At 39.3% G+C, this 68,462-nt stretch overlaps 2 protein-coding genes and 1 long non-coding RNA gene across 4 annotated transcripts; 1 reads left to right on the plus strand and 2 right to left on the minus strand.

The window, feature by feature from the left end:
* The first annotated feature begins 12,258 nt into the window (after nt 1–12,258).
* LOC120433811 lies at nt 12,259–14,681 on the plus strand. Its single transcript, XR_005608776.1, has 3 exons — nt 12,259–12,521; nt 13,235–13,292; nt 14,415–14,681. It is a non-coding gene; the product is annotated as an uncharacterized LOC120433811 (long non-coding RNA).
* Nucleotides 14,682–18,079: 3,398 nt separating this feature from the next.
* LOC116326943 (regulator of G-protein signaling 5-like) lies at nt 18,080–29,907 on the minus strand. Its single transcript, XM_031748385.2, has 5 exons — nt 29,752–29,907; nt 28,984–29,097; nt 27,272–27,333; nt 22,516–22,682; nt 18,080–21,105 (listed from the first exon to the last, which is right to left on the minus strand). The coding sequence occupies exons 1-5, from the start codon at nt 29,793–29,795 to the stop codon at nt 20,941–20,943; spliced, it is 552 nt and encodes a 183-aa protein (XP_031604245.1). The 5' UTR covers nt 29,796–29,907; the 3' UTR covers nt 18,080–20,940.
* Nucleotides 29,908–54,044: 24,137 nt separating this feature from the next.
* Nucleotides 54,045–55,850, minus strand: rgs16 (regulator of G protein signaling 16). 2 transcript variants are annotated; one of them, XM_031748388.2, is made up of 5 exons: nt 55,727–55,850; nt 55,409–55,492; nt 55,237–55,298; nt 54,914–55,080; nt 54,045–54,818 (listed from the first exon to the last, which is right to left on the minus strand). In XM_031748388.2, the coding sequence occupies exons 1-5, from the start codon at nt 55,768–55,770 to the stop codon at nt 54,603–54,605; spliced, it is 573 nt and encodes a 190-aa protein (XP_031604248.1). In that variant the 5' UTR covers nt 55,771–55,850; the 3' UTR covers nt 54,045–54,602. The 2 variants fall into 2 exon arrangements, with proteins under 2 accessions (XP_031604248.1, XP_031604249.1); XM_031748389.2 differs by having other exon boundaries at nt 55,608–55,749.
* Nucleotides 55,851–68,462: the final 12,612 nt, after the last annotated feature.

Here is a 68,462-nt window from a genome sequence, read left to right on the forward strand (position 1 = left end):
GACCAAGGATAAAGGAGGATTAGAACTACCTAACTTTCAGCACTACTTCTTAGCCAACAGGCTTCAGTTTATCTCAGGATGGCAAAAACATACCCTCTTAGATGAACCTTGGCTAGATGTAGAACAAGCACTTTGCAATAATCTAGAGATTTCAAATCTACCATTTATTAGCTCAAACATCCAACGACATGAATGCTTCAAAAGCATCAACATCAGCTCTTCTCTGACAGCATGGTGGGAGTTTCTGAAGTTGACAGAGTCTTCATTAATCCCATGCAAACGTACACCTATCTGGAACAACCCTGACATATTACAAAACAATAATATGATAAACTTTTCAGATTGGAGTGGTAAAGGAATCAAATATTTAGAACATATACTAGAAGGAACAGAATTTATTTCATTTGACAGACTAGTTACACAATATGGGATCAGCAAGAAAAGATTTTTAGAATATCAGCAAATTAAATCCATAATAAAAAAGAGATTTAAACCAGGTCAAGTTGAACTACAAACACCACCAAGTGTGGTTCAATTTCTTACTCTTAAAACCCCCAAATTACTGTCCAAAATATACAGAATGCTTTCTAAAATAGATGAATCAATATCACTTCCTATTGCAAAATGGGAAGCGGATTTATCAGTTAACTTAGACCAAAACTTCTGGTCTCAGATTTGCTCAAAAACCTTTCATCTAATTAGAAATCCCAGTCTTCAATTAATTCAATACAAAATACTACATAGAGTGCACTATACAGGTCATCGGATGTTCAAGATGGGCTTTACATCTACCAACAACTGCTCACACTGCCAAACCAATTCACCGGACAATTATATCCACGCTCTTTGGTTCTGTCCACCAGTTCAGAAGTTTTGGCGTGAGATATGTGAAGACTTATCAAAGTGTCTGAAATGTAACATTCCAACTTCGCCTTTAGTATGTTTGTTGGGCAGCTTAGATAATGTCACTACGGAAAAGAATATAGCCCATATGGTTTTCACTGCACTATGCATAGCCAAGAAAACAGTCCTCATGAACTGGAAAAATAAAAATAATCTTAATTTTAACCAATATAGAAATTCTCTATTAGATCACATTAGTCTTGATACAGCCTCTGCCACCACATCAGATCAATTGCTCTGGGCTCCTTTGATCAGCTCCATCACCTAGTGGGGGTGGGGGGTCATAGTTTGGTCCCACCTTCACTGTTGTGATAGGTGTGGGGGTAGGGACAGGCTTAGGGCATCAGGGGGTTCCCCAGGAGCATCTTCCTTGGGGGGCTCAACCCGGGGTAGCGGTCATGGCCAATTAAGGGCTCTGTTGGCTCTTGGGTGACGGTTTCCTCGTGGCTGCGTGCAGCAGGGCTAGGGAGGGTCTGTGCTGACGGACGTGGGTTACTGACCTGGTAGCCTGGCTGCCCCTGGGTGGGTCCGGGATGGGCGTGAGGTTCTGGGGCGTTCCGTCTCTGGGCTGGGGCCCTGGCCGGGCCTCAGGGGCCTGGGTCCTGGTTGGTGTGTTGCCGGGGTTGTGGGCGGGTGGGTGTATGGGGGCCCGGTCCTGGCGCAGGGTGCCGCCAGTGCATCGAGCCACCTGGGGGGCTCTTCAACTGGTGGGGGAGGTTGTCACATCTTGCAGGAGCTTTCCTCTCTTGGGAACTCTCTCTGCAGGAGGGGAGATACAGGAGAGGTGGAGGAAGCTCTCAGCCTGGGCGTCTGTCTTGTGTAGTCTGGAAGATGAGTGGATGATGGGGTGGGTGTAGTTTTCTCTGTGGTGGGGTCGGGTGGACTGTCCCGGGCTCTGTGGGGCTGGGCGGCGCTGCTGCACTGGGCCCCGGTCCGGATGGGCCTGGGCCCCCTTTCCTGGCGGGTTGCAGAGTATGGGGGTGCCTACTGGGGTCAGCGGGGAGCTGGCCCCAGGGAGGGGTCACTGCCCCTCCTTCCTTCCCTCCCATCTCCAGCTGCCTCCTCTTCTCGCTCCACCACAGTCACCCACACATGCAGGGCCTTGGGGTAGGGGTGTGTCACCAGGGTGCAGGGAGGCATCCCCCCTCTGTCCCCTTCTGGCTGCCTCTGCCTCAATTTTATCCCACAACTTAGACATTCACATTACTCACACTCTCATTACACATACATATAGGATCTTGGGGGTGGGCACGCCACACAGAATCCAAATTACCATCAGGGTGTACACCTCACCCCTGGCGTCGTTGCCCACCTCTCAATTTTAAATACACGTAGACATTGAGGGCTAGCAGGAGGGGCTATGCGCTTACCTGCTGCTCTGGCAGGTAGCTCCATGCCCTCCTGGGTTTTAAATGCACCTTAGAACACACATACATCAACACTACATATGAGCGGGTGGAGGGAGGTTTGAGTCTTCACACACCCCGTTCTCTGCGGCCTGCTGGAGCGGGGGGGCTAGGAGGAGGAGTTGGCCGTCCGACTGGGGTCTGGAATGTGGGGCCTCCCTGCTGCTGCGGAGTCGGGGCGGTCTGCTTCTCCCCACCGCAGGGAAAAGGGTAACACCACCTGGGTCTGGGTGCAGTTTCCCCTCCAGGGGCAGGGGTACCCAGACCCGGTTCTTAGAGTACGCTTTGGGAGAGTGATTGTGTGTACAGCGTCTCTTTATGTCTGTCTCCGCGTTGGTTGAGTGTGGAATAATTGCCTATGAGAGCATGAGGGTGGGAATAGATGTTTGTATCTGTGCGTGCCTGTATGTCTGTGTCTATATGTCAGGTTGGGTATCAGACGCCACCTCTCTGGGAACATCTCAGGCCCTCCAAGGTTTGGAGGCCTATCTCCCCACCACTTCCCCCCTGCCGGTGGTGGACGCCCTCAGACATCGGTGCGTTGGTGGTTCTCTGTGTCCGGGGGTGGGCGCCCAGGTACACACCGGCTCACTCCTTGGCGGCTGCTTATCGGGGCCTGGAGCCTGGGGCTCGCTCGGGCCACTTCGGAGGCGGGGTGCCCTCGGCCTCTTGGCCCGGGGCTCGGTCACTCAGGCACAGCTGGCTGCCGGCGGAGCTCACGGGCACGTCACTGCAACCCCCCCTGGCTTCTGCTCCGCGGCTGCTGAGTGACCCCTCATCTGGGACTCTCCTCAGCTCTTTCTGGGATAGTGGCGCGGCTGTCCCTCTGTTGGTCTTCCTTGGTCTCTTGTGTTCTGGGGGCCTCTGGATGTCTAGAGTTTTGATCTCCTCCATACCTGCGTCATGCCCTGGAGGACGGGGCAGTGGCCCCCCACACCCTCTAGCAGATCATTACATGAAGGAACCTTTTTTAAAAACAAGCGTTCATGCTCACAGGTGTACACACAGGTGATCACACACAAACTACACCCTTTTTGGCTCCTACCTCAAAGCACACTGTGCGCTGTCGATCTTACGTGCTGCACAATAATGTCTAACATTTAGTATTTACTGTCATATTCCCATAGATCATTGTGATGTTGTTTATTACTCTCGTTTTCTTCTGCTTGCTTTCTCTTTCTTTCTCAACAGGTGATCCAGATGATCGATATATGTATTTTTTTGTCTGCTTATTCTGTTGGTTTTTGGTTTTTTTGGCCTTTTTCCCCGTCCCTCTTCCCCGCTGTTTTTCTTTCCCTCTTTCTTTCTCCCCTTTCTTTCCCCCAGTTAAGTCTGTCCCGTATTCAGCAAGTGAAAATAAAATAAACAATAAAGGTGAATCAAATGGACCATTACGGCAAGGCTGGGATGGTCAATTTAGTAAAAGTAAATCCGTTGGGCATCTTTCTTCGCCTTTAGACAATAATTCTGATGGCAAAAGAACCAAACGGGACAGGTTTAAAAAAAAAAAAAAAAAAAAAAAAAAAGATTACGGTCTGACTATCTTTTACAACTGTGATTAAAATGATAAAATTTGTTAATGAAAAAAACTTAACACAATTTGGTTAATGAGCATGTAGCCATTGCTGTCACCAGCTTGACTAAGGATTGCACCGATTTTGGAGAGCATCTGTCTATGCAAGTCCGATTTTGGGAAGCACATTTCATTTGTCCCTTTAGAACTACTGTAATAACTGGTCACCATCAGCTTGTGAGCTGGCTTTAAAACATGATCTGGTGATCATGATAATGATAATGATAATGATTATGATTATGATAAAACATAATCAAAATTGCAAACCCTTTCTACATTTTTTTATGACCATACTGTGCATATATGATGTGTTTTAAACTAGGTTGTTATTACATGAATTTGTTGTGTAGCCTAAAAAGCTGGTCCACTGTATAGGTTACATATTATATATTAATATTTCATTTTATTCATTTATTCTTTACTCTGCACCTTAGTTCGTATCCTCTCTTATGTAACCTCACCTTTCTTTCTTTCTGTTATTTATACAACGTGAAATAAGGCAAATGCCCCCTGTCAAATCTGGCTGCCTGTCCAATCCATATGCTCTGTGGGAGTACACGGACTGCACTTATACTGTCAGCATGAGCTGTTGAGCAAAACCTTGGCCTTTCATTTTGTACCCACTGTCCCTGTGGTAGAGATTGTAACCCCGCACAGTGACCTTTGAGGATAAATCTTAGCAGAAGTTGCAAAGGAAAAGCTGCAGTGCAAAGGCAGCTTCATCAGAAATAAATGAGAAAACTCAGTCAGGAAACTGAAAACATTTTGGACTTTCGATCCTCTTTCTGTTTTTGGTTCTTTTGGCTTCACCTCCTAGAATTACTTCCCTAAGCAGTGAAGTGTCTCTGCTTCTCATCCATTCAATCACCAAGTACAGTTTGCAGCCTGTCATTGAAACTCACCCCTTATTTCCTCCAGTAAGATGTTTTCCCAATGATTCAAGGACTTATTCTGATGACTAACCTCAGCAGCTGATTACAAACGCCACAATAGTCCAGCATCAGAATCAAAACAAACCTCCACATTTAAATGCTCATGTTTCAAGCAATACTTACTAAGCACACTATGAGAAAGCTCTTACTATAGACTGTTTTTAATTAAATGCACCAGTGAGTCCTGAAATTATTTCTGTTACCAGAAAATTCAGCAACTTCACATTATTCACATCACACCCTTCACACCCTATGTTGAAACTTGGCCTCTTGCTGACAGTAAAAAATGCCCCAACAGTCTGCTAACTAGACATCAGACTTTAGATGGAAACCCACAAAAATTCCGAGTGAAACAACCCAATTGTGTAACACTGATGAACAATGTGCAGATTTGGAAAAGTGTGTGCAAGGCCAGCTGTTGGCATAAACACTGTCAGTGGTTTGTTTTTGCTTGTTCTTCATCCTTGTTGACTCTGCTGGACAGCGTGGCAATAAATCTCCATGAGAAATGTTTAACATTTAGAAGCAGATTCTGAAAACTTTTAAATTACAACCCGATTGTTTATTGCTTGCTGAGAAGGACTATAAGCAGTAAATACCCTCGAAGTCTATTTTTTCTTGTTGGCTTTCTACCAACATTTTCTCTGCGTTTTATTGTGAAAGAACAAGCAGAACATAACAATGGTACTTTAACCTGGCAGTCTCGCTATCAAGTAATAAATGTGTTATGAAATCTAACTGAAACATTTCAGCGTTTCAAGCCTCAGCTTGATGTCTTGCTCTTCACGTATCAACTAACACAAGAGATCATTTCTAACTAGTCACCTAAATTTTCTTGCAACAATAAATTTGTGTGTTCATTTATTATTAAGCCAAAAATTAGCAAGTGCCCCAATAGCATGCAACTACAGCATTTGGGTCAGACTGTCTGCTTGGTATGTTCATACTGGGAAACACTGCACACATTTGGATGATGTCATGATGCTGAGCTACTCATGTGTTTATTTCCTTATGATTTTTCAAGTGTTTTTATTTATTTATTTATTTTGTTCATCCTTAACTATGATTATCACCTGGAAATTTGACCCATATTTAGGTTCTCCTCACGTGGTTCTTAATACAGAAGCTTAAAAACATACCTATGTAACATTTTTCACCCTATATTTAAAAGAACAAGCAAAAAAGCACTATTTTTGAGAAACCCCTGCAGCACCAGGAGAATCTTTCCTGTCAGTCCACATGACATTTGCTGAGAGAACAACATATACGACTTCAAGGGTGCCGCCGCCTTTTACATCACAGCAGCTACAGAGGTCATAGTAGTTACAGCTGACCACCAAAACAGCTGCAGTCCTGCTTTAGACTACAAATGTAGAAGGTATGATGATGCTTGCTGCATTTCTCCACTATGCAGATTGAAACTATACTAAAAGCTGTGGATTGCTGGAGGCCTGTATGGTCAGGGATAAAACAAGTTAACTTGGCTTTTCTTAGTGCTATCATCCATCTTTTCAGGTAACAGACCAGCAACAGAAAAGAAAAACAGAGAAATTGGCTTTTCAGAAAAATACAAGGTATGTGAAGTCCTGGTGGAAAGACAAACAGAAATTCTTCACAGTGTACAGGCATTCTCACTGGTGTAAGAAAAGTAAATAAAGCAGAATATCGGCTGGAGGAATTGGAAAAGGTTAATTGAGGGCAAAAGTAAGTCTTATACAAAACTGACATGTAGCTCAAAGGAAATATAAAAGAGGACATCACAAAGAAGAAAACCAGAGAAACTTTTTAAAGCACAAAAAACCCCTTTCAACAGCATGAAAACAAATATAAATAATTAAAATGATTGAATGACTCTTCTTTTGTTGGGTTAATTGTTGTTGCCTTTAGTTTTTCTAGTGTTCCTTTCTCTCCCAAGTTCATTTCCCTGTTGTGTTTAGACATTCGACCTGTATTTTTAAATCCTTTCAGGGAAAAAAAAAGCCTCTATATCATTTCCTCAACACTTTTTCTGGATCTCAGTGGAAAACATAATAGTGCCAAGGTAAGCGAGATAAAGGAAATTCATAAAGCCTGGTGATCAGAATATTTGACTCTACCAAGCATACCCTAAATTATTTCGTGATTTAAAAATTAAAGTTGCAGATGTGGTTGTAATGAACCTGCAGTGTTGCCATGATTGAAGAAAAGATGTCCATAAATCAAAAAACGGACATTGTTTTGGAAAAAATGACATAAGTTTATGTGATGGAATAATATCTGTTCGCTGACATTTACGACTACAACATGTAATCATATTTTACAAGGTGGTTCATATCCTATGGCGCTGTTTAATGTTTAAAAACTATAAAAATATGACTCAGTGAATGCATAGGTGTGGTGTAATATGCTGTACATAAATGAATGTCAAGTTCAAACATGTTTTTTGTCAGGTCCATGAACACTAAGTGGTAAATTAAGATAGAAACTACAGTTCCTAACATGATCACTTAAGGCTGACTCAAAAAGCACCCATAGACTCCTATGTCAAAATGGCTAACTTCAGGGCGTCAAAAAGCACATTTGAAGCTTGGCACCAGAAACATTTTTATTCTCCATGGCTTTTGTCACCCTTTTTAACGACTCTAGTGTTAGAGGGTGGCCAGCATTACTAAGCAGCATAGCGATGACATCAAAGTCGTGAAAATGAGAATTTGTGCATGCTGTGTGGTCAAATGTTTGTGCCTGTTGGAGACATTTCCCCTCTTTGTTCTTATCACTGTTGGAGTCATTACTCAAAAAAAGTAATCTATTACACATACTACGCAGAACTCTTCTTAAATGCAACAGAGTACATTACTTAATTGCTCCCAGGAGAAAGTGATTAGTTACCTTTCTTTTTCATTTCTTTATGTAAAATGACCAGAAAAATACTGTTTCATACTTACCAGTCAACAATTTAAATCTGATACTACAGCCCCAAAAACCAACACAAATCCCATTTATAATGAGGACACACATATGACATATGGTCTTTCTCTTAGTAGTTGGCTGTGAGCACAAAGCCGACGGCACAAAGCAAAGATCAAAATCTAGACTTTAATCCCCACAGTGACTCTACTTTTGAAACATAAATGTAGAACTGTAGAAAACAAGGCTGCAGCGTGACTGCGCATTAGTTTGTAACCTGTTAAAGTTCAGGCTCTAGCTGCCTGGCTGGGGTCAGCCCCCACTCAGCTTTAACATCACTCTGGGTTCTTATCTAGCTTAGCATTAGCATGATGTCTATACAGGTGCTTGCAAAGAGCTGAGGTCAGCTGCACTTTACGGTAGTGCTCTTGCTCTTTTGTGCATTAAAAATAAATAATAAAAGAAAATCTGTACCATAGACTGTGCCACTATTTTCCTCTTCTGGTACACAAACTGAAATGAACTGAATGTAGTGCAGGATAAGTGGAAGTCCAGGCAAGCACACTAACAATTCCAAGGAATTGAAATACTGGGAACCGGTTCTTGATTCCCATCCGTACTTTTGAGTCCCAATAATCAAGACGGGAGCTGCCAGAATTCTAATCTTCAGGAATTAAGAAAGTAGTGGGTAAAGTCACACTGTCTATGTCCATTTTTCTCATATATTTTATTAATATTCCCTAGTAAACAGTGTGATGGAAAGTTTGAGAAAAAATAAATAAAACAAGGCCTAAATGTAGGCTACAAGTAGCATCTATTGCACTTTCAAATTTAAAGAAACTGACACATTAATAAATGAATGAATACAAGTTACAAATATAACATAAATTAGTCTGAAATCTGCCATTAAGCATGATGAGTATGATGAGTATTTTTTACGTTTTTTTCATTAAGTGAATTTTGATGCTTTTCATCTTGAGTAAAAATGTAAATGACTGCTTTTTCCACATAGTATTTCCAAAGTGCAGCGTTGCTACTTTTACCTATGTACAAAATCTGATGATTTATCCACCTCTGTGTACAGCACTTGTGTTTGTGTATGTTTCTCCGCCTGCAGCTGTAATAACAGCCAGAGTCTGCTCAGGCTCAAACTCCCAGACCTGAGCAGAGCTTCATTCAGTGTTAATTTGCTTATCGCTGGATGTTCTCTCCTGCCTTTCTAACGGTAAGCAGCTGTGAGGCCTGCTAATTAAAACCTGAAAGGAGGGTCTGGTCCTCTAATGTGATCATACATGCAAGGAAGCACGTACCCGGTGACACGTGCACGCGCAAAGCCACTAATCTCTATTGTTTGAACACATGCACACACTGAGTACATAAACTATACATTGCTTGGCCTGCATATCTGGATCTCTGGTTTATAGGACAGATTGGGTGTTAAAGACCACAGGGCTAAAATTGATTCTTGGGTTAAAAGTTTTTGAACTTTTTAATGCTTTTTTTCTCTCCTCTTGCGGTTGGCAATAATTGAGCAATTCATTCACATAGGGACGTCTTAGCAAAACACGCAGTGAAACTCCAGAAGGAAAACTTTTTTTTAAAATGACCACTATACTGTAAGTAACTATGCCAACATTTCCACTCCCGCTCTATTAGTCTGTCGTACATTATCTCGCAACTCCTACAAGAGCAGAGTTCCCTGTGGGAATGCCTATAATGTTTTTTACTCACTAAGCAGAAATTCCCCTTTACCTGGTGGCTGCTTCAGTGCATGTGTCCATTTTTTTGTGTTATGACAGAACTACAACTCCCAATTTTTACAGTGTGTACGTGTTTGACATATTTGCAAACTGTTGTCCTGGGATACAAAATAATCATATCGATGCAAGATGCAGTCTAGAACTTTACAGGTGTGTAGGCTTACACTGACATCAAAATAAAGAGCTCAGTTCAATAGCGGGTGAGGTCTCAAAGTTCATTAGGGATAAAATCAACTGATGTGTGGTGAAAGCACATCGTTTGAAACCGTTTAGCATGATTATTAGACCATCATCTAATAATAAATGTAATTAAAATTGACAATTGCTGCGTTGTTTGTACTGTATCGGCAGTACACACAGGTAATTCCATGGATCCCTTCAATTGAAGTGCAGTGGCATTGATCTATCAAATAACACAAAACACAGTAAGAAGAGATTTTTTATGTTTTCACTGCAAACAATCAGCCTTGCTTCTGCTGATGGGCCTCTTTTTTTGCTCTCTCTGTTCCTTCTAACTCAGATCAACATTTTAGAAATCACATTATCCAATATATTGTGTAATGCAGAGAGACTTGGGGAACACAAAGTGCAGTCTTAGCAGCAAATCAATTTATGTGTCCTCGCTGTTTGAGATAAAGGGAGGACTTCCGGTCTGATCTAACCTGCTTTGTTGAGGTAAGGAAAGGAAAATGGCTTTTTTCTTAAACTAATGAAAACAGATCTTTCCCTCCAGTTATGCTACCATACATTTTAAAAGTGTCACACTCGTTTGTCATTTGTTAGCTAATCCCATTATTCCACTGGACTGACTGCTCTGTCTTTTAATTTGCTGACTAAGTGATATAATTACTTTAACAGCAGTCTGGCAGTTATTGGAAAGCACATAGGGGCTGAGGCGAGTCATAAAACATAAAATGACATCTTTGCCAAGTTTGACACTTAAAAGATTTGCGATGATATAATTACTTACAAAGGTAGGTGAGCCAGCTGGGATTTATACAATAAAGCAATTTTTCTTTATTTTCTTTGTAAGTGGAAATGACAAACATAAAATGACTATTTGTGTACACTGTACATGTATGTGCCAGTGTAAACAGGAAGATGAGGCTTCATTGTTTGTCATAAAGAGTTGAAGGACATATTGTGGCTGATTCTATCAGGAAATAATTGTGACATTCCTTCCAAAAGTCTGTGGTTGATGCCCAGTAATCAGTTTTGCTTAGCAATGTTCCAGCTGAATGAAGTGACCTTATTGTTATTACAGCCATATTACACATGTTACACTGGAACATCCTTCATGAAAGGAGACACTCTCAGACCACTCATAAAAAAACAAAAGATCACCACAACTGAGAGACCATCATCTAAATAACTGCTGCATTTTCCATCTCACGCTGTTAGGTACTAATATGTAGATATGCTTGTGAACTTTCAACAGTAAAATCCATACAGTAGGCAAGGATTACACTGATAAGTTCAAATCTGCTTCCAAAAATTCAGTTCATTTTAGTTTTATTTATGTCACCAAATCACAACAACAGGCACTTCAAGGTACTTTATATTGTAATGTAACAGCCTTCCAATAACTTGAGAGAAAGCCCCAATAATTAGATAAGCATCTATGAGCAAGCACTTGGCGACAGTGGGTAGGAAAAACTCGCCATTTGCTGCGGTTGGTTGGAGGTGAAGGTAGAGGTCCGGCATATATAAAGATGTCAGCTATGTTAAAGAGAACATGAAGGGATGCCCTTATTCTGACACTACTACACTGTCAAGAATAGCATGAATAGTCTTACTAAAAGTAAGAGTAGATCATCTCTTTAGTGGGAATAGTGGATCACAGGCTGAGAATCATTTCTTAATACACCAATTTGATTCATCTTTTTTGAAAATACCAACCTACTAAATAGACCACTAAATAAACTGTTGACCATGTTGTCCAAGTGTATATAATCTATTTAAAACCCTTTTTGTGATATCATAGTTTATAATAATGGTATTGGTAGCCGATGAAGTCCAAACTTGGTGTCTGACAGTGTCCATAATGTTGACATCACTGTCACAGTTTTTGCCTACTACATGATTAAATAGTGATGATAGACTATTATCGGTTATGGTTACATATTTATGTTTCACACATATCTCACATAACATGTTTATTAAGCATAAATAACTAAATGTTAGTGAAATATTTCAGTGCACACAACAAAATAATAAAAAATATCAATTTCTTTGACTTACTCTGATTTATTTATTTTCTCTGAGTCTGAATAATTCATCTTTGTCATTAATCATTAAAAATGACCTAAAGAGGACTGAATTTGAGAGAGAGTGAATTTGGCTTTCAGGATATCGTGCTCTTCAGTGTTGGGATGTATTTTGAGTTTGCAGTGCAATAGGAATATCATATCAATGCAGTTTGGTTAGTACCATAATAGTACTGAGTTTGTACCCAGTCCTTATAAATTCTTCCTACTTCACTGACTTTCCCATCAAAGTCCAAGAACAGTGTTTAGGAAAAGATATAGTATTTTGGGACTTTTCCTATATTGAACTTGGAAGACATTCTCTTAAAATCAGTTGGAATTGACCTAAAGGTCTGTTTGCAAGTATACAAAGGACAAAACAAAGCTTAAAAATACACCCATATGTATGTGGACACAGTTGGAGTGAATGTTATACATCCTGTCCGCTTGATCTGACAGACACATGCAGCTGGGCAGGCAGGCAGCAGGTCAGGAGCTGATTAGCTGATAAGGAGCAGGTGTGAAGGCTAAACCCGTGAAAGAGAGGGTGTCTGCTGGGCAGGTGTAACGTGACTGGAACTGGCAAATAAAAGACTTTCCCTCTTAACTATAGAGTGTCAATCCACATGTAGACACAGCTGTGAAGGCCACTCCACACTAAAGAGTTAGGTACGAATCAAAAGGTATATCAATATCCATGCTTGCCACTAGGCTAGAAACATCCGTCACCATGGATACTGATAGACTCTTTGCCCTCTTGATATGGCACGTTCTCATGCGTCATCTCCTTGTAAATACAGAGAGCAGCATGAAAAGTAAGTGGTTTCCAAGTTTCATGCACAGCTAAATTAATATTTGTGAAGCAGAAACATGCATATCTAATTATATGATATATGTCATTCATTTTGTGAAACAAGTGCTTGCATTTGTGTTACTAGATTATGATATGTAGGTCAGTACCCCCTCAGACTCCCTGTTACTGGGTTTTGAGTTCACTTGCACTCCACACCAGCTGGTTTGGATTGATCTAGAAACATGGAAAACATGGAAATGGAAGGGAAAGGAGACTGACTTGGGAGTTGCAATATCCATTCTTTTAAGTTTATTTATTGTGAGTTTTTATTCCCTTTAATATATGATATGTCTGTATTTCTTATCCGTGACATCCCTTAACATTTGATTTTCAGAGGGTAGAATCTCTGTTTGGTCAGTCAGTGATTTGGTTTTAATCAGGTTGTCTCTGGTTAATGATTTCTAGCAAAGGAGACTCATGTTATTCTCAAAGATCTATATGAATCCTGAGCTTTGGATTATGTGGTTGTGATAGTTGAGCCTGTTTTGTGAACCTTTTTTCCAGATTATAATTAATTATATGTATTTTATTTTAAAATGATCCCACAGGTGGAGTAATAAATATGTTGTTTATCAAAAAGGAACAAGTCAAACATGAAATTACACCAAGTAAATTTATTGCTGTATTTCTGTAACAAATGAGACTGAAGGCAGAACTCGTGTATGCTGTTCACAGGTATGGAGACCATCTGGCCTTTAGACTGGTGACGTGCTGCGGTGCTACTCTACTACACGTGAGAATTTTCATCTATTATACTACCTCTCCAGTTTTCATGGAGATGTATTATAGCTGTACCTTGGAGTTCATATAGTGAGTAACTATGCAGAGAGTTTATTATGGCTGTTTAATGCGCTGTGGTAAATCCACCCTGCTGCAGGCCATGGGTTTGAACTCCTGTTGTGAGTTACTGATGCTCTGGTGTGTGATGAATCAGATGCATTTTAATTTGACCCAGCATGCCAGCATGAAAACTGTTCTCAGCGGTGGCAGTCATCTGAGCTTTCCTTTATACATGCAAAGAACAACAGTTAGAAGGCTTCTTTTACTAACTCAGCTGCTTAAGGTTTCTAATTCATTTATCATAAAAGGAAATTTGGTTTCTGTATCCATAACTTTCGGGTGATATACACCTTTGCCCATATTATGCTTTTATTGTCTGTGGGCAAGTGTTTCAAATTGTGAGTGTTATATGCTTGAGTTAGGGGTTCACCTCCAATACCTGTATAAAAGATTGCTATGTAAATATAGTGTGCAAAATAATTTAAAAAAATTATAACAGATCTTGTTTAAGAAGTGCAGAGAAAATAAATCCCTTGTAGAATAATTCTGCAGGTGTTTCAAAATCAAATACCTGCAGAACTACAATCTCTATTCCAAAAAAGTAAATATAACCAGAATTTAATGATTTGCAAATCTCATAAACGCCCACTCACATCCTAGGCCATCTGACCTCAGGAAATCACATGATAGGGTGGGGCCAGGTTTCACAATGAGCTCACCCGAAACCCTGGCTGATTGGGACCCACGCCCACTTTCACACCTTGGCTCATGTGATTAGGTAGAGGACCATCAGGGGGTCCTTTGTCCCTCTTTGTGGCACAAATCTTCACTAGCAGAGGAGATGGTGCTGCAACTTTTATGCAGTGTTTTTCCAATGAAACATATAGAGATGGCTGACGCATTACATATGTGAGGAGATGATAGTCATTATCTGAACAGTAAATGCACAGGTATACATTTAAATTTTGGACACTTTCCTCAGACTTTCCTGTGCATCAGAGAAAGTGGGTTTGATGATGGTGATGATAATGCATCTTTCCACAGAGCAAAAAAGTGTAAACACTTTTTTTTTCAGGAGAGGCAGATATACTGAATGACAACTGATGGTGGAAATTGAAAAGAAAATGGTCCAGGATAAAACTCAAATCTGGAAAGCACTTCTGAGATGTTTGGAACCAGCTTGATGGAGAAGTTTGTTTTTCCTGAAGTCCATGCCTCAAACCATTCAATGCATGATAAAAGTGTGAGGAGGTGCAACAAAGTATTAATTGGTATATTTTTCCTCATGCTCCCAACATGTGATGCATGTCCTATCCTTGATCTGCAAAGAATAAAAAAACTCACAGCCTTAATTAAAATAATTTTACATGTTTGAGTTATGTTTGTTGTGGGTTGATTGCATAATTTTTTGCCAAGGCTTGTACACTGGTGATGCAGGTGTTCTTATATGATTGTGGTATCTAAAAGATGAAAAAATACAGTCTACACACATACAGTGACTGGGCATAGGCTCACAATTAACAATGATGATAAACAGTGACCAACAAAAAGTGTTTATGATAAACTACTTGCTAATAGCTAACCCTATATGTGCCAGTCAATTTTTATTTGACGCCTTGTTAAATGAAATTGTGACAACGGCAGGTTCTGTTTTTGCATTCACTGATTACTGTGCATGAGGTACATATTTTTATTCCTTTCATATATGTTATGACGCACAAAATTGATCATAAGTGTACTATAAAGTCTAGTCCCGCCAGCATTACTGTACTTAAGCATGACACTCACAAACCTATCCTTATCAACCCAGCTAAGGATTGTTTGAGTAGACAAACATTATACAGCAGCAGCTATCCAAGGACTATGAAAGATAACTGTACAGATATCTTGACAGAAGGAAAGTGTATTTATCATGCTGATGATAGGAAATGTAATCTAAAATATGTAAATTCCACTATTAAATATTTAATAACCAAAAAAAAAAATATTTCTTTATTTTAATTTTGTAGTTTATGACATGTAGCCACCATACGATCCTTCAGGGGGTGCTGCAGCATGCTTATGGAGCTCAAAAATCCCATTCATATTCTCCCTAGGGACTTTGACTATGAGCAATAATGATATAACCATCCAAAGCAGACTTAGTATGAGCTACAAAATAGTGAATAGTGCTCATGTAGAAACCACAAGCCTACATGATAACAACCTTGTTTTACGGACAAAAAATGTTGTAGAAACAGCAACGTCTCTTTAAAACCATAAATTTGTCAGGATACCCGAGGATTGACTGCAATGTGGAGCGGTACATTCCTGACTGTGATAAGGAATGATCCTAGTTTCCATACCAGTAACTGTGCTATACAGAACTTTACTTCACACACACACACACACACACACACACACACACACACACACACTTTAAAGGGGGGGAGACATTGTTCAGTCCTATTTGCCAAAAAAATAAATTCATGAGATAAATAAATGAATTAATGAAATTAAATAAATGAATTAAATTAGATGATGCAGATGCTTCTGTTCAGAGATCTCCTCTCACTACTTTGGTGTCACCTTTTAACACAGTTAGTATGCTCAGTTAAGTTTTCCTAAACCTAACCAATTAATTTTGATACTCTAACCAAACCAGTGCAAACAAACTAGGTACAAAATGGAAGCTGTATTTGGCACCTATATCTGATGTCTAATAAAGGGTTGGGTCACACAGTTAAATGCGGCAGTTTTTTTTCATGTAATGTTGATATCATGTTTTTATCCCGAGTTTCTTTCCCTGGGGTTTATATTCTGAGACCCTTTGTACCTGTGTGTCATTCCTAAGCATTATCGTTTACTGTATAAACATTTTAAACAAAGGAAGATGTCAAAGTCCACCAGCCACTATGTTTTCACAACTTAACCAATCCACAGTCCTTGTGTCAGGAAAACAATATCACTTTGTGGACAGTAGCAATTTGATATAATTAGAATTGATAGTATTTCAAGCACCGATGGTACCTTAACTCCAGTCTTTTATGAGTAGTTCATGTACCCTGAGTTCCGTTTACAGCATCAGACCTTGATAAACTTGGGGGCGGACTGTGGCTAGAAACCCTGTGGGTGCAGTCCTGTCAGCAGTGGATCTCACCGCCAGCCACAGATCTCACTGGGGGATATTACAGAAGGTTCTATGAGTTTCTCCCACAAATACAGATCATTCTTCTTCTGAAAAATGTATAAAAAGCCCTGAAACCATGAGAACTGTTTTCCATAACATTATCAATGTCTTTTTAAACACAGCCTTCTTTATGAGGAACTAAATGAGCAATCAGCTTCCTGTGTGCTCACCGATCCCTCTGCCTTTTAACGATGCTTAAGTAAACATAAACAGCACTGTATAGTTTTATGGTCTTAATCAATCAACAAAGACTATTTTGGACTCTGGGGATTGCAGCTCTGCTTTTTCCCCAAGTACAGTCACCAACATGTCCCTAAAACTTTACACAGACCCCGTCGCTATAGGTTGAACCTGAATCGCTCAACAAAACATCCATATTAGCTTCACATTTGATGTTTTATATTTTCTTTTTTCTTTTCATGTCTGATTACCTTTTTTTCCATACTTGAAAATGTCTGGATTCTATTTATAACTGCTAATCAGTCTATGAAAACATATCATAAAATACAAAATGCTGCCAGAGTGAAATGCTTTGTCTTGTGAGAAGAGACAAAAAGAAAAAACAAAATATTATATGACAGGTAAAGTAAACTGAGAGTGACAGTGTGTGAAATCAGAACCAAAGATGTTTGAGTTTTGATCTGCTTACCCATCTGTTTCAGCAGTGATTGTTTGAAAGAATATTGATAGATCTTTGGCTATCAAATAAAATGTCAGACTTTTAGCTTGCCATGTTTTAGTGCTCAGACTTCAGATACTACAAGTCCGAGTCTATAAATGTGACAGTGTCCCGCACATGTTACAAGCTCAAGAAACATTTGTCAGAGAGTCACTAACCTCCTTTGGGGAACAAAGGCATCTGACCTTTTCCATCTATTTCTAGGAAGCGCAGTAGTGACGGATGCATCCATGCAAGCTTGTGACAGTGTTTGTGTTGGCAGCTAGTTAGTCAGCTGCATCTGTTTCCGCTCTGCTTTTTAGTCATCGCTGATGTTTCTTGGTGGTGCACTCTTTACATGCAAATTCTTTAAAACAACCCACTCATTCCGAGAAGGGATTGAAGAAAGAGGAAGTAAATGTATAAACTAATATGTTTTCTGAGAGCTTTTTGTTTTTCAGTGCTGTTTGTCTTTGACTGTTTCTGTTACATAATTGCAGGCACTTTTTTTGGGTGGTCGGTGGGGGTTGATTATTGGCCCTGAACTAAGGCGTTGAAAAACACATTTTCCCCCCTTTTGTTTTATATCAACTATATATCTATTTATATCTATATCTATATCTTTTTTGATTTATGCTCCAACTATTTGATAGGAAGACAATTTAGAGCGCTACAACCAAGCTAGCAGATATTTGAAACAATGCTTAGGCCCACAACAGATTCTGCATGTATAACTTAAAAAAGAAAAATCAAAATGACAATTTAAAGACAGACATTTCCTCTTTTATAAGAGATACAGAACACTAGAAAGAGTACTTGCCTTATCTCCATTCAGAGCATCATGGATTTCACTGTTCAGAAAATCTTTACACATTTAGATATTTACATGTATAAATAAATACATCTTCAGGAATTGTGTGCATATATATTTTTATGTGATTGACTCCAAAACGTACATGCAAGCTACATCCAATAATGCAGTGTCAGCACCATTAAAGCCCTTATTGATTTTTTTACATTTTAATTTTGTTTAATTTGTTTCTATGATGTTGATTGATGACTTCTCACTCTTCAGGTTATGACACCAGACTGGCCAATCTGTGCCATCATGAACCCTTGTTATTACTCTTTAAAACTGAAGTGGATCTTTGTCAATTTGGTGGTCCGGTGCATTTCCTAATAACACATTTAAAAATTCAGATAAGCTGAAAAGGTAGAAAATATATCATGCCTGATGTCCCGATCGGCACAATTTTCTTTTTCTTCTGTGATGTATTAGAATTTTGGGGAACAATAAGGACTTAGAAATGCTGATTATATAATTATATTTCTGTTGGTTAATACATAATATGCTTTCACTAAATATGATGAAATCAAGATAAATCAAGAGTAAATATGATCACACTTAACGATTGCTACATTTAACTAAATGCATATATCAAGGACACTTAAACATTGCACACCAACACCAAATCCAACATTACAGCTCATTATATCATAGTCTTGTGTAAGTTGGTGAATACTTTTAAGTATAGAAGAGTGACAAATAACTTGTGATTGAAAGTATAAAATGTAGTCTGAAACAGGAAAGTACATATAAGGTTGGCTTTATCAACTGATATTGCGCACACTTTTGAATTTGTAATGCTGCTATAATTGTTGCTAACATTACACTTTGATTTTAGGATTAAACTGTGTGCTCCATTCATTATCATAACATCATTCTCATTAGCCACTTGAGGGATTTTCTAGTGCTGAAAACTTGCAAGATCAGTTTCCCATGTTTTTCAAAAGTAAATTTACACTAAGAGCAGATCTGGACCTTTTTATTGACTTGGCTTGCATGCATACAATACAGCTTTGGTATTGTGACATGGGAAAAAGATCTTTCTTTGCATGAAACCACCGTTCTGTTTATTTCTATTTATGAGATTCCCTCCTACTTGATTTTCCCATCTTAGCAACTTGCACTTAAGTGGTAGACAAGGAGCTACACCACTTAGCCAACTAGCCAGCACTGTCCTCAAGGATGGCTCACACAGGATGCATTACAACCAAAAGGTTGGGTGTAGTGAAAATCCACATTTTTATATCTATGTGAGGGTGAGATAACAGACCAGAACCAAAATAAAAAATAGGTTATGTGATAAACATTAGTCATGCATTGATAGTACTCCACTATGCGAGATATTCTTTTATTAAAAAGACAAAGTATTTGGTCCATGCTACAAATTATTCAGGCAATCAACTGATTCAAAACAGCCAACTGTTTTACTGCCATTCCACTTTAATTTCCCTTTGTGTTACCTTTTAAAAAGTCATATGCTCTACTTTCTATGAAATGAGGTCTTAAGGGGGGAAATCACAAAACACTTCACATATCACAGTCACATCTTTCTGGATAAAACTTTAATGTTGGAAGCAAGGGAAGAACACCAGTGCTCTTCTAAAATGATTTAACATTGTGGTACATTTAAAGTGAATCTTGCAAAACTGCAAAATGTTTTTCATCATCTTATCTTGAACTTGTGATTTGGTTTACAGTTTTTTTTTCTTTTGAAAACACTCACTATGTAACCACTGAGCGGTAGTGAAACTTGAAGCAGGCATTATTCCATTTCAAAGTAAAAGCTGCGTCTTATCACTCTTGCTTTCAACGCGAACAGTCTATGTTTCTGGTATGCGTCACACTTTTCAGAGTTTCACAACCGCATAATGAGTAATTGGTGAGTGTTTGAGGACAAGTCGGCACCATACATGTATTCATGTTGCAACCGCAGCAATATACTATTGACCAAAGACATTGGAAGGAGGTTATTAGTGCAGCAATTTATAGCTCGTTGCAATCAATGTCATTTAGCAACGGAAAGCAATACCAATGCATGGGGTCGCCATGGGGTTTTTAGATTTTAGTGACTAGGCCTTAGCAATCGACTTAATAATGACTGCTAGCAACCTCCAGCAACTACTCCCTACAACTACAGTAGGGGAATACTCATTTTTCTCCAGTGACCCAGCTTTATAGATTTGGAATGCTTTAGTTTTTCAGACCAAATGGAGCAGGTCAGAGACAATAAACTTCTCATCTTCTTTCTCCATCTGTCTTTTTTACTTTTTTACGCTACCACCATGTGTCAAAAGTGCATGGTAAACAGTGGGGCCCAGCTTACACATAAATCTGTCTAACAAAGTTCCAACACTGTGATGCAAGTAGTAAGTGCAACTATATGTTAAGTTATGTTTATAAGGGATATTTTCAAAAGGATGATTTTCAAATCCCAAACTGAAGAACTAACTTTCTGACCTAGTTAAAGATTTGTCTGGTTTCCATAGAGATTACTTTTTATATGTTTTGATATAGAGTTAATGTGTATATTGGTGTGTGTTGGTGCATCCGTGTACTTTTTTCGAAAGAAATTTTGATTTACATTTGAGGTCATGCTGGGAAACCATCACGTTTTAGAGTCCAAATTTAGGAACGTGTGTGTGTGTTTGTGTGTGTGTGGATGAGTGGGTGGGAAGGTGGGGCTATTTCAAAAGGCATTTTTTTTTCACTTTAGCTGAATTCAAAAGATAATTTTTAAATGTAATATCTATGACATTCACAATTTGGATTTTGGAAAACAAAAGTCTTCCAGATTATAGTTTGCACACACACACAGTAGTTTATTAGAAATATTTAATCGGAATTCTTCATTAGTTTTCTTTTTTTCATACCATCTAGCTGCTGTTTAAAATCTCCCCACCTACCCACCCGTGCCCTAGCTCCTCAATTCAGTTGACCAGGAGCTCCTGGTACTGCTCAGACCGGAGGAAACGGCCAAAGGAGTCTTTCTCCATGAGGGCATAGATCCTCTTCTGGGCCAGGTCAAAGGTTGAAGGGGAAAGCTCCACCAAGTTCCTCAGGGTCACATCCTTGGTGAAGTGGTCAATATTGACCTGTTAGAGAGATATAAGACAAAAACCAAAATTCTCTCAGAAGCAAGTAAAACTAGGATGAATAAGAGAAGTTGATATAAAATATGGGAGAAAATATGAGTAAAATTTTTATATGTTAGCACTAACAGGCAGGCATCTGTATCTGTGTCTGCCTAGTCTAACCTCTCATGCAAATATGTTAACTTGTTCCAACAAAAACAAGATGGTAATGGCAATAACCTGAAATTTTACACTTAAATATGATGTCACAGTGGCTACAGTCATTATTTCTAATATTATGAGATCATTCTGAGCAAAAAATGTAAATCTTATGATATAAAAAAGTATTCCTAAAACTTGTTCACTCAAAACTCACTTGGAAGACTCAATCGTGGTTTTCTCCATGTTAGTTACTCAGTGCACCAATGGCGATAAAAGCAACAATAAATGATTCTCTTTTTTATAATAATGGAATTTGAATTCTGCCTCTAACCAATTTTACATATCTCAGAGCTCTCTGTGGAGTGATTGCTAATCTGAGGTGCTATATGTTGTGGTTCTGTCATTCTCCCGCTTTTTGTTTTTTTAACTTTTCATTTATTACTTTCAAAAGTTACTTTATCATTCTTAGCCTTGTTTGATGACTTTTCCTTAAGTGGCCCAAAACACGCAAAGATTAAAATATGCAAAAAAGTTATGCAGTTGTACCGATGCTGCAAATATTTGTACATTAAGGCTTTTCTGGATCAAATTTGACCTGTATCTAATCAGATGGATTTTAGATCCACCAGTATGGATCAAATTGTGGAAAACAATGTTTTTAGTCAGTCTTGAAACTGTGAACCTGTGGACTGTGGAAGGAAGGCAGAGCACCTAAAGAAAGCCCACACTGGCAGGGGAAAAGTTACAAACACAGAAAGGACCCAGCCATGTTTAATCCAGGAGACTTCTTGCTGTTTTGGGATAGCGCTATTAACTCCACCATGCTGCATGTATAATTATTAAATATAAAATAATGTTAATATAAAATGATATAATTTAATATAATGAATTATATTAATAATTGAAGGTTGTAGTTATGGTACTTTGGCATTGTAAATAAAAAAAAAATTCACTCTCAATTTAGGATAAAGGATTAATGAGCCATTTAATAATGTCAGATAGACTATTTTTACATTCCAAACAGGTCTGTGCTTTGTGCAGTGTAGGCAGTCATTATGGAAATCTTGTCCTGGGTCAGTTTGACCTGGAACATACTGTGAACACATGAAATACTTAGAGTATGAAGAGCGTTAAAGTAAGAGGTCAAGCATCAGTTTCCATTTTGTGAAACAAGCAACGTATGATTAATTTGAAGATTAACTATCTATCATCTCTATGAGGCTGAGCTGATGAAAGAGGAGGGATAGGGAAGTGACATGAGTGCCTGACCTCTCTGGGTCCCTCAGACTGGATGAAGTCTTCGTAGATCTTCTTTGCCTTGGCAGCCATCTTCGCTGGGTTCTTGGTCTTCTTGAAATCCTCACAGGCCATCCAGAACTCGATGTTCTCATCACTGAACTCAGACTGCAGAAAGCTACGGAAGGCAGACAGACCATCTGATAGAGGGAGACATGACAGAACGTGAGAGAAGGTCATGAACTGATATGTTATAGGATACAGACTCACAGGTTGTTATCAAAACCTCTCTCCTGGTATGCACTTCACTGAGGAAATATGTTGGCAATTGTAAGCTTCAGTTAAGTTACAGTGACAGTCTAAGTCAAACTAAACATGATTTGAGTATATCCGTTACACTTCAAACATGGCTCAAGAATATGGGTAATGTCATATTCCCGCAAAGGCCACAAAGCTAAAACTGGAAGGAACACCAGAAAATACACATCTTATTCTGAAATTGATTCTAAGTTTGTCACTTAAATAATAGACTTTAAATTTACTAACAATACAGAGGAGTCAGCTGTTAAGGTGAAACGTCAGAACAGTACAAAAAGATGTCTGCAAATCACAGTATTATATAATCAACCACTGTAACAGCTTCAGTCCACAAAAAGGGACTAATTAGAGAACAGCTTACATACAACAATGTAGAAAGAAAGGGAATTACATGTGCTACAATGTATCATTTCTTTTTATTTGATCACTGTACATAAAAAAACCCAAACAAAAAATAAATAAAAGGAACAGAAAGCTACAATATAACCCTAGTAACGGTGAAATTGAAAAGGAACAATGATGACAAAAACAAAGAAAAAAACTTGACATGGGTTGTTCTGACAGTACACCATTAATAAAACTTGTGAGGAAACTGTTTGCATCCAATGAAAAAATAAAGACTTCTGTTTGTATTCAGTTTGTTATGGATGGCAGCCAAAGTAGTCAATTAGGCTTAAGAAAAGCAAATAATTTGGATTGTAGAGGAGAAACTCCTTCATTCCCAAGCAACAATGTTTCATGCTAAAAAATGTAGCCACTTAGGTTGTCTGTAAGAGCACATCCTCTCTAAAGTGACAGGATCTACTTATCAGCTCTTTAATGCTCTTTTATATTAAAAGTGCTGAAATCCATGTGCAAACCCAGACATAGTCGGCTCCATTTCCTACTTTGACACAGACCACCCCCCTCCCCCCAAGCAACAGTAATGACAGACTCTCCTCTTGCAGAACAACACTCCTTGTCAAACAGTAGAAACTGTTTCCAAACAACTCAATGAACACAAGAAATGGCTCAAAAGGAGTGTTGACCCAGCCTCTAGATTTTCCAGAGACTAATCCCACGGCGTATTAACTGAAATAAGTCTGATCCACAAAGGCCCCAACCTTCAGCCCAGAAGGCCCAAAGGATCTATTGCCAGAGTCCCAGAGCCATGGTTTATGTATGAAAGACCGTTTTTTGTTAATTTTCACTAAACTTGGGTAATCAAATGCAGGACAGAGATCCAAATGTTTAAGCTCACAATAGCACGTTTTTAGCCGATTCTGGTCTCTGTTCTAATTTCCCACTAGACTGCTTTTGCAGAGCTGGGCTTTTATGAAGGCTTAAAAAGACTTGTTAATACTTAATAGTCTGTTGCTGCTGGCGCATTAATACCAAGTGACAGGTGCGTGCTGACTAGCTGTCTGCTGATCACTTCCTCACCTAAGTCACTGAACTGGACCTTTCAACCATGTTTGTGATGTTGGTGTCTTTTGTACGATTTTTCCCAAAGATTTTTTTTTCCCCAAAGACTATACATACATATATACGTACATATATATATATATATATATATATATATATATATATATATATATATATATATATATATATATATATATATATGTATATATATAGTCTGTTAGCTTAATTGGATAAATCAGTTTAGAAACTCTAAACTGTGACACATAAGTCTGTGGATGCAGCTCTTGCTGACTTTGCACACCACCCTCTTGTCCAAATATGGGCACTTCTGGCTCCTCCTGCAAAAAGCTGGCAGTGACATAAAACTGAAGTCAATGCTTCAAGGCTGTTTTTCTCAATGCAGTGGGTGATGTCACAGAAGCTATGTCAGTCTTTTGTATAATGCCTGTGTTTTTCTCTCCTGACTAAAACGATAATTAAAGCATTACATAACAGACACCTCAGTTTCAAAGGCGTTTATTTGACAAATGAAACTGCCAATGTTACACATTCCATGTCTAAATAGGACTTTACATGATTAAGAAGCTGGCAGAATTAATGTAAACTGTGCCTATGCATATCTGTTGTTACTGATTAAAAGCGCATGGATGGTGTATGTTATTTAGTTGGGCTTCACTGCATACCTTTAAAAAAATCCACAAACAATTAAAAAAAAAGCCCCCACAACTTTATAAACAATTAGACAACTAACTTTCAGGAATGTAAAAAAGTAACAAATTGATTATTTATAGACAAATATAAAAGCGCTTTGGTTATCAGAAAATAATTATCCAAACTAAAGCTTGATAAAACAGCCACTCATTTCCCCGAAGGCCATTGTAGCTCAACACAATGCCTGCAAAAGGTCCCATTGTCTATACAGGCATATGCTGCAAATGATAAGCTTTCTGCTGCGGCCTCAGGCCTTTATCTTCAATCTAAATGGCTAGCTTGATTAAAAATAGCACAGAGTCCTAATCAAGTTGTTGCTTTTTCTTTTTTTTTCTTTTTTGGAACAAGTACAAGGGCACACAAAAAGCAAAGCGCACATACACAGGCACAAGTTTGTAAATGAGAGCTGCAGCAACCAAAGAACACAGCCTCGTGTTTAGTGTTTGTGTATCTGCCTATGACTCGATACTCATGAAATTAGTTTTATTAAGCTCCAGTGAAACCTTCTTGCTGATAGTAATTGAATCATTCAGCAACACGTTTAAAAACAAAACCCCTAAAAATGAAATTACTGTAATTTAAACTAAATTACTGTGCCACCAATTAAATCCTTTTTATGTCAAGTGTAATCTTTTTTTATATTTTGACAGGTAGTTATGCATTATGTATTTTCTTCATAATATTGACTGTTGCGCAAGGGCGTTGGTGGTGGGGTTGTGGGGGGCAGAGTGTATCTCTGTGCACGAGAGAAAATAATTCATTTACAATCCCAGGGGAATTAACAAGGAAAAAGCCATAAAGACTAATGTTAATGCAAAATATCATGTAGATAAATAATCACGGCGTGACAGTTAGCGGCAACTGCGCAATAAATCAGCGCTGCTGGAATCACTTAGACTGCTCCCTGGAGATGTACCCAAAACACCCATAACCTTCCTGGGTTGGTATACACATTTATTCAAGCATGCAAACACTGGAGGAACATACATCTCTCTGGCCCAGACGGTGCTGAAGGAGCCACTTAGAAAGGTCCGTTGCCCTTCCATTGAGCTCTGTAGAGGAAATGGTTCTCTGTTCACGTATCAGCAACATCTGTATGTAGAGTTTGTTTTAATGCGCAGGGGCCACCTAAGTGACTTATTAGCTGGAGAGTTTACACGTAGTGCTAAATACCACTAACCATTAGAGTTAATCATCAGTCTTGCTGGCTCTCAGGCTTTCTGTTCACTTTGCGAGGTAAACAGTTGAGCCAGAAATTGAGTGTTTGCTGTGCATGGCGACTGTAAATATTCCTTTCCCTTCTGAAACATTGCTTACATTTTTCAGCATCTACGTCAAAAAGTCTCTTTATATAACTCTGTCCCCTGCAAATTATTTCATTATGTGTATTATGTGTTTTTTAAAGTAAGACTTGAAGAGATATATATTTGGTAAATGCATTTTATCCCCCTTTTAAAGATTTAAGGATGTTATATAAAGGCTTTTTATTCATATTTCACCAAGCTACTGCTACCCATAGTGTACTGTAAACCCATGCAGAGTGAGCACATGATATTAGATGAGATAAAGATCAAAACCTTATCGTCACCATCTCTCTTATCCAATTAAAACACCATGGCCACATGTAGGTCTTAAGCACACACGTTTGCTGTCATGGAAACCAAAGCCTGCTAGCTGTACTGTTTCTGTTTAAACTGTCTTGCTGACAGACACCAGACCTCAAAGAAGGCATGTTTTCACCCTTTGACACTGATTAAAGTTAAACTACAATGATAGCTCTTACATAATGAAAATGACAGCTTTGGACAGAAAAAAATAATGATGTTCTTCAGGCTTCTCTCTGAGGAGTACAACAAAGCAAAGACACTGTGTGGTGCACGTAAAAGGGTATCTTTACTTGAGAAATTGTTCAATTTCAGGATTTCAGAAAGCAGAATTGTCGGTGTGCACTTCTGGCTTCTCTGCTGTTACATAAAGTGAAACACTTGTAAGGTACAATATCAAGAAGCAACAACTTTCAGGTTTTTTTTTTTTTTAAAAAAAACACTTTACAGACCGAACACTTTTTAGTAACAGCAACATCCACCTATTCACGCGGTGCTTTACTTAACACCTTTTAGCCCAAAGTTTCTATCTGCCACACACACATTTATAAGGAGACATCAGGGGCACTACTTGAACATGTGGACTGGAGGAGACCTTCCAATCCACTCTAACCTCTTGAGCCACAGATGTTACATAAACAAAGAAAAATAGGCAACAACAAAGCTCCCTATTACAAGAAACGCAACAAAATGTTCAGCTTGAGCTTTCTGGTTAAGAAAGTGTAAGTGTGAGAAATAGAGGGTTGACCTACAGCTGTTGTTCAGGACCCGGTCCAGACTCTCACGCCACTGAGAAGCCTCTTCAGGATTAGGCCTGTGTGCACAAAAACACCTCTTTTCAGTCACGAGGAAAAACAGTGTAAAACATACCTCAGGAGCTAACAAGGCTTTCTTTACAGTCTTGAGCTGCCATGTTGTTGGAAAACATTTTTGCTTTTAGTGCTTATACCTGGATAATGCTTGAATCTTATAATCTGAACTGCAAAAAAAACAGTTATTAAGGTAAACTTATGGTACAAAACTGCTTCCTGCACAATGCAGAGACTGCTAAGTGGCAGTAAAGGTAAAATGTATGTATTTATTAATAATCAGGAAACATTTGAGCCTTCTCACTATGTGTCACTGAATAACTGAATAACTGTACAGACACCTTGGTACATGAGTGTTGATCCAACCCAAAACAAACCTTTACTTTGAGAAATCTCACTCACTCTTTTTTTTTAAAGCAGCCAGTCAGACGCAGATCGTTGAAGATCAACACAGGTGTTAATAATCACAATAATTAAGGCTCAGACCTAAAAAAAAATGCTTCTTTAATTCTTTAGTGTTTGCCTTGTTTTCCTTTGAAAGTGGTTGGGGGAAAATAAAAATGACTGTCAACAGACACCAAGTAAACCTCTGATGAACTGTTGCCAGACAGCTTCAGAAAACAGGCTATAAGATAGATAAGATGTCACATTTCTGCAGAGGAAAAAGAAACTGTCTATGTCTGAATCTTTACCCGTCATTTCCACTGAGCTGCAACTTTAAACTCATTCAAAGTGGACTTTTATTAAAGAAATTGGACAAAGAAGTCAGATTGTGAAACAACGCTGCCTTCCAGTCACCTTTTTAGGGAGCATTAGGGAGCAGCCTGCATTCTTTTTATGTGGGAAAAATAGTTGGAATAGCCAGTGACAGGCCTGTGAGTGACACCCAATCTGCGTCTTAAAAAAAACAAAAACAAAGGAAAGAACGGTGCTTCAGAGAAGCTGACGGTTAAGAATAAATAGTAAGAATTCAAATCAAAGCTTACGGAATAACGAAACATAAATTCGACTTCGTAGATGATATAAGGAAAAAAAATGGAGTTCTGACACCTCAGGCAGGAGAGCTGCTGTGACTCCATGTTGAGCCAAACTAAACAAAAAGGTCAAAGGAGCTGCAAGACAAATGAATAATAAATAAACCCAAATAAAGCTTCTGCCACAGCCACGTAAACCTTCCTCAAAGCTGCACTGTGGCTGGTTTTTAGATGGTAAAAAAAAATCATCATACTTTTACCGACACAAGTCAAGGTCTTTCTAGTCTCCATTATATGCTACAATTTATTTAAAACATTTTCCATTATGTTAAAAACAAACACTAAGGGCAAAAGTTTCCCTTACAACACCGAAAGTCTAAGTGTACAGTAACAGAAGACAAATAAACACAAAAAACTGTATAATTTAGCATCTCATACATATTTTACCACAACCGCAGTCTGTTCAAGGCAAAACATTTGAAATCTCAAGCTTTGTACCGTCACACTCCCAACGTCTGAGCCCACTCAATGTCTGGGGAGGTTTCACTGGCCCCTTGATCTCCACATCTTGTACCTGCTCGGGGCTCTGTTCTCCCGCTGTACCATCAGTTATCTGGTTAACACTCAGGAAAACACTACCCACTTCACAGACATTCGGCCCTCGGAGGGAAAAACACTCACTTCTGGAGCTTCTCCGGTTTCTTTTCAGTCTTCTCAGGGTAGGGGATGATGAGGTCGATGGCATTTTCTGGCTTCTGCAGTAAGACTCCCAATTTCGACTTGATCTCCTTAGCCCTGAATGACAGAAAGCAGAAAGGGCGCTTTAACCTCTAACAGTCCGGTCCAGATGCTTATCAAATTGTGACACTGTGATAAGTGTCATCCTCTAACCAGAGCAGTATATTTGAACAGGACACTGACATTACACTCACAAGTAAAAATCTGCTTTAACAATCAGTGTAACACAGCTTAAGATCTAAAGCTGCTAAAACTGTTAAAAAAAATTAGTCAGGAACAAAACCTGAAATCCAGGTCTTGTTTTTATTTTAGCATTTACCACACTTTTTTTCTCTTTCTCTCATTAAGCAACGTGCCTGACCTCCTTCAGTGTTTGAATGCTTAAGCAATACACTATTCATTTCACCAAGTTGAGTAACCTCCACAAGCGCCTGTAAAACAATAAAAGCTTTAAAAGAAATCACGTACATTATTCTCAGTGTCAAAAAGGCTGTTTAAAAAGAATTTATATGAAGCAGAAAATAGACCAGAAATATAAAAACTCATAAAAGTGAACTTGTTTTTGCTTTAAAGTGCTTTCCAGTGCATACTGTTAACTTTAATGGCACAGAACTCCCACAAACAGGTTACAAAGTTTAGTCAAACTTTGCGGGATCCAAACCACATCACAGCAACACACTATTAAGATGTAGGCAATGATTCAGTACTCACCTTTCGAGGCAGGTTTGGGGTAAAGCGGCTAATCCTTTGCACATTTTCCAGTGCTTTCACTTGCAGTAAAGAACAAATTCAGTTTTCCTGTTAGCCCACAGTCACTCCAGGGTTCCTTTTCCTTTCTGACTCTGCCTTTCAGCACATAGGGAGTTTTATACGGACGCCTTTTGGGCTGCGGGCCAACAGCTAAGCCAATCAGACTGGAATGTGTACTGCACGGGTAGCCTGGCTTAGGAAGGGTGGGTTTTCAGATGTGAATGGCTCTTTGCTTTGAGGTTTCAATTAACTGGTCCAGATACAGAAAGGAACATTAGATTTCACTGATTTAAAGTTTATGTAACAGGGATCTAAGGTGCTAATCACGGTGTGGTTCCCATCTTGTCAGTGTGTTTGTTTTATTTTCAGTGATGCATTTGAAAACAGTTCTTCTGGATTTTGCATTTGTAGTTCCTGTTATATTTATTAGTACCAATTTGTTTTCTGATCCTATTTATTGGATGTTTTTTTTAAAATATTTTACCATTTTGTTTACAGTTGTTTACAGTGTTTACAGTTTATAGAATTTAGTTCTTTTTGCATAGCGCCAAATCACAATGTACATCTATTTGCTGCCTGGGTTAAGTTGCACCTCATTAATTATCTGCATCAGAGTCAACATTGTGGCTGAAATGCATGACTCGTGTACATAGCAATCAACTCTCTCAGCTGAGAGCAAGATTTACATCCTGGCTCGAAGACACGCGTACTTTGGCAGATGCTGTGCTGCTGTCTGCAGAAGTATGAACTCAGCTTTAACCAGATTTCTCCAGAAATTTGATCAGAGATAATGCTTCACTGAAATAAATTATGACCACTAAAAACCCTGTATCTGACTTGCACATAATGCAAATGCAGTAGCCAGTTTTCTGGCTGAATATTCGTTTGAATATATATATATGAATATATAAGAATAAATGCTCACAGTGCCACATGTGTTCACTCTCTGCAGATTCAATGAAGAAATGCATGCAGTTTTGAAAAATAGGCACTTAAGTTTAGAAAGGTTAGTGGGGTTTACTTAAAGGTAAGCATGCCATCCGTCTTTTTCTTATACACTAAGTATAACTTGGTCATAATTATTGTTTTCCTCAAAATCAATTTAGCTGTAAATGTTATTTTCACAAGGCTGCATTGGACTGGGAGACGGTGACAGTTTTCTCTAATCTTGTACATTCCACTGAGTCACACAATATGGTGCGATGACAACTTCAGGGTTAAGTGTTAATCCACACATTGAGCGTCCTTAAATGTCCTTCAACCATGACGCATTCATCGATTCAGTCTGATTTATCCCAAAAGATTTTGCAGCCTCTAAAATGTAATTCTACATCCGTTTTACTGTTGCAAGCTTAAGATTAATTTCAGAATATCAGTGAGTGAATGCACCATTCCTTTTAGTAACTTCAGGGACAAAATACATTCTTGTAAATACTGCTTTTAAATTTCAGACAAACATCTCTGTATATGATAAACACAGCAGACTGAAGGATTTTTAACCTTGAAATCTATTTTTTCTTTTTTTTTGGCATGAGAGTCCGCGTGATTGCTGTCAAATAAATACATCTATCTGTCTAGAAAATTAGTTTTCAGCTGTTACAACACTTATTGAGCATTATATTGAATGTACTGCCCAAGGTCCAAAGAAGAACATTCTGTTGAATGACTAAAGCATGATGTGGTGACAAGCTTTTCATTGGCAATGTAGAAAGAAAAAGAAAGAGAAAAGAGAAAAGTAGTGATGAATTTCTTCATTCACATGCTGCTTGCCAGTGTTATAAAGGCTGGACATGTTATACAACCAATTCATTACAAAGATAAAGCTGACTAATCCGAATTCTCTCACAGTTTTGATGCTGATCAAGATTCTAATCGGCAGCAGAAGTTATTAGAAAGCAATTATGAGGCTTGTAATTTTAAAATCTCGGTATGAGCAGGTTATTGTACCAACTTTATTAACCTTAGTCTCATTACTCTTTTGGTCATGCATTTAAGTCACAGCCTTGGCCCCCTTTAGAGCCGAATTTAAATCTATTTCTGAAACGTGACATGAGTGTAATATGTGCGCTATAAGTTAATTTGTACCAGTACCGCTGAGTGCACACGTAACTGAATACATATGCAATGACCTGCTTTGTAAAGGAGAAAGACAGTTCACTGTTAGCTCTCAAAGCTAACTACAACAACCTTTCTCCCAACAACGATCAAGACTTGAATACTTATACTTAGTTTTTAACATATGTGTGACTTACTGAATTGCTTCAGTTTACTTTTCTTACTTTGGTATTTGATTTATCTGCAGTAAAGAACACTGAAAGTAAACAGAGCTCAAAATTTGCTATGGAGATGAACCCCATGAGATGAAAATCTAAATATATGAGCCAGAACAGCCCTGGAAAATTTCTAGTTTCACACAGTTTAACACTAATAACAAATAAATAAACAGCCATTTTTCCTAAGAACATTGAGACTGCTGAAAAAAGAGAGGTAGGGGTTTCTCAAATGAGCCCGAGGTACCCTCTGGACCATGATTTGCATTCTGTAGCCTTAAAAAGAAATCATCATGTTGCTACAACAATGTAGTCAGAAGGCGTAGGCTTCCGTACTGCCAGCGCTGCAGGCCAGACAAAGGAGGATGGTAAATTATATAATTGCAGCACTTGTCAAACTGAAATATCAGTCTGTCTTGGTATAGGTGTTTTTATTAAAATACCAAAAACATAGCATAACTTGGTACAGTTGATTGTTGTCATTTTCTCATTTTTTAGTTTAGTTTTTGAGCATTTTAAACCAGCTGCATATTTGGGCTGAACTTTAAGAAGTTATGGTGAAAAAATAATAAACTTACTGTTAAAAATACTACTTGTCTTATATTGTGTGTTAGTGTTAGGGTCATTGTGGAGTTTTGCCTGCATAGACCACAATTGTTGCAGCTCATCCTGCAGATAATTTACCAGATTGGGATCAACTCTGTGCGAAGACAGTCATGAGCAGTTTTTCATATTTGGTAGCGCTCACTGTTTTGCTGGTGAGGCCACTGCCATCAGGGAGTGCCATTTCCACAGGGTGGGCGGGTCTTGCCTTCTGTAAGTGTTTAGGTAGGTAGCATGTTTAAAAGCACCACCCACAAAAATAAGTTGATTAGCATGATAATCATCTAGATTGCTTTTGTTATTGGTGGCTGCTCAAGTATGTTGTGGGGGCTTATCACCTAAAGGTTTTAGGCTATGCTGTATTAGTGCTGTCTACTTATTTGTAACAATAGTGCTTCAGTAGTGCTGTGACAGGCAAGAGAAGCAAACGAAGCTGCATAGGGGATTTGCTTTTATTTCCTGGAAACCAAAGTTGAAGAAGGGACAGCTCTTTGAGTAGATGTGTACTTAAGGCAACGGCAATGGCTGGACTGCTGTCCAAATAAACTGGCACGAGTTGGCATCCAGGTGCTTTGTTTGCCACTCTGACAGGGACTCTACGCTCAATTTACACATGTAATGGTTGTCTGAAAATGCAGTCAACACAATAAAGTAGTCTTTTTCAAAGGTAATGGACTCCAAATGGCACAATAAATGCATGTATATTGTGTGAAAAGGTAGCTTTAGCAGCTGGACTGGGCTTACTTTTGTTTTGTTTTTCAGATGAGTTCAGCTTCCCAGACACTAAATGTAGAAAATTAGCTTCAGGAGTTGATGAAAGTGGATACGTTAGAGTTTCTCCTAATTAAATATATAGGGAACAAAAGCTGCTGTGCCCTTCATAGTCACAGATGTTATGCAGGCAGAGTTGGCTGAATACACTTACTGTACTTGGAGCTCGAGCTGTTGGGTCTCATTATGTAGGATCTTGTTATCTGAGATGTTTGTTGCTCTTGCACACAGCAACACCTGGCTGTAGTTCACTTGCAGTACATATTAACCCTGACAAATAGCTCTTTGAACTCAGATGAACAGACACTTAACACTCTATTTTCAAAATCATCATTTTTTGTCTCAACATAGAGTTTGCCATAATTTCTTTCTTCCAAGGAAGAAAGTGAAGCAATGCTTCATTGTTACCAGATGCTTTTTTTAGCATAACAGGAAGAAGAGTGACTAACATTATTCTAGAAATACAAGCAAACGCCAGTACTGAGCTAATCTCAGGGCTCTGCTATGACTCTTTGGCTCAGATTAAAGAGATTGCAGACAGTTCCTGACATTTCGCTCACTTCCCACTAGTTAAAGGTCAACAATGAGCGTTCTGCGATAAAGACTGCAAAGTAATAATGCGCTGGAGGAGAATTTGTCTATGTTTGAATCGAAGGCAAAACAGGCCTCCAGCGATGTCAGAAGGTCAGTAGGCTTTTTGTGATAAATACAGAACAGAGTTTTATTGTTACTACTTCCTTTGCTGAAACCAGATTGGTTCTGAGATCGTGAAGCTCTAAAAATATCCAAACAGTTTGATCAGCATTATGGAGGTATTGTACTCCTTAAAAACTCCCTTTGGAAAAACAGAGATATTGCAGATAAATGGTTCTAGGCTTTTGTTTGATTTCAGAATTTGATTTTCAAAATTGCGGAAATAACTTTGATGCCATAAGTTTTCTATTTGTACCACCATGCTGCCGATCATTTTTCCTCACTACATTCTTTCTTTTGTTAAACCTACTACAGACTGTGGTGACCCAAAATGTGGACACACCTGTGCACTTAGAATATTATTAGTGTTTATTGCAGTTTGGATCGGATCATTTTATAATGTTTGCATGGAACATCAGCATCCTGGCCACTTTTTTTTCTTACCAGATCATTGTTGTTATAGTTAATGACACTAGAAACCAAACTCAGTTAAAAAAACAAATTTTATTTACATAGAAATAAAAACTAGTTTTAAAAAAGTCCACAACTAATAACATCTCAGTAACACCAGTTGGTGGCTTACTCTGGTCACATGTATTCCCCAGCTGTTTGGTGAGTGGTTGCTAGAAATTGTAGCTGTTGCTGGGTGAAATCGATTGCAAAGAGGGTGCTGCACCAAAACCCTCACTGTGTTTGCTTTGGTCATTAGCAGACTGCTGCAGCTGCCCATAGTTTGGATGGAAGAGGTGAACTTGTTGGAAAAAGTGTGATACAAACTACTTTTGCTTTCAAAGTAAAACTTGTGGTTTCCAATTCCATTTTGTGTTGCACACTTCACAGTTAGCAAGTTCCATGCAAACTACTGGTGACTCCAACCTGCAAGTGACCAAGGAAATCACAAAGGGGATTTCGGTGCTGGATTTTTGTCACCAATTCCCATAACTGCCAGCAAGCGCACCAATCGGTCATAAAATTAACACTTTTCCTTGGTGACAAGTGCTTACCACAGAGTCACTGAGTGGCCTCTGAGCTTTTGTGAATCAAGCTTTATTTCACAGCCAACAACCTCCAACAGCCATTCACAAGCAGTTGAGTACACATTTCTTCCTAGTCACTGGTGGTTGCAAAGTAATCTGCAAAGGCATGTATAACCTGGGCCTAAAATAAAATGAAAAGAATTCATTGTCTTCATCAATTTTATCAGTTTTGTTTTGTATCATATTACTGTACAGTTCTAAACTTCCTAAAACATAACCCTGACATATACATTATATAACTGCAAGAACTTCCCTAAAAACACTATGGAGACTCACTGGAACTGAAACTTTATTACATCAAAGGATGCCCTTGTAGTTAACTTTAACTATACTTTATTGCGATGTATCTTACTGATATTTTATTACATAAATAAAATCATTTCTGTTGGGATCAAAGATCAAAACTGTATTTACCAAAGTCTAGAAAAAAAACAGAAGAGAGCTAACCAAAACAAAAGGCATTGGGTGCTTCAGTTAACTTTCCAATCCACAGGAAATGATATAACTATCCCATGTCCTGAGATAACACTGGTATTAATCTACGTTCACCATGGCTGCATGATGACAGAAGAGAGGCAAGTCAAAGAGATCACGAGCCAGTGGGATCAAACACATACACATACCACATTCAAAGGGAATTTTGTACATGCTCACGCTATGATTTTTGTCTTTATCAATGTCACAATGGGAACAATTTTGATGTGTTCTTGCTTTCTTAGTAAGACGGCTGTGCAGAAGTGCAGGCATGAGGCTGGTTGAATAAGGAGGTGTCCAATTTCTCAGTGCTCTGTCCACAGGCCGACGGGAGGAAATTAAATTGCTTTTCCCACAGCACCATTAATTGTTTTTGTTAAGTTGTTTATTTGTAAAGGCTTTTCCGGTGAACCTGGCTTTAACATGGGGAGGGGGGCAGTGAAAAGTTGCAAAGCTTGTTTTCTCTAAAATTACTGTGGATTTGGCTATTACGGAACTGGCATTAACGCAAGGAGGAAAAAGATGTGTGGATAAATAATGATGTATTCGTTATCATTCCTGCCTTAGTTAAATAAATTGCATTCTCTGTTTGGAGAGCAAATGGATTTTCCATTGGAAGGTCAAACCTAAATACTAGCAGTGGATCTGTTGCTAGGCTTCTTTTATGTAACACAGTTAAACACACCAAATAAATTAAAATAAAATAAAAGATGATTTGCAGCTCATGTACTTCTTTTGCTGTAATGCGCATTCTTCCAGAAATGTACATTTCCAGCTGTTGCTGGCAGTTACACTGAAGAATTACAGCTACATGAAACATTGTACAAAGCACATTGGTTGGACAGTTATGTTCTAGAAATGCTGGGTCCAGATGCAAATGTGTTTCCTTTGTTTTTTCAGTTAAACTTCTACCACATCAGATCAGATAACCCACAACTTTAAAACAATGCTGATTATTGCATCATTTTATTCAGTGCTGCAGTCTAAGTGTGTTTGGTTTTCAAAGATAGGGGCACGCATCAGATGAAATGGCCTTAAAATTGGTGATATAAAGACAAGCCAAACATGACAGTGAAACTAATGCTGTGCATAGAAAATAGCAACAGTTTGAGGTGACTGTTAGGAACACAGAGGAGAGTTCAATCATGTGGTGTGAAAGCCTGTTTCCAAAGGAGCTCACGTACATTGTGTTTGTCATGTTCACACTGCTGGGGGGGTTAATGTACTAAGGAGCACTTCAAGAGCAGCTTTGGACTGGTGGCTGTCTAATGGACTCGAAGATGGGAACACTGATGTGGTCACAAGCAGAAATAGGGGGCTGATTTTCCTATGGCCAAGAGACACACTTTCCAGTCACACGTCTGATGTCTAGTCTTTATGCTGGTTTTAACAAAATTCCCTGTTTTTCATTAGTGTTAGTGACTGTTCACCATTTGATCTCCAGACCAAGGATATTAAATGTGATCAAATGATAAAGAAAAAAAAAAATCACTCTGTAAAAGCACTTTGCCCATCCATTGTTATTAAATTTGCTTGACAAATAAAGCAAGTTTGATTAATATTCTGCCTTCACTAGTTTTTATATGTAATTTTGAAACATGGCTTGGGTGATAAGGCCTGGACTGGCAGACCGGGGTGGTGGTCCCCATCTTTAAGAAGGGAGACCGGAGGGTGTGTTCCAACTATAGGGGGATCACACTCCTCAGCCTCCCCGGGAAAGTCTATGCCAGGGTGCTGGAAAGGAGAGTTCGTCCGTTAGTCGAACCTCGGATACAGGAGGAACAATGCGGTTTTCGTCCTGGTCGCGGAACACTGGACCAGCTCTTTATCCTCTCGAGGATACTTGAGGGTGCATGGGAGTTTGCCCAACCAGTCTACATGTGTTTTGTGGACTTGGAGAAGGCATTCGACCGTGTCCCTCGGGTGTCCTGTGGGAGGTGTTGCGGGAGTATGGGGTGTCTGGCCCACTGTTACGGGCCATTCGATCCCTATACAACCGCTTGTAGAGTTTGGTTCGCATTGCCGGCAATAAGTCGGACTTGTTTCCGGTGGGTGATGGGCTCCGCCAGGGCTGCCCTTTGTCACCGATTCTGTTCATAATTTTATGGACAGGATTTCTAGGCGCAGCCAAGTGGCGGAGGGCTTTCACCGGTGGCCTCAGAATCTCATCTCTGCTTTTGCGGATGATGTGGTTCTGATGGCTTCATCGGGTGGGGCCTCCAGCTCGCACTGGAGCGGTTCGCAGCCGAGTGTGAAGCAGCGGGAATGAGGATCAGCACCTCCAAATCTGAGGCCATGGTTCTCAGCCGGAAAAGGGTGGAGTGCCCACTCCGGGTCGGGGATGAGTTCCTGCCCCAAGTGGAGGAGTTCAAGTATCTCGGGGTCTTGTTCGCGAGTGATGGGAGAAGGGAGCGGAGATCGACAGGCGGATTGGTGCTGCGGCTGCAGTGATGCGGACGCTGCACCGGTCCGTCGTGGTGAAGAGGGAGCTGAGTGTAAGCGAAGCTCTCAATTTACCGGTCGATCACGTCCCGACCCTCACCTATGGCCACGAGCTGTGGGTAGTGACCGAAAGAACGAGATCGCGGGTACAAGCGGCAGAAATGAGCTTCCTCCGAAGGGTGGCTGGCCTCTCCCTTAGAGATAGGGTGAGAAGTTCGGCCATCCGGGAGGGGCTCAGAGTAGAGCCGCTGCTCCTCCACATCGAAAGGAGCCAGTTGAGGTGGTTCGGGCATCTGACAAGGATGCCCCTGGGCGCCTCCTGGGTGAGGTGTTCGGGCATGTCCCACGGGAGGAGGCCCAGGGCAGACCCAGGACGCGCTGGAGAGATTATATCTCGGCTGGCCTGGGAACGCCTTGGTGTTCCCCGGATGAGCTGGAGGAGGTGGCTGGGGAGAGGAGGTCTGGGCTTCTCTGCTTAGGCTGCTGCCCCCGCGACCCGACTTCGGATAAAGCGGATGAGGATGGATGGATGGATGGATGGATGGATGGATGGGTGATAAGGCTTGGCTTACAGTCAGGGTTTCAGTTAGTCCCAGGGGTCTGTTTAGTCCTGGGTAAGTGGAGACAAGTCAAGTGCTTCCACATCAAACATCTTTACGGACCCAGCTTTGTGCACAGGGGCAGTCTCATGCCGAAACAGAAAAAAAGATTTCCTTCAAAACATGGATTGTTTTTACTTTCGTGAACTTTATGGATAGCAGTCACAAAAATGTTTTAATTAGGAATAGGCAAATAAAGAAGTCAATATTATTTCCTTAGCATACCTTTATTTTAAGGATAGTTAAGGTTAGCGGAGGTTGTGCTTGCAGGAAGCTAACAACAGGAAATTGCTATTGACGGTCCCTGAAGAGCAAGGGTTGCTACATGAAGTCCAGTCATGGTGGTATGAACATGTGATGTATGACGTGTGAGTAGTCCAGTATGAAGATAATTCCAGTGAATAGTATATCGAATTGAAAGCAGAGTGTTTGAACTTTCACCTAAATGGAGAAGAAATAAATGCTAGAAATGGGTCTAAGTTATTTGGCCATGTTGTCATTGCATTTAGTTAAAAAAGTGGCAGATTGAGGAGCTAATGAGACTGAATATATTTTACACAGAAGTGGTTAAATTAGTGTGCATTGGGAAGCTACAGTCTGCCAAAACTGACAAATACTCAACAAAAGTATGAGGAGTGACTCATTTAGAGACATATGCTGGATATAACCAGCCAGATGGTTACTTTTTTATGCAATAAACACTTGAAAAATGAAAAATAAAAAAATCAAGACAAAATTTTGACTAACAAGATACAGCATTCAAACAAACCTTTGTAAGTAAACCTTGGGATGGATGGAAGGATGCCCGTATCTAAACTTGATGTGAATGATGTGGTGACGAGGTGCTTTGCTGTTTAACAGCTATTCTGTTCGTCTTCTGTCATCGCTGCTGTCCCCCTTTCCTGATCCATATTATGTGTAACATGCTCTCATAACTTTCCAGACCATTGACCTTTGCTAGATTGCATAACTTTGCTATTTTCTCAGCCAAATACAGCTTAATTCATAAAATGAATATTTTGAACTCTGCCACATTAAGTGTTGCCTAACCCCCCTTTATAAAATTCACACACCCCATCATCACTGAAATTCTGACTGTTTTAATTTTAGTTAAGGAAATAGGGCAAAAGTTTTTTTTAACAAAGAAGCATAACCAAACACTTCATAGTTCAGTATTAACTCACAGATCAGCATTTTTTGCTTTATCTGAAACATGCATCAATGGATGTATCAGAAAGCATGCTATATTATTGTCCAAACATCTGGTCTCAATTATTAAAGTATTTACAACAGAAATATGTCAACACTGACACTGTGGTACAATACATGAGATTAGATCTGACATTCAAGAGTTCATAGTGTTGAAGAGTTCAAAGGGATGACCATAAGAATCTCACACACAAGCATGCACAAAAGAGATAAGTCCACAACCTGCATAGCATGCAGTGTAAACTTGAAAAGTTTTAAGGTCTAACTGAGGCCTAATTTAGTGAAAAATATAAAAACAATAGCGTACATGAAATAGTCATTAGTGCTTGGATTAGATGTGGCAACGCTGCTGCAGTTGTATCCAAACTAACCCCAGTTACCTCATGTTGACACAATGGATTGCTACATCTGTTGACATTTTAAGCAAGAATGTGTGACAGAACGCTCACAATTTAACGTTGGCAGATTCTTTTGTATTCCCCTTTAATCGTTTGCAACTGGATTTCTATTTGCTGAGTTCCAAGGGCTGCATTGTATATTTTAGACTAATTATTTGCTTTGGTGCAATATTTTGGTTTATCTGCATTCATATTACATTACGTCAGACTGTTCAAAATAACCTTCAAGCATTCAATTATTGTATTTGCTGTAAGTAGAGTTCATTAGCTGCTTTATAAATAATTAAATAGTTTAGTCATGTGGTTGAGTTAGGGATCTCACTGGTTTTACATAAAATGATTAATGGAACAAAAAGAATAACAAACAAACAAACACACACAACATGCTTCACAAATACATAGTCGAACTAAAAGATTATAGAATGACTCAAATGCATTTTATGAAACATTGCATTCTAGCACTGTTTACAGTGTAGATTAACAGTCATTTTTAAAGTTTCAGAGTAATGACTTCTTTGCCAGTGAGATCACACATATTGAAAAACTTAGCAAACATGATTGATCATGGAGTAATGTGCAAAGTTTGTCATGCCTCTCAGTCACAAAAAGGCAAGATTTCATGATTCCACTAACATGATAAGAGACAAAAATATTGTGTAATCTGAGTCACTGCATTTTTGTTATTTGATATGTGTGCAATAAAAGATTCTTTAAATCAAATATTTAAGACATGCTGCAAAAAAAATATACATATTTATTCATATACAGTTCCATGATGGTTCCTCTTCCTTCTTGGGTTTCTGCGGCCTGAGGTATTCACTGAGCACGCGGCCGGTTGGGGCCAGCTTCCTAATGTATTCATGGATGTTTCTGTCTCATTCTGGACTGTGGGACCGACACTCACCAGTCCCCGGCCTCCTTCCTTCAGCTTAGCATACAGCCTCCGAGTGCTGGACTTGGGGTGAAACCCTCCGTGCATGGTCAGGAGTTTCCTGGTCTTAGTGTCAGTGGCTTCTATCTCCTCCTTTGGCCAGCTTATTATCCCAGCAGGGTACCTGATCACGGGCAGGGCGTAGGTGTTGATAGCCCGGATCTTGTTCTTACCATTCAGCTGACTTCTCAGGACTTGCCTGACCCTCTGTAGGTACTTGGTGGTTGCAGCTTTCCTAGTGGCCTCTTCATTGTTCCCATTTGCCTGTGGGATTCCCAGGTATTTGGTAAAATGGTAAATGGCCTGTATTTGTATAGCGCTTTACTTAGCCCCTAAGGACCCCAAAGCGCTTTACACTACATTCAGTCATTCACCCATTCACACACTGCATTAGGTATTTGTAGCTGTCTTCTGTGTCTGCAATGTTGCCTTCTGGTAGTTCAATCCCCTCAGGTCTGACTACCTTCCCTCTCTTTGTTATGATCCAACTACACTTCTCCAGTCCAAATGACATGTCATTGCTGTACATCCTGGTGGTGTGGATCAGTGCATCGATGTCTCGTTCACTCTTGGCATACTGCTCCATTCCGCAGTCGGTATACGTAGCCAGTCTTGTCAATGATCACACTGAGGGGGTTAAAAGCCTATGCAGAACATCTGTGGGGACAGAGCATCTCCTTGGTAGATCCCGCACTTGATGGTGACTTGTGCTACTGGCCTGAAGTTAGCCTCTAGTGTTGTACACCACATCCCCACTGAATTCCTGATGAAGGCTCTTAGGGTTGATCTTGTATAAGTCTATGCATTCTTGTAATCAATCCAGGCAGTACACAGGTTGGTCAGCCTGGTCTTGCAGTCTCGGGCGACCACTCAGTCTACCAGTACCTGGTGTTTTGGGCCTCTGGTATTCTTGCCAATCCCATTCTGTGCCCCACTCATGTACTGACCCTTGTGCCTGTTCATCTTAGCCAGTATGATGGCTGACAGGAGCTCCCATGTGGTACTGAGGCTGTCATGGTGCTGGGTCATTTTGAGAGTGAGTTCCCATGCCTCGTTTCTCCTTCTGTTATTTCATGTTTTCCCCAGCCCGTTATGTCTGTGCTCTCCCCGTGTTCTCTCTCTTCCCCTCCGTTCTGCATCTCTGTGTACTTCCTATTTTACTTTGATAGTCTCCCATCAGTGTATGTCATATTGTGTTTGCTCCTGCCCTGTCTCGTTAAGACTATCGGTGTCACCTGTGTTCCCCGTGTGCTCCCACGTCCCTTGTTATCCTTCTGTGTATTTATGTCTGTGTCTCCCTCAGTTCTGTGTCGCATCCTCCCTCATGACTGTGTGCCCCTCCGTGTGTTTCCTCGTGAGGCAGTTCCTTTAGAACAGGGGTGTCCAAACTTTTTTCACTGAGGGCCACATACATAAAAATATAGGAGGGGCTGGGCCACTTACTAGAAATTAGGGATATAACCTTAACTTTAGTGTATAAAAGTTAGAAAAATCACTTAAAAGTGGTCAAATATGTTATATTGTTGAATATAATTAAAGACAAAACTGCCTTCATCACAGCTTTCCATAAATGGATCTTTATTGATTTATTCAGAAAAAGCTTTGGTAGCTCATTCTCAGAACAGCAGCCTCAGATTTCTTCTTAGATTTACAGCACAGAGAAAAAAACAATAAAGATGGGACGGGTAAATTTCAAGTTTGTTATTTAAGTTGTTAGGCTTAGCAACACAACTATTAACGTTCGTTTGAAACGATTATCAACATTAACAGACTAAACTGGACTTAATAACAGGAGTGCATATAATTTTAGTAAATTATTCTGGTGAGTATCAGCTGCGCTGGGTATGTAAATCGGGCCATCCAGCCGCGGTGCTGATCCGACACCACTCGTGCCAAAAATCCGGACAAATGTCACTTGATCAAGGAGCAAATCTGCATCAGATGAGATCAGCTGACTTTGCGTGTGCGTGCGCTGTGCACAGCGGTGTGTACTCTGTGTGTCAACAAGAAAACCGCATATAAGAAAGCGGTGCGCAAAAGCAGGGCAGTGACAGAATTGATGCGCATTATTGATATTTGAAGCATGTGTACCTGCACATGCATGCTTATTAACACACGGGTACTGTGGAATATATTTTTTACTCATCTAAAGCGCTCGTGCTCTCGTCCACTCCCCACAAAACAATTAGCAGCTGTGCAGTGTCTGAGGCATCGGTGCTGTCATCGCATGCGATGGAGTAAAAATCAAAAGCACAGCTTTATCAGACAGTTGCAGTTTAATGTTGGCTGACAGTCTTCAGTGCGTGGCACAACTGTATTTCTGGACATGCTGACGTTGTTGAAGTCCTGCACTTTTTCCGGGCACATTATTTCGGTGACTTTAACAGGCCGTGTTTTATGAGGTCTCCATCTGAAAAAGGCTTGCCATGTCTTGTGATGAGTTGGGCGACCTCATAGCTGCTATTGAAGCCTTTTCTTGGACAATTTGAGCACGAAAAAAATACTGTTGCTGACCCCGCAGGACAGCTACCCTTTGCTTTAATTTCTGCTCTCGCTCAGCACCAGTGTAGGATGCATAGGCCTGATGTTTGGTTTCATAATGACGTCGTACATTATACTCTTTCATAACTGCCACACTTCCCCTTGAATTCTTTGAAGAAATATTCACTCTCCCACCGTGTCTGAAATTTTCTGCACTCACTTTCTACCTTTCGCTTCTTTGGTTCTGCCATGTTTAGTAACTTGGGGTAAATTTCTTCTGTGATTGTCCTTTTTGGTGGAGCAACTGCCTTGATCAACAGTAGCTCCCCCTGGTGTTAAAACTAAGAAGTGCAATACACTCAAGCAAAAGTTGAAGTGCGGGCCATATTCTATTCTATTTATAAAATTACTTGTGGGCCAATTAAAAATGGACCGCGGGCCGGCTGGAGTTTGGACACCCCTGCTTTAGAATCTCCCAGTTTAGTTTTGTATTACTTTGTATCGCCTTTTCCTTCTTTCAGCAATAAAGCTGAATTTCGAGTTTAGTCCTGTTTCCCGTGAGTTTGCGTTTGGGTCCAATTCCTGCCTGCACACAGCCGGATTATGACAGAGGCAGGTTATTGGCTGGTAGTTGGATGGGACTGGTCCCTTCTGGGGATACTTGAGGATCATGACTGTCTGGCTTTCGGTTAGCCATTCGGGGTGTTATGTATATATGAAGAAAAGTCTATGTTTTGGCAAGTCAACAGAATTAGTAATTAATATGGCATTATCTTGCTGAAGTATACAATGCCGTGTTCTACCTCTGTTAACCCTTTAAAGCCGGTCGGAGCGGAGTTATGTTTGACTTTATGACTTTCTGTGTCGTTTCTGGGATGCTTAGGACTCAAATTGCACTGCTGGAAATAGTTTTTTTTGATGCATATACTGTTTTTTTGCAAATTTGCATTATAATATTTATTTTCGTTTTTACTGCAGTATATAAAAATTGGTGTATTTCAAAAATAAAACTATGAAGACATTCAAACTAAATTTCCTGTGGTGGGAAACTATTTTGTGCAACTTTTTTGTATTTACAGTTTTGAGGGATAAGCCTCTTAAATTTCTCTAACTAGAAATATATGTTAAAAAAACAAAAACGATTTTCAATTTTTTTGTAGTTTATTGCACTGTTTTGCAATTTATGTAATTACTATGCACTTAATGCATACATATTATTAAAATTTGGGCTATAATGGTTGTATTGATGTATAGCAACTTGAAATGCTCCCAAAAATGGCACTACAACATGTAAAAATATAATATAAGCTCTGCTGGACTTGGCTCTATGGTAGGTCTTAAAGGGTTAATATAAATGTCCTCTAAAGAAGAGAAGCTGCCATTAAACATTTTGGGGGTCTTTGCAGCAACTTCTTCTTAGCATTACACCAATTGCGATACTAGATAATTATAGAGGATACATGACATGACGCTCCACCACACAATGATAAAATGAAGTCAAGCTGCACCAAGGCCAGCCTGCTTAAGTCATGAAAAACAGCCATTGATGAGCTTTCTTTATGATACTGGGTGTAGTTATTGATGAGCTTTCTTTATGATACTGGGTGTATTTATGGCCCTTGTGAGGTTACTGGACATTTGCAGACCCAGGTATTTGACTATTGTCACCAGCTCAGCTTCTCCTCTAATAAAGAGGGAATGAGGTGTGTGAGCTTTCCTCTTAAAGTCTTCCACCATCTCTTTTGTGTTCCCCACATGGATGTACAGATTTTTTTGCATCACACAAGCCAACGTGTTGCATACAAGTTACAAGTCATTATTAACACTAAAACTATTATTTTGAGCTTTCAGTTTTCAGCTTCACTTTAGTCCATCTGAAATAAGCTTGTGCTTGTATCCCGAGCATGTTTGGAATATAGAAGTTTTTCTGATCTCGTGCAGTAATTTTCACCACAGAATGATGACCAAAGATGCTGAGTGAGGTTTCACCGATTTACCTAAATCTTTGAATGATCAAGTATGAAGATATATCCTTGCCCTAGAAAGCTTTCAGCAAACCCTGTGGACCCCTTAAAATCTTCACACTTCACCTAATCATATCGCTAATAGCCTAATCCACTGTGAGATTTTTTTTTTAACATTATAGTACTTTGGGGTAGAATAACAGCTGTACCAATAATTTACCAAAAATGCTTCTTTTTAATGAATTGCATTATAAGTAATATACACCACAATGTAAAATTTAACAAAAAATGTCAAAGACAAATCAGTAAGTGAAGCCTTTTTTTCCAGGCCTGAGGGATCTGAGAATACAGAGGATGTGAACCCCAAGGAACTAAGTCACTAGATAGCACAGTCGTCTCTTCTCACTAGGGACCCACACCAGGAGATTTCCCACGCTTGCAGCATTGTGTCATTGCCGTTGCACTCCCTCACTCTTGTCCGTCTGTTCTCACCCACTCATTTAATACGTTTGGTATAAATCATCTCCTCCTCTTCTCACCCCTCTATATTCTGCTGCTGCTGGACTTATTCTCTATCACAACAAGACATTAAAAGCCACAGTTTTTTCCTCCATATCATATAAAAAATTCACATACTAAAGAAGTAAATGAGTAAATAGAGCAAGCTTCAGTTTATGAGCTTGGTGGGAAAAATCATTTAATAAAATGCTATCCTTCTAAAAGGCAGTTGTACATTGTACATTTCAGAAATGCAGGTAGACAGAAATTTGTTTTCCTGTTATGTGAGGGATCAGCTAAGAAAGAAAAAAAAGCTGCTAGGAGGTCCAGGCCACACTGAGGTGCGTCTGCACAGCACATGTCTCATCCCTATGGGAAATAGTGAAGAATGTGCACTTTGGGTCCTCTTCTCCATATTTGCTCTTCTTAATGGCTGCTAAGGGGTTTCCTAAACATACAGCCAGGACACTGTGTGTTTAGAGCACCTATTTTAATCTCAAGGTCACAGGGTTCAGTACAGCCATATGCGATGAAGATGATCATGGCTGGTGATATGATGAACATACAGCGTGTGCTCTTGCGTACATACTGGCTCTGTTAACATTCAGGATGTAGCTGACAGTTAGGACATGGAGCACATGTTGCCTGGATCCTTTTTTTTCATGTTCATTTCTGCTGGTTACACATGAAAATCTGCTTCATTAACAAAATGTACAATTATATTATACGCATTATAGACACTAAAGTCATATTTACCTAACTGCCCCTTATTCTTTTTATGTAGTCCTCTGCTCAAGAAGTGATGTTTTAGATTTTTTTGAGATGTATTACAAGTGACAAAAACTGAGAAAATCCATGACTGCATGCTCAGGTTTATTCACAGCTCTACACTGCCTCCGTATGCTGAGAAAGTAACCTGCACTTTGTGAACCTTGTGAGACTCTCTTACTGTGTCCAGGAATACGAGACGCAGGTATCTGCTTCAAACAATTGCTTACATTCAGATACAACTACAAACCTTGACACTGTATTAGCAAAAGATATTTGCTTTCCTTCTGCCACATAACAAAGGAACAACCCACTCCTCTTTAGCAGAATTTATGATCTGGCAAACCTGTTTTTCTGGGTCACAATTCTGGTATGGCAGAGGGGAGAGAGGGGTTTTCACCCAAGCCATATATCCAGATGATGAAAGCTTCTGATTGAATGGTTGACAAGCGGACGGGAATAGAGCAGGGAGCGGCAGAGGAGTTCACCTGAAAGGAGAATTGTGAAACAGCTTCAAAGATGAAAGAATACAGCATAAACAGCATAGTTACTGGCCAAAGTGCCACTTTTCATCATTTTTAACAGTCTGTTTTACTTCAGCTTTTTGTACGTTATAACTTCACTCTGCTCTGTGCCTGGCTAACCGACCAAGAACAGCACAAGCAAGAGTGGCCCATAGACTGGTTGTAGCACAAAGTTTGCACACTGCTTGGAGTGGAGCAGACAACAAACAGGCTACCTCAGCTGGGCCATAAATCCTGCTTTAGGAGTGCTTACCACAAGGTCTTGGATAACATCTTTAAGCTAGCAAGTGTCCTAAATTAACCACCTTCTTCCTCACAGGTCCCGTCGCACTTCTGCAATAAAACTTCACGAAACGACAGTTAGAACTGCCAGGATGATTTCTGGGACTTTGTGGCGAAGCCTGAGCAACTATGAGGCAAAAACGTCTGAACTTGAAATGCAGCTAAAGGGCCAGATACTCTGAAGACAACCTCTTCAAGCAAGAGTCTGACATGCATGTAAAAGTGCGGGAGGCTCCTACAAAAAAAAGGGACAAGACAGCCATTACTAGTGATGTGGAGGACAAACTGAGACAGGAGGAGAAAAACGAAGCTGCAGAAGCAGAAGGACAAAAGCAATGAATAAAAAAAGGGGGTATAACAGAGAAAGATGAGGCAAATAAGAAAAAGAAAGCAAAAAAAAAAAAAAAAAATCAGTCAATAGCTGCATGTGGAAAAAAAGACAAGGCCGCAGACCTTTCGGCTCCAGCTGGATACCAGTAGCTCATCTCCCTTCCTGGTTTATCAACCTCTTCTCATCTTTTCCACCTGTGGTTCATCCATTTCATCCATACTACTCCACAGATTATCCTCAACCCTTCCTCTATCTCCCACACTCCCCTAATCTTTCCATTCTCTGTTACCCTCGTCACCATTACGCCTTTGCGTTTCCTCTGTCTCTCTCACACCCTCTTTTCCTTTCTCCACAATCCCACCCAAATATCCTTTTCTTTGCATCCTCAATCCACCTTCTTCTACTTACCCCTGTGTCGCTCCTCTCCCTCCCACTCTCAATCAATCATTAAACCAACCAAACACACTTTATTTGTCCCCATGTGGCAGTGCAAACAGTGCTGTTGCTTTGTGTCACTGTGAACCAACCAGAACTAGATGCTGTTAAAATAATTTCTAAAAGTGAATCACTGGATTTTTTTTAAAGTTCATATTTAGTAGAAATGTCTGGATTGTAAAACAATTGGCCCAGACTATCACAACACAGATGTGAAATATCAAAACTATTCAACAAATCAGCTTTTGTGGCTTAAAGAAGTTAAGATGTACAAATTTTACTTCATCACATCAGATGTTGTAACCTTAGGGAGGAGATGACGAATTGTCCTACGTGCTTGAGCTGAAGTCAACTTCAGTTCCAAATGCTAAAAAGGTCAACTGAGGTATTTAATCCCTGCTGGGGATTGAGGTACAGACACTAACCCACCCTATATCATCTATATGAGTCACAAAAACACCTGTAGCGAGGTGTGGGTGGGGGGTTGAAATTCCTGAGGAAGGGATGAAAAGACTTTAACGCAGAAATGGAAGAGAAGGATCAAAACACACATAATGAAAACTAAAAGCATCCAGTTATCAAAAATGAGCCTTAATTAGGCGAGCAAAGGGGCATGAAAGATAACCTCAGACATCCAGGGAACAGAATGCCTTGTAAAAAAGCTTTGTTATTCCTCATGTGACTCGGGTTAAATATCCAGGACTCCCCATCAGAGTTTACACCTGAAGAAGCCTGTCAGATGTGAGGTCAAATATCTTTATGAACCAAAAAAAATCCACCTGTCTCAAGCGCTGAAGACTACCATGACCTGGATGACTGAGAGCCTACACAGACAAGAAACTTGCCCATTTCACTTTTTTATTGCATATAAATTTAATAATTCCCTGCTACAAATTTGCAGAATGCAAACAGTTAATTACAACCCACAGTTTTTGCATTTTCATAGTGAAATGTACACATAATAGAATTTCAAATATAGTACATTATTAAACCTTTTACTGCAGCTAGTAAATGATGTAATTACAAGATGAAACCACTAGATGACAGTGTAGTTTCACATTTACACCACTGGGCCAATTTTACATTTCTATTACACCAAGAAGTATAATTTATAACGAGTAATGCTACAAGCTACTGCTGTATGAAAAAAAAAGTCTGATTTTGTCACAATAAAAAAAAGCAGTTCAATAATTTAAAATAAATAGTTTATCATCACTACATTGTCACCATTTCTAATTGTGACATGAAAGAGAAAAGAAGCTAGAGGTCAGTTTTGTGTCAGCATTTTTCTTTTGGTGCACAATGAATGCTTTTTTATGGTCACAAACAATTAAACAATCTACATTTGTGCTTTTTCTTTGCAGTCTTTTTGCTATTTATACTGTGAGTGCTTTGTCCGAGAACACTTTTTAACCTTATACAGCAAGTGCTTGAATTACATTTCAATATTAATTAGGCAGTTAATCAGACTAAGCTAAACTGGCTGAAACTGGCAGAGGCCTAGCGCTCTGTTTCCCTGTCAAGAAAAACATTTCCTCCCACGAGGATTGTGGCCGCATGGGGTTTAAGCCATCCACATTCCAAATCATGTATTTCCAATGAACTGGGTGGTGGCAGAAAAATTAGAAGGAAATCTTGTAGATAAAAGTCCTGCAATGTAGTGACCCATCTATGCTGGAAAAGCACCAACACTTTCCCACAACTTGCAGTTAAATAACTGTTACTGTAACTGAGTGGGGTGAAAATTAGTTTAGCAAATGATGACCAATTTCAGTGTGATTTACTTTACTGTTTATGACTTTTTTTCAAAATGAGACACTGACAATGATGAATCACGTTGTCTGTTTCCAGAGAACATTCAGACAACATTTCCTGTTGTTTGCCTGGCAGCTCTCACTAAAATTAATCTATGTTGACCAACTTTTACTATACAGGACAAAAAAGGGGATCAATGAACATTCTTTCTGCATCTATTTATATTCTTGGATGATAGTGTAGTTTTCAGCTGAATTTGTTTTTTATAACAAAAGATTTTTTATTTAACTCACGTATAATAAAATAGAAGTACCTATTACTCATAATAAGACTCGAAAACAATAAATCCATCCTGAACTAGGGGCACTTAAAAAGTAGGAAAGGACAGCCCCCCCCCACTGTGAAGCTAAGCTGGCTAAGCTAAAAATGGTCATCTGGTGCCCCCACAGTCTCTAAAACACTAACGAAAAAGTCCAACTGAAAAATTGTTCCCCCTTGAGTTTCACTCCCACCTTTTAGGAGCTGGCAGTTGACCTTTTTTGGACAAGACATTTGAGAGATAAATTGTAAGCTAACGCTAGCTGATAACTTAACTACAGCCATAAGATGTAGGTCCAATGTACAGTCACACAAGTCTAGAAATTTTTGCTATGTAACAGTCTAGCTGAAACACGAGAATGTCACTCACCAAAACCTGATCACAAACATGACAGAAAGGTCCAGTTCCTATACTGGGAACACTTATCAAACACATCTTGACTGTAGTCCAAAATAGTGTTTTGTGCAGTCCTCATGTGTTGGCCACTTGAGGAACTGCAGTTTTTTCCATTCAAACTGGCTTTTTTTTCATTTTTGTAGGTTGTCCATGTGCTGAATCTCACAAACGAGAGAGCTAACTAATCTTAATATGAGGCTACTTTGTTTTGTGGGCTTTTTTTGTTCCTGGGTCTGTTCGATGTTAAAGTAAATGTTTTGTCTAAGAGCAGAGTGTTTAAAGCAGTGCGAAGTCTGAAAAAGTAATTGCTTCCTAAACTGCTTTTGCCATCCTGCAAGATGTTTACGTTATCTAGCAATGAGTTACTTTATTTACTTTCCTTACTGTACTTTGTATAACTGGTTTTATTCAGCCACAGTGGAGAGTTTTTGAACATCAATGACCTGCTTAAGAACTTGCAAAAGTATCTCAATCAGATTTAAGGTTTATCTAATTATGGACTTTGACTAGGTCTGTCGAAAACATTTGTTTTGGGGTGTTTTAGCCATTCAGAGACAGTCTTGCTGGTGTGTTTTGATCATTCATCAATCTTTGTACGTAACCCAAGTGTGCTTGAGCTTCGGGTTACCAACTGATGAGCGGACATTCTCCTTCAAGATTTTCTGGTAAAGAACAGAATTCATAGTTCCATCAATTACAGCAAGTCATTCAGTTCCTGAAGCAGCAAAGCAGCCCCAGATCATCACACTACCACCACAATGTTTGACTGTTGGTGTGGCATCCTTTTTATGAAATCTTGTGTTAATTTTACAGTAGACGTAATGGGACTCAAAACTTCCAAAAAAGCTCAGCTTTTGTCTTGTCAGTTCACAGAACCAAAGTCTTGGAAATCATCAGAATGTGAGACGAGGCTTTGTGTTCCTTTTGGTCAGCAGTGGCTTTCACCTTGGAACTCTCCCATGGATGTCTTTTTTACCCAGTCTCTTTCTTGTGGTGGATTCATGAACACTGGACATAACTGAGGCAAGTAAGGCCTGAGGGTCTTTGGAAGTTGCTCTGAGTTTTTTTGTGATCTCCAGATGATCCAGTCTTGGAATAACTTTGGTAGGCTTGCCACTCATAGGAACGTTCTCCTCTTTCCCCCGTTGGTGAATAATGACTTTCCTTGTTGTTCACTGGAATCTCAGATCCTCAGAAATAGCTTTGTAACTTTTTCTTGACTGATAAAGACATTTTGTTTCCCATTTTTTACTTTAGATCATGGCATGCTATGTTGCTTTTTGAGATATTTTAGCCTACTTCACAACTGATTTCTTGACTCAACAGGTCTGGCAGTAATCAGGCCTGAGTAAGGCTAGTGAACTGAACTCAGCTGAACTTGCCAAAAAATCTGGGCAGTCACAGATCATTCACGATTTAACAAGGCGTTAGCAAGATAAGGCCAGATAAGTTTGGATATCTTTTTCCTTAATAAAACAAGATCAGCGTATTAAAATTGTGTTTGTATTTACATGCTTAATCTTTTACAAAATATTACCGAATGATCTGAAACACACGTTTGACAAATGTGCATAAAACTAAGAAATCAGGAAACAACAATTGTTTCTCTATAATATTAGCATAAAACCCCCATAACTTCAAACCAAAAATTAAAACCAATGTCCATCTTTGCTTTCAAAGAATCTTATTTGATTATAAGCATAATCAGCTTATACATCAACCAGTTGTTGTTTCAGACAGTTTTTTCGAATAATATCAATAAAAGCTCTATGTAGCCTAAAAAGATAAGCTTGTTAATGATGCAGAGGTAATTTGATTACTTTGAATCCTGCTAGTGAAGGTCCATCAAATCTTTTATAATAAAATAAAATGGAATAAATGGGTTTCTAAAACACTTTGGTATTAAGTGTGCCATATAAATAAAACGTACTTCCTTTCTTACTAATATGTATATCCATAAATAATGATGATGTTAATAGATAATGTTGTTTTCGGGCATTTTCAAGTAAGGCCATTAGTTCAAGCTTATTTCTGCCTTGATAACTGAAGATATACTTCTGCATGTCCACTGCACTGTTCGCAACATGCCAAAACGTCCAAACCCCCTAACCAGTTTTACAGATGGTCATTGCTATGCTTAGAGCTAGATAGAAATGTCAAAGGATTACTATGGAGAAGGGGGCGGCATTATGCTATATTCATATGGATCGGGTCTGTGGACCAGCTGTTGTCCACCTAATAATGGCTCCACTCTGCACTGATGACATATGAATACACAAACTAGACATTCAGCCACATTTTGTACAGTGCACCGTACCAAAGCAATCATAACGACAGTATTTATCATTTTAATGAGAACAAATTATATAACCACCATCATAACCAGAGTCATTATTACCTAACTACTGCAGACTCTGGATGGCATTGCAGTTCTTTTTCCTGCGGTTTCTGTTTATTTGGTTAACAGGCAGCAGTGGTTGCGCTCTAAACTGGTAGCAGCTTCGCTGTCATTTATTTCCTGATGTTGATGTTGGGTGCAAACAGTGTCTATGGTAATAATAAACTTTTACAGCTCTTGCTGTTGCGTTAATGCTGTCATCATCTCTCGAGCTTCCTATTTGCTAGAAAGCTCCTTCCCGTTTACACACTATGGGACAAAAGCTAGAAGCAGGGGGGTGCTGTCATTGTCTGAGTTCTTTATGATGCATTTTAGAGCAGAGCAGTTTCCTAGGTGAATAACAGTTGTGCACAACATTAGCTGCAGACTTCGTCATGACAGAGGGCAAATATATCATTGTTACCTCTACAGCAGATAATATGAATGATTAAACATCCATACTCTGGGTATTTGCACAACTATGAGCAAACTCTGCCTGACCACATATTGACATTTGATGATTCGTCTATGTCACTAGACTAAATAAGACACTTAAGGTACCCATCAGCTTTTACAATGGATGATTTTTTTTCCATCGTGCTGTTGTGTAGCAAATATAATTTGAATATAAATAATCTTATAGAAGTAATTTTAAACCATGATTTTGTTCAGTAAGGAAAACACGTTTAAGAAATAGTCACGCTTTTTCAAATAATTTAATTTATTTGGTATGTAGAAAAAAACAGTCATATAAATATTATAGTATAAATTAAACTGCACATTATTTTCCATATTTGATTTAAAATGCAATATATACATACAGATAAATACATAAAAATCATAAAGGACCACACATGCCCATACAAATATACAGTGAACAAGTTTGACAGACATTGCACGTCACAACTACAAAAGTTTGCCTAATGGCTAAGAAAAGTGCATTTTCCAAATGTGCTGCCCTCTTGCTTGATTGTCACTCAGTTTGTTTAGTAGAACTCTTTGTTTACTTTGCTTTCCCAACTCTAGCTGTATCGACAGCAGTCCATTTTCAGCCACCAGCCTTCAGCTTTCCTCCATTTTCAAAGAGATGGCTACTACACTATAGGCCCATCCACAGCTGCTCTCATGTAGCACTCTGCATCTGTACCAGTATTAGCACACGCTTCACGATGAAGCACCTTGTGCCAGACTTCCCTTGCATTCTCAAATCTTAAGGCGATCGCTAACAAATCCCTTTTAGGCTCATCGACAGATTTCAAGCCTTCTTCTCCTGTTGGGGCAGATTTCTGGCCTTGGTGCTCGGCTTGGCTTGGCACACCAGATGTCTGTAGGCTGGAGAGCGGAGAAAGCGTGGATAGCAGTCTTTGGCCATGAGCATGTAGATCTTGTGCTGGGCCATGTCGAAACAAGAATGTGTGGGGGCCAGCATGTTGGCTTTGGTGATGTCACGGGTTTCGTGGTCAATATTAATCTACAAAAAAAGGACATAAGATATTAGGTTGAGTTTCTTTTTGACCACTTTGAGAGTTATGGCTACGTCTTCTTTGAGATTTGGCATTTACTTACCTCCCGGGGAGCTTCGCTGCCGATGAATTCATCATAGATCTTCTTAGCCTTAGTAGCTAGCTTGGCAGGACACTTGATATTTTTGTATTCCTCACAGGCAAAGTAGAACGCAATGTTCTCCTCACTGAACTCAGACATAAGGAAGGCTGTGAAGGCATACAGTCCATCTGCAGAAATAGAGGAAATGTGATTACTCATTGCACATAATGGACCCAGAGTGGATGAATGTGTATGTGTGTGCATCCATACGGGCATTTGAATGCACTTCTTTTTCATGAAAATGCCACAAAACAACAAAAGAAAGAAACTAAGGCTTTACTTACATTTGCTGGAAAGAAGTTTTTCAAAGGACTCTTTCCACCTAAGGCATTCCTCCAGGGTTGGCCTGAAAACAAATGAAGCATTAGATCCAATTAGATTTACATTGGAATTTTATCAAACACACAATGGCAATAAATGCACCCTGCAGTATTATATTGTATATGTGAGCCTTACTTATTTTTCCCTATTTTGCAACAGGATAGATTCCAGTTGGCGATCTGCAAAACACTTCCCAGTCTTGCCTTCAGCTCCTTGGCCCTAAGAGAAACAGAAAACAGGTTATTTACATTTTTGACCAAGGCCTTGATGGCATACCTATTGACAAGCCGTTACTTGGTGAAAAAGTCTAGATTTTGCATAACCTAAAACTTACATTGTATTTTAGCTTCTCAGATGCTCACATGCAGATGTACAGTGATAAAGAAAAAGAGCTGTCCTCTATCATCTAATCCAAATCCCCAAACATCAGTGTTTGCAAGAAGATTAATGTACCTTTCCAAGCAGCAGGTAGGCAGTGATGCTAGTCCTTTACACATAGCAGCAGGTTGGAGCTGGTGGGGGTGGTGTTTCGGTTTTGTGGTGCTCAAATATCCGTTCAGTAAAGCTCAGTATGGAGCGAGATTGTCTGTATCTGAAGAGAGTGAGTACAGAGGCTTTATAGTTCAACCGCCCCTGCCTGTGATGTGTCGTCAGCCACCTCAGCCAATCACAAAGAGGGAGAGAGTGAGGGAGAGAGAGAGAGAGAAAGAGAGAGAATATATGCGAGGACAAGGTTGGGAAATTACTGTCAGAAGATAAATGGTACTGATATTCTCCACTTTGTTGTTCTTGCATTTCCCTTAACCAGTCACAACCAAAACAAACCACTCTGCCTCTTCCATGAACAACCCCAAAACAAAACAAAACAAAACAAAAAACCATCAGTCTTCAAGTAGAAAAAACACATCTGGTGTTTATATGTGAGCTCATGGATTTATTTAGTGCTAAGAGTGCTTGTGAAATTAGTTTTTATTAACAGCCTTTAAAATAGTCTTGGGCAAGGGAACATACATTTTAACATGACAATTCATATAATACAACAGGCTTCAAGGTCAAATGGAAAAAGCTTTTTGTTTCTGTGGGTCTCTCATAGGTCTTATCACATCCTCGCAAGCTGTGGCTCTTCCCTAAAACGTGTCATATCAAGTCATTAGGACAGCTTGCCACTGAGATAACACAGTGGCAAGCTGTCATTCATGTGAGTTTGTTCTACAAAGACTAAAAAACAGAACAGAAAAAGAAAAACAAATGCAAAGAAAAACAACACACTAAGAAACCGTATACCCACACTAAACATATCCAATTTCAGTGAAAGCTGAATCCCAGCAGGAAATCACTTATAAGCAGAAGATTAAAAAATAAATAAATACTAATAATCAAATCTGATCACTTCATACTGCATATAATCTTGATATACAGCTGTGTTGGTACCTAGTACCTAAGTCCAGACTAAACATCAAGTCCACTGTATAACAGACTTTGAAATAAGATAGGTTGCTAAATGCAATAATAATAATAATAATAATATTAATAATAATAATAATAATAATAATAGTAATAAGCACAGGTGACTGCCAGCATCACAGAAACTCTTTTGCACATCACTGGGTTTAATTTGACAAAATTTTAAAAGGACAAATTTTGAACATTTTATTGTTTTGTCAAATTGCTTCTCGACACCTCCTTTGGTTTTTTTCCCCTGATTCAATGCCCTCTAGGCGCAAACACAATCACACTTTACACTCTTTATGAGGCAGATAAAGGTGTTCATTCCAGGGCATTATGGGAAGGAAATGTGATATTCACTCTGTTTAATTATATTTTCCTGAAAGCAGGGTGGATGTACTGCCAACTGCAGGACACAATAAAGCTGAAGCTAGACCGTTTCCCATATGGCAAGCTGGGAGTTGCTTATCTGGGATTTGTTTGTCATATTCGCATAACAGTAAAAAAAAAAAGAAGGGACAGGCACATAACTGGTGTTGTAACTAGAACCAATAGAACAAATATTAGAATCGGGGTTTCCTCCTGACAGTTGGAACTTTGTATTGCGCTGCTTATGTAAGGTTACAGCCATGGGCGTTTCAAGGAACTGAGTACCCACAAGGGCAGTGTGATAAATGCAATAGCCTCTGCTGGTAATATCCCTCCCCTCTAGAATTAAAAATCACATTGTGGTGATTGTCACTTGTGAATTCCTAGGAAACAGCTAGATTCACCATAACAGTATTTTAAACCACTTCAAATAAAAGCCATTATACAAAGAAGGATATTCAGCGTCCAAGTTTTCTTTTTTTTTTTTTGCTGTTTATCAAGGAATCACATATCAGCCTGGAATCTTATTAGACCTATTAAGCTGTTACATGCTTAGAATGAACTGATAAATTAAGGTACAGCATCAAGACATGACATACATGAGGTTAACCTGACAACTAATTAATAAGTCTACAATTCCTTCTCTGAACAACACCAACTATTAATTCATTTGACTTTTTTTGAAACAGCTAATAACTGTATTTATTAGCAAAACTTTCTTAAATGGATGTACAAGCAGTAGAGTGATACGTAGCTATGAACTACTGAACATCAGCAGGACTATACATTGATCACTCTGTTCAGGACAAACACATGGGACCTGTGCAGTTGTCCTGTGATGCCTGGCACTGGGTTTGAACCTTTGCGCCCAGTGCGATAGGTCCTGGGGGGAGTCTGCTGGCTGCCTCAGTGACTTGGGCTCTTTGTTGTGCTCCTAAACAATGGAGTAGCGTACACTGCCGGCTGTGGGACAGCCACTGCCATTGGGGAGTGGTGTTGCCATATGTGGGTGTGCTTGGTCTTTGACAACTTTTAGGCAGGTGGTACATGTCAAAACAGTATGTACATAAATGCCAGGAACCATGGTTTCCCAGCTGGGAGCTTTATACAAAACCAATTTGTATTTTTTTATTTAAAGCGACCTTTTGGTCTTACATGAATGATGACTCTCAGATGCAAATGCGTAATGCGGCTCAGCGATTGAAAATCGCCTGTCAACAATAATCTGCATTTTCTTAACTTTAAATTATGCTCCTTTTCTAACAGTAAGGCAGTGCTTTCAGCTGATAGCTGATATCTGGATAAGCACTATCTGGACTGTCTGTTTGGCACAATACAAATGACCCATAAGACATTTTAGTCCAAGACTATCCCTAAAAAGGAAGTAGTGCAAACCGCACTGCCTTTGATACAAACACATTTTAGCAGAAACATTCACAGTGTGCCAGGGCCAGGCAGCGCTGATTAGGTTAAGTCAGCTGATACAGAGGGGACTCATTTTGCTGGGGAGGATTTAACTGCGGCATTTGGTGCCATCAAAGAACAAAGGTTTGCCTGAGAAGCCTGGGGGAACCCGGCTACCCACTCACCTACTCATACAGTCACGGTGATGTCAGCACAGCTCTTATCAATCCTGGTGACAAAGCCGGAAATGAGACAATGTAAGAGACGGTGTGAAAAATGACTATGACTGACCAAAGGGCATTTCTGGAAGTTGGGTAGTCACTGTCCTTGGAGCTGGGTGATGCTAGTACTTGATACTGAAAATCATTCTGACTATAAAAGGTTTCTAGCTGATTGTGATGACCATTTCACAGCTGTCCTAGCCAGACAAGGATTTAACTACTATGTGCTTCTACGGATGACAAAAAAGCAAGAAAGTGCTCTGAGCGGTTAAAATGTTTTGGCATTGAAATGGCTATAATTCAGGTCAGGACAATCATATTCACCATAACATGTTAATGTTTCATAACAATAGTTTCCAGTGTTACAAATAAAGCACAGATGTGATGCTGAGATAAAGCTGCGAGAGAAGGCGTTAACATCTGATTTCCCTGAAACTCTCTTGGTGAATTGAATTTAACCATGAGTTTGGATCATCTGTCAGCTAGTAATGCCCTCGAGCTTCGTTCCATTGTTTCACAACAGCACCACATATTCTTTATAAAGTGCTGGTCATTTTTTCCTGTTGTTAAACTGCTACAGCTCAGACTTCCTGCCAGATGAAAAAAATAAAAATAAAACACTAATGCTCCCAGAATTGAGACTGCACAGACACTTTTCTCAGAAAGCCCCCGGGTGTCTTTACCCAGTAGTCAGACTTAGAAAGAGTGTTAGTTTACAAGTGATTTAAGAGAGTTCTTTGATCGCACAAAAGGTCATTTGATATATCTAGGGGGCTCTTAAGCTTAATAAAAACACAGGGTAAATGACTGAACATTTCTGCTTGAGCAAGCTCAGAAGAGGTTATGCTGTGTGTGCCATCTGTTGGCTTTGAATTGATTTCAGCTACTATGTTATGATATCATGATTTACCTGGTGTATTGAATAACATGTATTTATCATGCTCAATACAGTGTCAAATGCAAGTCATTTGACACTGTATTCAGAATTTTTTCTTTTTTACTTTTCGTGTGCTATTTTATGGCATGTAGTCTTGAGGTATAACTGCCTAGCTCATATCTATTCATTTGGCATTAAAATGGTGTAAAAGTTAGTAGTCAAAATGGACATGATGTGCTATTTATGATTGATGTGCTATTATTTTTACCCGAGGTTCAGTGAGAGGCAAATAGCTGACAGTAAGTCAAATCTTCATTTCAATTAGAGCAGAGCTCTGACATAGGTGGATGCACAACATAGCAACAGACATCTTTTAAACATCTTGCTTCTTTTGCTTTTCCTCACAACAGCACACTCTGCCTCAACAAATAAGATAGCCTCGTTACTTTGGAGACAAAATCTTTATTCAGAACAGAACTTATCATTGGGCTGTGTTATGACAAGAGACAACCAAAGAATTAAACATTTTCAAAGTTCATGCCTCTGTCTTCAATCAAAATGAGAAAAATATAAAGAGAATTTTTAAAACTTTCATTACAGTCTGGTTTTTGTTTGTTAGGATAAGATTTCTTGAAAGAGTTCTGGATTTGCTACTTTATAGTTGTTACAGCTATTTAGGTAACTTACGATGTAACCGGAAACTCTTTTTAACCTTCCACGAAATCTGACATGAACCTCCCTGAGAAATGGAACTACATGTCAAATAGATGCAGCTCACAGAGACTTGAGTGGGACAGGATTAAGAGGAGTTTTTGGTTACATTATAGGTTAGGACAGATTTCCTGCAGAAGTATAGATCAATCTTTAGGGGGTGTCCACACAGGATGTACCACTTGTACCAGGTTTCACTTTGTTGCAAAATGTTGGTGTTACCTGATGTCATATTTAAGTCATGTTATTTTGCTTTTAGTTGTTTTGGTCATTAGCGTTCAAGCTGCAAAAAGTGTTTTATTTGTTGGTCGTCACTTGAAGTGACTGAATGTTGTTGAGTTTTTAAGTCTCTGGTCACCAAGTTGCTGTGAATTGCTTCCTGTGTGGATGCCCCTTTAGGCTTGAGTTGGGCTCGGGGTATGCTCGCTTTTGCTGATAAAATGTGTTTGTTTTTGATTTTCTTAAACACTCTGGTCTTAATTTTGCTCATAGTATACATCAGTCTACAGACCAGTCTAAAGATCAGTCTAGTTTCAGCTTCTTGGTCTGTAACCAAGGGGCTAAGGCTACAGTTACTACTGGAACCTGGGGCTGAGAATAGGTTGAGGTTGGGCTGAGAAGGGCAGGAGGACAGACTGAGGGAAAGTGATCTTTGAAGGATCCAGGTATAACCATTAGTTATACCACATAATAGAATCACATTGTCTCGGGTATGTTCATGTATGTTTTTTTTTTAAATCATTTTAATTTAAATTGCAGACAAAAAATATTTTTAGATTTGGTTGAATAAAAGCATGATCCTGTTCCTCCTTTTGAATCATACTCTGCCCCAAGTCTAACTAGATCTGAAATATTTTACAAGATTTTACTAGATTGTACTGCAAAATTGGCAACTTACCCAGTGTGTACCATGCCTTCCACATTGCATGAGATAGCCTCTTTCTTAAGGAATTGTACCGTTTTCTTTGCTATATACATTTTGATGTTACGATTATGAATTCAACTGATTACATTCAATTTCTCAGGTTTTGAACAGAAAAAAAAATCCTAGTAATTAAAATAATTTATTTAATCATTAATTTCTGAGGTATTTTTTACAGCTATTAAACAAAAACAAAGTCAAAAGGCTGAATAAATAATGCATTAATGTGTGGTTATAATTTTTTTAAAAGGTTACTCACACTAGAGTAAAAATAGGATAGCAATCTCCTTGTGACTAGAAAAAAATGGTGTTTGCCCAGTAACTACACTGAATAATTTTGCACTCAGCACCCAATAAGCTGCACAGAGATTGAGAGTGATGCATGCTGAACCCTTTTCAATCTCCAACTATCTTCTAACAATCTCTGTCTAACTCACACTGACCGTCACAAGGGTTTGAAATAACTCCTGTCTAATTCTTGTTGTAGTGTCTTTACCTTTCAGTATAGTAAGCTTTCTTCAAATGTTCAATAAAAACATGTATGCTAATTCATAACGAAGAAAGCTTTGTAATGAAGACTGTCATTTCCAAAACACTGCCCGTCCCCCCGTCCCCCGCGGTCCGCAGCGCTGTTGAAAAGGCTGTGGAAGTCCCTGTATTAAACATGTAGACCTGTGACACAAAAATCACCAAACTCGGATGACCACAGACTGTTTTCCTTCGTGGTGATGAAGGAAAACGCTGGGTTGGCATGTAAAAGGGCATTTATTCCCTTCAAAGACCTGCAGTTCAAAAAAAAAGCACCCCTCCGACAGCCAAACCCATCTGTTCTCTGATTGGATTGTTACATTTGTGATTGACATGACATTGACCAATCAGATGAAAGGAAGAAAAATAGGGTCAAAATTCGTACTTGTAACTTGCAGGGGTTTTTTTTGGCTAAGTCCACACACAAATCTTTTTTACACACACACAAATTCTTTTTACACATACAAATCCTGATTTACAAGTACAAAACTGATTTACAAGTACAAAATATTTATGACCACATTTTGAGCCCATATGTTGAGCACCTATGAGGTTTTGATGTTAAATTGCCGTCCTGCAGGAACTACATCACTATTTGTAAACGACTTTCTGAATTTCAGGTTCAAATATATGAAATCCTGGCTGTACGCAGGATCTCACTTTCTGTGCATGTAGAAGGCAACAGAAATGCAAAGTTTAATCAGTATCACAAACAGATCACATGTAATTGACAACTTGACCCAATTCAGACTGACTTTAGACTAACTGTTTGACTAACATATTGCCGTTTTATTACGGTCTTGATGCTTTGAAGACAGCACGTGACTGTGATACCTGGTCCCCATCTTGGAACCAATGATTTGAAAGGCAACAAGATCAGAAATTGCACAAAGTCATAATAAGTTCAGTCATGACATAAACTCCAACTACAGTTTTCTCTAGTGTGACTGTAGCATAAGAGCTGAGGCTGATGAGCCAGAACGTCTATGAGTAGAGGGTAAGGTAGCTCTGGTCACAGGGAACAAAAATGGGAGTAAAGCCAGCTCTGTCTACCCCAGTCAGAAAAAGAAAGCTGTGATTGTATGAGCAGTGTCTGTTGTAGTGAGTGGTGGTGGCAGAGCTGTTTGCTGGAAGTGGGACTGATTGGGGAAGTGGATGCAGCTGGCGAGACTGTGCTCAGGTTGTGGGGCACCTGTCTCCACTCCTGCCATCAGGCACACACCAAAGCACAAGAAGGGGCAAAGAGGCTACAGGCATACTACATGTTACTTTTGGGATTAATTAAATTAGAATGATACATTAAGTGTATATTGTCTGCACATGTATTATTCTGCTTGCTCCAATTACAAAATGTCTCCATGCATGCATGTGTTAGAAATAAATACAATTCATATTTATTGTGTCAAATCAGAATACTGAATACCGGCCAGGAAATGCACCACAGGGCAGTCCTGATAAACCAGAACTGACATTTACCTTCATGAGTGAGTTTTAAATCAAAGGTCGTATCTCACCTCTAGCTTGCTCAATCGTGTCTGGGTCAGAAATGTACCTGGGGCTAATCTAGGACACTTAAGTTGTAGGGCCTCACTTTACCTCTGCAAACAGCCCTGTCCATATTACTTGCGGGTCTGTTTACCTCGTGTAACCTAAAATTGCAAGTCATTTAACATCAAAGTCTATCCATCTCAAGCCTAGTGAAGATCTTTTGGTCTCATTCAGCCTCATATGTCGAGGACCAAAAGCTCATCTTAGACTCAGCATGCTCTTCTCACAGTTCACTTCTGCGTAGGTTTTTGTTGTTGCGATGAAAAGACCGCATTGAGATCATCGCATCTACATGAGCTGCTGCAATGCTGCCTTCGCAATTACCATTGCCAAGGAGAAAATGAAAAATGACACTGTGGCCCAAATTCACCTACTAAAAACATGACCAGCAGGCAATAATATCTGGTTATTTCATAGGGAATTATACTCTGATGGAAATTCTTATAAGAAATCTTTTCTTCTTTTCTTCACTAAGAGCTTCCATTAGCATAAAAAGTAGGTCAAGGAGCTAAAGAGATTCTTCTTATTCTTCTAATTAGGTTCACAGAGAGGCATACCCAAACTTTTCATCGTTTGATATAATTACGTGTTCAGGTTTAATTTTTCCACTTGAACAAAAGGCAGCTGAAAATGTCAAAGGCACACCTGTGTTCTCGTCCATGGATCTGCACATAACATGTTGTGAAATTCACCTACTTTTACTATTATTATTAGATGATGTTACTTACCACGTGTACAGCATCTGGACCTTGCATGACACCTACTTGCAAACCATGGAGGCCTTTCATGTGTCACGCTGTAATAATTCCCACCATCTGGTAATTAACTGTGAATATTTTTAGAAAGAATGTTTTAGGGTGTGAAATTTAACTCTGTATTGACAAAAGAGCCCATAAAAATGGTAAATGGCCTGTATTTATATAGCGCTTCTCTGGTCCCTAAGGACCCCAAAGCGCTTTACACATCCAGTCATTCACCCATTCACGCACACATCCACACACTGGTGATGGCAAGCTACGTTGTAGCCACAGCCACCCTGGGGCGCACTGACAGAGGCGAGGCTGCCGGACACTGGCGCCACCGGGCCCTCTGACCACCACCAGTAGGCAACGGGTGAAGTGTCTTGCCCAAGGACACAACGACTGTCCAAGCCGGGGCTCGAACCGGTAACCTTCCGATTACAAGGCGAACTCCCAACTCTTGAGCCACGATCGCCCCAATAAAATACAGATATAATATTAAAAATTAATTCATTATTGTTTTGTGCAGTTGAATATTGTACCAATACACATGACAAAAAAAATCCTTCAGCACAGCTAGGCTTGCCTCTCAGCATACTGTTTGGGGACCACTGGTCTGGAGTTTATGACTTTGGTGGTAATGTCACTGTCATCTTACAGCTAGCTATGGTTGGGAGACTCGGTTGGATATTCTAGGTCCTCTACATTGTTTCGGAGTCATTGCTGTCCATGCTAGCAAAGTTGCTGTTGCAGTTGATGGATACCATGGTCGTTGATATATGTCTTGTATCCTCTACAAAGCGTAGCATAAATTTATAAAAGTGGTTGCCATGGGTGGTTTTCATTCTAATAATTTGGATTGCTCTGTTGTTCCCACATGAAGCCTTAACCAAGGGTTAAATGGGCTTTGCTCTGTGGTGCTGATCGTAAATCACTTTAGCTGCAGAGTAAACACATTGAACAACTGATGACACTTCAAACTAACTGAACAAGTTGTCTGATGTGTAAGCTTCCAGTGTACTCCCTGGCTATAGATGTTTGTGTCAGTGTATAGCCAAAAGTGAATCATTGTGTTGCTCCAGAATGACTTTACACCCGAGGAGCTGATGAATTCATAGCAGAAGCAATCATTTTTCAAATAACATTATTTAGGACAGTCCATGTTAATGAACATACATGTAAAAAAATTACATGAATGTAAACATACCAGATTATAGCCAAGGGCTAATTTCCATCTGTTGTCCATAAAACATAAAAAATAGACATAATAATTCATAAAAAATTCATAATTCATTCATAATAAAAACTCCATCACCAAACTCACACATACAAACCATTCTATTCCCAAATAAAACATTAAAACTATACAACTTATACATGATCACACACTTGATTTGTCCATAACCAGTTTTTAACCTGTGCCTTAAACAAGTTGAATGTAGCCTATCTGGTTGTTTGTGTTCATGGGCAGTTTGTATTGAAGACAAGGTCAGATAGAAACTCCCCCTACCTCCCCAAACATCCGAGTCTCAGGTCATTGCCAGTGTTTCCTGGCATTACATCCGCCTGTTTGTTTGTTTGTTTGGTTTTTTTTCAGAAGGTCCATCAGAGTGGTGACTCAGTAAAGAGCGGAACAGGAGAGAGGAAAGCCCATTAATGGAAATATTTAAACAGAAAGATGAATTTCAGGGAAATTCTTGCTGATTGATCTGCCCAGTGTAAGAGGTTAGCCTAAGAGGTATTTTATAGGGATAGCCAAAATAAGACAAACATGACCAAATCAAATCAAACAAACCTTTTTTTTTTTAATGATTTTGTGCCGTCTTTATTTTATATGCTCCACTGTGCATAGACTTCTTTATCTGTTTGCACTGCTTCCTGGCTCAGAAACTGTAAAAATGATCATTTTTATAGTTAACAACAATATATTTATCCTTAGCTGAGAATGATAGAGAATGATTGATAGAAGTCTTTATTTAGTAAAGGAAATAAAACACTATGAAAACACCTCACTACACATAATGTAGACTGCTGACAAGTTGTACATAAAGTACTGAAAGTATCCCATCAGTCTTATAAGGATTAATAGCACTGCTACAGATATTTAAAGTTAAGCTCAGTTTAAACACTTTGTACTGTGTTGAATAATGCACAAAGTGCACCATTCAGGCCTGTATTGTAGTCAGTAAAAGGCAAAAGACAGCCCATCTGGAGTTTGCCAAAACAGACCAAATGGACTCTCAGACCACTAAAAGTAAATTTCTCTCATCTGATAATACAAAGATTGAACTCTTTGGTCTGGATGTCAAGTGTCATGCCAGGAGGAAACCAGGCACTAGTCATCACCTGCCCTATACCATCCCTACAGTAAAACATGGTGGTTGATAGTTCAATGGAGCAATGTACACAGACATCCTTGATAATAACTTGCTCCTGAGCACGCTGGATTTCAGACTGGTGTAAAGGTTCATCTTCCAACAGGACTAAGCATCCAGCCTGTGAATGTCCTTGAGGGGCCCCGCCAGAGCCCTGAGTTGAACCCGAGTGAATATCTCTAGAGATATCTGAAAATGACTGTACACCGATATCTGCCAAATCTGATGAAGCTTGAGAGGTCTGCAAAAGAAGATTGGGAGAAAGTGCCCAAAAAGGTGGACCAATATGTGCCAAGCTTGTAGCATCACACTCAAAAAGACTTGAGGCTCCAATTGCTGCTAAGGGTGCTTCAAGAAAGTGTTGAGCAAAGACTATGAATTCTTTTTTATTAATTTGCAAGAATTACAAGCAAAAATTTGTACGTTTTTTACATCACATTATGGGGTAATGTCCAGGCTTTTGATATGAAAAATGAATTTTGTATTGTACACTGATGTAAAACAGTGTATAGGTGTGAAAACTACATGTGAAGATACCTGACAACTGTAGTTCTGTAATAAACTTTATTCCATCTAGACAGACGCTTTTCATTCACTAATTTTGCGCTTGGACAATTCAACATTTGTGTAGTGGTCATGTTCGGTCTCTCTGGGAGTCATCTGGCTTTGTGCATGTAAGAGCCTCATGTTGCTCATCTGTCTGATCGTTCTCTGGGGAGGAAAGAAGCAGCCTACAGCAGGGCCAGCCAGATGCTCTCTGTGACTGTTAAACAATAACTACTGAAGTGTGCTCCTTCTTCAGCAACACTATGATCTGTAACTACTCCCAAGGGGCATTTTAGACAGAGGTCAGACAAGCCTACAATATGCAAAATGTCCTGACATTTGAAGTGATAATCTGTAAAATTCAGTTTTTCATTGCTGGTAATAACTGATAATGTGTGTTTTTCGAATAAAATGAATTAATTTATAGAGTTCTTTTCCTCTTTCTCCCTCAGTTCTAATTGTGCTCACATGATTGGCATTCTTAAATTTCATCACTTGTGACTAGGAACTATAGAAGAAGGCTGGTGCACCTAAGTCCAGTATACAATTACAGGCATTACAGATCTGATTAAAAATTGCTGCTTGTACTAACAGCTGTCAGTCATTGTGACACACTTATAGTCACAAAGATAAAATACCAGTGTGAAACAAGTAATGCCCACATCTAGCAGATGTTTGTCTACTAATTAAACTAAGGGGAAATTAAAATTTTGAGCTCATGATGGGGCAAGATGAAAAACCAGTGCACTGGGATTCATTATCAAGAAGCCATAATGATCTTTAGCTTGTCCCAAGCCATTTTGTCTTGCTGGTGGCATAAAATGGAAACTCAACCTTTGGAAACATGAATATATTTGCCAAATGTTTTGACAGTTCAATAATACATGTCACAAAAAATGGCAGAATCCATCTTTGGAGGAACAGAACTGTACCTAGTCCTTTGAAGCCCCCGCCCAAGAGAAAAAAAAATCCATTTAATAATAAACATATTATGTTTTTATTATGTATTACATACATTTTAACCAATAAATTGCAAAAATGTTGAATTTAGCAAAAATTAGGCAAATTAAAATGAATATATACAAATTTATATTACACTTCTTTTTTACAATTTCATCAGAAGGTTCAATAAACACTCCATTTTCTGGCAATTATTTCATGGTTGAAGCTTTAAAGGGCTAGTATATTGACAAGAGGACACTATTGTAAAAGCAGTGGTGGACTGTTTCATCAAATCTGGCAATACAATGAAATGACCAAAAACTTTTTCTGTAATGTAAACTATGACATTTTCTGTGACTGTCACCAATTCAACTGGTAACTTTTGTGGATAGAATTTGTAGATAGAATTGGGGAAGTCTGGGTTATCTCTGCTCAGAAAGCAGAAAGAAGTAGAAAATACATGGATTGAGTATTTTATTTAAACAAAATATGGGGAAAATGGCAGTAAAAGCATTCGAGAAATCTCCCAGAAAACAGAACAATACCAGCTGAGTCACCAA

Source organism: Oreochromis aureus, linkage group 17, assembly GCF_013358895.1.
Source record: "Oreochromis aureus strain Israel breed Guangdong linkage group 17, ZZ_aureus, whole genome shotgun sequence".
Classification (NCBI taxonomy): Eukaryota; Metazoa; Chordata; class Actinopteri; order Cichliformes; family Cichlidae; genus Oreochromis; species Oreochromis aureus.

Bases quoted from the DNA above. Each gene is read 5' to 3' on its own strand.
- LOC116326943 (XM_031748385.2), bottom strand. From the start codon at position 29,795: ATGTGCAAAGGATTAGCCGCTTTACCCCAAACCTGCCTCGAAAG. The intron at 29,098-29,751 runs GTGAGTACTGAA...TCTGTCATTCAG, and splicing joins CCCCAAACCTGCCTCGAAAG to GGCTAAGGAGATCAAGTCGA. The intron at 22,683-27,271 runs GTAGGTCAACCC...TCCCTCTATCAG, and splicing joins CCGGGTCCTGAACAACAGCT to ATGGTCTGTCTGCCTTCCGT.
- rgs16 (XM_031748388.2), bottom strand. From the start codon at position 55,770: ATGTGTAAAGGACTAGCATCACTGCCTACCTGCTGCTTGGAAAG. The intron at 55,493-55,726 runs GTACATTAATCT...TGTTTCTCTTAG, and splicing joins CCTACCTGCTGCTTGGAAAG to GGCCAAGGAGCTGAAGGCAA. The intron at 54,819-54,913 runs GTAAGTAAATGC...CTTTTTTTGTAG, and splicing joins GCAGCGAAGCTCCCCGGGAG to ATTAATATTGACCACGAAAC.